This window comes from Bos indicus, chromosome 11 (assembly GCF_029378745.1).
Source record: "Bos indicus isolate NIAB-ARS_2022 breed Sahiwal x Tharparkar chromosome 11, NIAB-ARS_B.indTharparkar_mat_pri_1.0, whole genome shotgun sequence".
Lineage (NCBI taxonomy): Eukaryota > Metazoa > Chordata > Mammalia > Artiodactyla > Bovidae > Bos > Bos indicus.
In genome coordinates, this window is record NC_091770.1 from 48959954 (window position 1) to 49031719 (window position 71766).

At 44.7% G+C, this 71766-nt stretch overlaps 2 protein-coding genes and 1 pseudogene across 4 annotated transcripts; 1 reads left to right on the plus strand and 2 right to left on the minus strand.

Moving 5' to 3' along the window:
* Positions 1–1594, plus strand: part of LOC139185952 (probable G-protein coupled receptor 160) — a 3770-nt pseudogene extending 2176 nt beyond the window's left edge.
* Positions 1595–23085: 21491 nt separating this feature from the next.
* On the minus strand, positions 23086–25585 carry LOC109566163 (antimicrobial peptide NK-lysin). 3 transcript variants are annotated; one of them, XM_070798823.1, is made up of 5 exons: positions 25428–25585; positions 25056–25159; positions 24472–24573; positions 23603–23771; positions 23086–23254 (listed from the first exon to the last, which is right to left on the minus strand). In XM_070798823.1, exons 1-5 carry the CDS (start codon positions 25477–25479, stop codon positions 23244–23246), a joined length of 438 nt encoding a protein of 145 aa, XP_070654924.1. In that variant the 5' UTR covers positions 25480–25585; the 3' UTR covers positions 23086–23243. The 3 variants fall into 3 exon arrangements, with proteins under 3 accessions (XP_070654924.1, XP_070654923.1, XP_070654925.1); XM_070798822.1 differs by having other exon boundaries at positions 23086–23257; XM_070798824.1 differs by having other exon boundaries at positions 23086–23257; positions 25324–25445.
* Positions 25586–67171: 41586 nt separating this feature from the next.
* On the minus strand, positions 67172–71638 carry LOC109565760 (antimicrobial peptide NK-lysin-like). Its single transcript, XM_019969670.2, has 5 exons — positions 71544–71638; positions 70460–70563; positions 69884–69985; positions 68299–68467; positions 67172–67344 (listed from the first exon to the last, which is right to left on the minus strand). The coding sequence occupies exons 1-5, from the start codon at positions 71593–71595 to the stop codon at positions 67334–67336; spliced, it is 438 nt and encodes a 145-aa protein (XP_019825229.2). The 5' UTR covers positions 71596–71638; the 3' UTR covers positions 67172–67333.
* Positions 71639–71766: the final 128 nt, after the last annotated feature.

Genomic DNA, 71766 nt, shown 5'->3' on the forward strand with positions numbered 1-71766 from the left:
TACTAAATACTGCTGCTGCTGCTAAGTCGCTTCAGTCACGTCCGACTCTGTGCGACCCCATAGACGGCAGCCCACCAGGGTCCCCTGTCCCTGGGATTCTCCAGGCAAGAACACTGGAGTGGGTTGCCATTTCCTTCTCCAATGCATGAAAGTGAAAGGTGAAAGTGAAGTCTCTCAGTCGTGTCCGACTCCTAGCGACCCCATGGACTGAAGCCCACCAGGCCCCTCCATCCATGGGATTTTCCAGGCAAGAGTACGGGAGTGGGGTGCCATTGGCTTCTCTGACTAAATACTGAAGATAACAATTTAGAAATTTTTTTTACTAATAAACTATCACAATGAAATTCTCATATCAAATTTTGTGAAAACTAAAAATTAATATGGAAAAAATTCCTCTCTTTGCAGTCACTTTTCCAGCCATGAGCATACTATGACTTTCAGTTTTTCTGTCTTCCTTTACACCTCTCAAAAAAGTTTTAGGAATAACTCAGACTCAGGGACACTGAGCTCCATCGAGTGGCCGGAAATGGTGACTGAAAAGCACGACTCCCACCCTCACATCCCCGAGGCCACAGGAGGGACCCACCGCCCTCCGAGGAAGGTGCAGCTTAGAGGCACTGCGCTCACACAGTCCCATACTTGGCACATGACTCTGAGCTTACTCATGGGGCATTTTGGTATAACGAAATGAAATGGTAGAAAAGAAAGAGATCATTAGAGGCAGTAAAGCTAAAATAAATGGAAAGATCATCAGCCCACTGGAGAAAGTAGGTGGTGAAAAACAGAGTGAAGCAAGGTTTTATATTTTACCAGGCCACCTGAAATTTAACTAACAAGTGACTGCTCTACAAAACAAAAACAAAGAAACAAAAAACCTGCTCTTTCTTTAGAGAGCTGCTCTATTCAGTTCCAATTACATGAAATAAATCAGCCCCTTGAGGTTAACTGTCTGCTTTTCCTGATTATACTTGGAAAAATATTAAATAGCCTCACACTTGGAATAAGAAGGGAAAAAATACCCACCAAAACTGTATGGAGTATTTTGCTTTTCACTGGTCTTCATGGATCTTTTTCTTCTGTAAACATTTCTGTTGTATCATATTTCAGGAATTTAGTACTTTAAGGCATTAGATTTACTGAGTACTATGTCTGCCTATTTATCCAAATTATTTCCTTGACTTACAGCTTTTTGCAGCCACGAGTTCTCCAGTTTTCTTTTTTATTTATTTATTTACTCATGAATTTATTTCCTTGGCTGTGGCAGATCTTAGCAGCAGCATGTGAACTCTGAGTTGTGGCATGCAGAATCTTCAGCTGCAGCAAGTGGGATCTAGTTCCCTGACTAGGGACTGAACCCCAGCCCCCAGCATTGGGAGAATGGAGTCTTAGCCACTGGATCATCATGGAATCTCTCCAATTTTCCTGATAGCATGTATAGATTATTACCCAAATTTCTCTAAAGTCATCAAGTTTCTGTTTATGTCAACACTTCGTTTTAATTTAATTTGAATTTAATTTAATTTGAATTTCAGTCCTTGCTTATGTTTTGAGAGCTCCAACTATCTACTAAAACCTGAAGACACAGTGTGTTTAGTCTTATCAATGTTCTTTTGATTTCAGCATTTAGGGCTACTGCCTGTCATTTTCCATAGTGACGATTTTATTTATGACATAACCTCGGGTCAGAAGTCATGATCCTTTTATAGGCTATTTAGGGTAACTTCCTGTATGCATGAGACGATCTTCTCTTCCCTTTTTATCCCATTCCAATTATAATGAGAGCTCTAAAAAATACTCTTGTCCAAACTCATTATCTGTTTTCTTGGTACCTGGTAACCATCAGTGCTACTTCAAGTAGTCATCCTTTTACTGAAAGTACAGTCCCTAGCATATTTGAAGAGGAACATTCTTTGGTTCTACTTTGTCAATAGTTTTCTTAGAGCTACAGTGGATTGGTTTAATTGTCACAAGCTTAACTTAAGGGACATCATTTTGGGCTTCCCTGGTGGTCTAGTGGTTAAAAATTGGCCTCCCAATGCAGGGGGTGTGGGTTCAATCCCTGGTGACAGAACTGAGATCCCACATGAGGGTCAGCTAAGCCCCGAGCCGCAGCTACTGAGCCTGAACACTCTAGAACCTGTGCTCCACATTAAGAGAAGCCTGAGCAACACAGTTAGACAAAAAAAAAGACTGCACACCACAACAAAGACCCTGCACAGCCGAAAAACGCAGCACAGCCAAAAAAAAAGAAACATCATATGTCTTGTGGTTCCATTTGTCAACTAGAAATGCAGCTTTGTCCGCTTATAATTCATAATCTTGAGCAAATTGAAAATAATCAATAATATATCAGAGAAATGCAAATCAAAACTACAATGAGGTACCAACTCACGCCGGTCAGAATGGGTGCTATCAAAAAGTCTACAAACAGTAAATGCTGGAGAGGGTGCAGAGAAAAGGGAACTCTTTTACACTGTTGGTGGGAATGCAAACTAGTACAGCCACTGTGGAGAACAGTATGGAGATTCCTTAAAAAACTGGAAATAGAACTGCCATACAACCCAGCAATCCCACTACTGGGCATACACAACGAGGAAACCAGAATTGAAAGAGACACGTGTACCCCAATGTTCATCGCAGCACTGTTTACAATAGCCAGGACATGGAAGAAACCTAGATGTCCATCATCAGATGAATGGATAAGAAAGCTGTGGTACATATACACAATGGAGTATTACTCAGCCATTAAAAAGAATGCATTTGAATCAGTTCTAATGAGGTGGATGAAACTGGAGCCTATTATACAGAGTGAAGTAAGTCAGAAAGAAAAACACCAATACAGTATATTAACACACATATATGGAATTTAGAAAGATGGTAATGATGACTCTACTTGCAAGACAGCAAAAGAGACACAGATGTAAAGAACAGACTTTTGGACTCTGTGGGAGAAGGCGAGGGTGGGATGATTTGAGAGAATAGCATTGAAACATGTATATTACCATATGTGAAAGAGATCGCCAGTCCAGGTTCAGTGCATGAGACAGGGTGCTCAGGGCCAGTGCACTAGGACGACCCTGAGGAATGGGATGGGGAGGGAGGTGGGAGGGGGGTTCAGGATGGGGGACACATGTACACCCATGGCTGATTCATGTCAATGTATGGCAAAAACCACTACAATATTGTAAAGTAATTAGTCTCCAATTAAAATAAATAAATTAATTAAAAATAATAATTTTTTATATTTTAACAACCTAATTTTAACATTAAAACTAATCAAAACTTATAACAACAGCAATAAGAATCATAATTATTAAATAAGTTAGAATGATGACTCAGCACATACAAAAATGAACTGAACTGTAGTTTTTCCCCCATCAACTTTCATACCTTGTCATAATGCATCTTTTGGGGCCATGATACTATTTATTAAATAATGCTTTCCTTTAAAAACAAAATAATTCCAAGAAAGTGTTTATATCTGTTCAGGAACATTGTACATTACAAATGCCAATTTGTTGTTAACACAAAAGCAAAATGAGTTAACCTCTGTTAACTTTTAACTTTGCTGAAGCTAAATGAGTTGATTTCTGGCTATACTGATGTTTGTACTACCCAAAAAACTTGGATGCAAACTGTTCTGTAAATATGAAATTTGTGCAAACTTTGGAAATGAGCCTTTAAAATATTTTAATCTAAATTTTTATTATGGATCTACTGTATAGCACAAGGAACTATATTCAATATCTTATAATAACCTATTATAGAAAAGAATCTGAAAAAGAATAGGTTGTATGTATATTTATAACTGAATCACTTTGCTGTATATATGCAACATTGTATATCAACTATATGTCAATTTAAAAAATCTTTGTTAAACCTCTCAGCAGCAGCTTACCACTCAAAATATAAATGTGAGAGAGGAAAACAAGACAAAGCCGCCTTGGGTGGCTATTATGCCTAGACTCTCTCACCTTCTTTTCTCCCCCTCCTTCTATATGGAGAGGTTGGAAAGTTACAGCAGCACTTCCCAGAATTCATTGCAGCTTGCGTCTGGATGTGAAACCGTGTCTACAGTTCGATGCACTGATATGGGATTCGGGAGGCTGACCCCAATACCATCTTTCTATTCTCTTTTGACTATTTTGGCTGCTGGCAAGCAAGGTCATGGAAGGGTGACATTTGGGGGCAGGAGCATTTCCAGTATCAAATGTCTTCTTGAATTTGGCTTTCTAATCTAATTCCTGGATGTGTGTTCTTGAACTCTGAGCTTCAGAACCAGCTTCAAGTTGCCTTTAGCATCAACTATTGAGAATCACTTCTGAATTTTTCAAGGCCCAATTCAGAACCTACTTCTTTAGTCCTACATACAATTTTTAAGGACCTAATTCCCTGTGTAAAATCCTCCCGGAAAAGAAAGTAGGAGTGGGTGGGATCTAATTTATTCTGCCAAAGAGGGGCTTCTCTGTACCTGTACCTGCACTGTGTCCTCTATATCTTCGGGGAACCCTGAGAGTGTGGTACACACCCCCCCCACACACACACACAGTAGTTTTTTCCTCTTAACCCCATGATTTAAACTGCCGGGTCAGTGGTTAACAAGGATGTGGCTGAAGCTTTGAAGAGTAGATCAGTCTTAGAGGTGACACACTACCTTAGAGGCATGAATGCTCGTCCTTCCCACCGCCTCCCCTATCTATTAATAGATGCAACCTCTCCGTGTCCTTTATTAATGTGTCTCCATTTTGCTCCCAGAAGCCCCTGACCCATGGAGCATTGTCTTCAAGGACACCCTATACAATAGGCTACAGAATCACTTCTATTTTCCAAGTCAGCCCGTGGCTATATTAGTTTTCTCTCGTTGCTGTGACAGTTACCACAGACATAGTGCCTTAAGACCACGCCCATATAGTCCCTCCAGGTAGCTCAGGGCTTCTAGGCTATGAGCCACCCATCTCCTTGCATGGCCCTTTAATAAACCTCTCTCTGCTCCAAACTCACAAACAAGCAAGCAAGCAAAAAACACCCATCTAATGATCCGACAACTGTGTAGGTCAGAAGTCTGAGTCGGTTCAGTTGGTTCCTCTGCTATGGGTCTTGGAGAAGGCAATGGCACCCCACTCCAGTACTCTTGCTAGGAAACTCCCGTGGACGGAGGAGCCTGGTAGGCTGCAGTCCATGGGGTCGCTAGGAATTGGACACGAGTGAGAGACTTCACTTTCACTTGGAATTGGCAACCCACTCCAGTGTTCTTGCCTGGAGAATCCCAGGGACGGGGGAGCCTGGTGGGCTGCCGTCTCTGGGGTCACACAGAGTTGGACATGATTGAAGCGACTTAGCAGCAGCAGCAGCTGTGGGTCTCCTGAGGCCAAAATCAAGGTGTTGGCTGGGTGGACTCTTTTCTGGGAAGAATCCACTTCCAAAGTCATTCAGGTTGTTGGCAGAATTCAGTTCCCCGTGGTTGTAGAACTGAAGTTTCCTTTTCCTTGCTGGCTGTCATCTGAAGTTCATTCTCAGCTTCTAGAGGCTACTGGCATTTCCTGACTCATGGCCCTCTCTGTCCAGATCAAGCCTTTCTCATGCTTTGAACCCCTCTGAGGCTCTCTCTGCCTCGTCTTCCTGTCTTTCACTTGACATACACTTACTGACATAAATACACAGGCCATCCTGCCTGTTCTTTCTTTTGCTCTCCTTGGGTCCCCATTTCAGCACCTACAGTCGGGCAGTCCCTCCTTTGCTTTATTATCCATGAGTTTATGATTATGCATTTTAATTTTATTTATGAACTGCATGAGGGAATTTACATTTTTTTAATGAAATATATTAGGAAAGCAAATAAAAGCTTCCACTGTCCTACCTTCACATAGACTCTCTCCTCAGAGTAAACTACCGCTAAAACTCTTTTTTCTCTTTCCATACAAGCATAGCACATACACATTGCTCCATTCTCAGTTATGAAATGTAAAGTATATTCAGAAATGTGCACAAAACAAAATGGACTATTGTTTATTAGGAAGCAAATAGGTGCATAATCACAAAATGATGCCTGAGCCCAGAAGCATCTTAACTTCTCCTCCTAAGCTAATACTGCTGCTACTAAGTTGCTGCTATGTCACTGTAGTCGTGTCTGACTCTGTGCGACCCCGTAGACCACAGTCTACCAGGCTCCGCTGTCCCTGGGATTCTCCAGGCAAGAACGCTGGAGTGGGTTGCCATTTCCTTCTCCAATGCTAATACTAATACTACCCTAACCTTAATCATAATCCTATCCTTGTTTCTCTATAGTTTTACCATCTGAGCACATACTCTTAAACATGATAGTTCTCTCTTCTCTGGTTTTGAAACGTGTATAAATAAATCACAAACAATGGATCCTCTGGTGTGACTGTTTGGGGGAGCACACTACATGGCATCCTAGTTCCCCAACCAGGGATCAACATGCAGTGGAAGCATGGGGAGCCATAGGAACACCAGGGAAGGCCCATGTCTGACTCATTTTAATTAGCATTAAGGTATGTGAGATTTACCCACGTTGTGTGTATGAAGAGTTTGTTCCTTTCCATTGCTGAGTACCATTCTCTTGCAGGAATATGCCATACTTCATCCATTCTCCATTGATGGTTGCGTGAGTTGTCATCAGTTCTGACCTACAGATATACACTGAGTTCCTTCCTTTTTCCCAACTTTACTGAGATTTAAGTAAAGTATACTCACCAGCATACATCTGAAGTGCACACCTTCTACCACTTTTGACACGTGTATATATGTGTGAAAATACCACGGCAGTTGAGAAAGTGAATGTGTTCATCACCACCTTGTGTCCTTTTGGGTAGATGAATGGATGGATGGAGAGGAGGGATGGGGGAGAGAGGGATGAATGGATAGATGGACGAATGGCAGACAGACTGGAAGGAGCTTCACATGGCATAGTTTCCTTTTACTATTTTGAATGTTGGCTTCCCTCGTGGCTCAGACAGTAAGGAATCCACCCGCAATGCAGGCGATATGGGTTCGAACACTGGGTCAGGAAGATCCCCTGGAGAAGGGAATGGCTTTCCACTCCAGTATTCTTGCCTGGAGAATTCCATGAACAGAGGAGCACAAACTACAGCCCATGAGGTCACACAGGATCAGACACAGCTGAGCAACTAACACACACACATTTTGGATGTACTTCCCTCAATATCTTCTAAAAATGGACGTTATAGTGACAGTTCATGCATAAGCTGACTCTGTGGACCCACCCTGGTGCCTGGGAAGCCTGTTGACACTGGAAGATTGACTGGTGCTTGATAAATTACAAGCCTGCCTTGCTTTGTGTCTCAGACAGGAGCTCCTGAACACACCGCTCTGGCCAATGAAAGAGACCAGATGGAGAGAACAGACTCTGGAACCTCTCCTGCTTGTTGCTGATCAGAGCTCAGGACACACTCGTAACCACACAGCCACCACCATCTGAGTCACACTTCAGGGTGTGATACAAAAGAGAGGTTAGCAATCTCTCACGGACTCAGCAGACCTCATCTGGATTGCCCATAACCAGTTTCTCAAGCTCCCAGGCCACAAGAGGGGCCCAGTCCTCACTGAGGCCTCTCTCTCAGAAATTCATTTTCTTATCATCACCCTTTCTCCCTTGTAGCCACCTTTCACTCATCTTCACATCACTTCACACTCACTGGCAACTTCCATCTCTGGCTTCTAAGATTGATGAGACCTTGGATCCAGAAACCATCTAAATGGGGTTCTCACAGTCCACTCTGAGCCCTCACCTGGACCCCTTCCCCATCCTCACATCTACGAGCTCCACCCCAGAATCACCCAGTGACTCCAGCTTCCCCTGAAGCTCACTTAAACAGTGACCTCTGCCACTGGGTGACCTGGTACCTGACCCTTGCCACATCCACCGCATGTGGCAGGACAGGGGACACTGCTGTCATTCTTCTGGAATTTTATTCCCCAGCCCAACCTTCCAGGTTTTGGCATTCAGTCTTTTTACCATTGACTCACACCAGTCCTGCCTCACCACACAATTAAAACAGGATAAAATCTACAGTAACTTGAATTGTTCTCAAATAGCTTCTTATTTGCTAGTATACCTGAGGAGTGAGGGAAGCTTTCCTTTCTTTTGTGTCAGTGTTTTATAAATATGGAGACAATGGGTGATGATCAAACATAATTCTACCAAGAAATAGCTTCAGCCAGTACCATCAGCCGGTCGATACATTACTTGTCTTTAGATTTTTTAAAAATTATTACTCACTGTGAGTAAATTTGAGAGGGTGACATTTCTGCATCACAGGACTCCTACAAATTGCCCTCCAGCTATTTCTGTGACTCGATCACTTACAAGTCAGGCCAACTGCAGTGTGTGTGGCCACGCTGAGTATCACCTTTTCCCGAGGGTACTTAGTGATGGGTACTGTTCCTTCTGGGAGTTCCAGGTGGCACTTGTTGTAAAGAACCCACCTGCCAAAGCAGGAGACTTAAGAGATGCTAGTTTGATCCCTAGGTTCTGAAGATACCCTGGAGAAGGTCATGGCAACCCACTCCAGTATTCTTGCCTGGAGAATCCCATGGACAGAGGAGCCTGGTGGGCTACAGTCCATGGGGTTTCAAAGAGCGGGACATGGCTAAGGTAATTTCACACAGCACAGCTGTTTGTTCTGCACTGCCACCAGGGCCTGCTGGCTGCCATCTCTGCCAGGGGTTCAAAGCTGGGCCCCTGAGATCCCAAAGCACCAAGGGTTCTATCCAAAAGTGAAGAAAAGCTCTTGCACCACTATGGCTTCTCCATCTTTTAGGAGACATGAACCAGCATGCCCCAGGTCTTTTATGTTTTAATTCATTTGGCTGCATCAGGTCTTAGTTGTGGCATGCGGGATCTTCATTGCATCGTGTGGGACCTTTCGTTACAGTGATCGTGCTCTTCAGTTGTGGCACAGGGGCTCCAGAGTGCGGGGAGTTCAGCAGTCATGGTGCATGGGCTTAGCTGCTCTGAGGCATGCGGGATCTTAGTTCCCTAACCAGGGATCAATCCAGTGTCCCCTGCACTGGGAGGTGGATTCTTAACCATTAGACCACTAGGGAAGTCCCTGTGCCAGGGGGTTTAGCTGAAGCATCTCTTTCAGTGTTTACTCACAGACATCCTATCGCTGGGACTTGGACAAGGGTCCCTGGGGGGCGGGGCTGGGGGCAGACCTGGCTGTTTTCAGATTTGTCCCAGCCTGGCACGCTGGAGCTCTGCTACAGACTAGAGTTTCCAGCTGCTTCCTTCTTCCCTGAGAAGGTGGACTCTCCCAGCGGCTGCTCAGGTAGCCTCTGGATAGTTCCCCCCAACCAGTCAGTAGGACACACCCTGAACCAGAAGCCCTGCCTCAATCCCCATCCATGTTGTTGCTATTGTTTAGTCATTAAGCCTTGTCTGACTCTTTGTGACCCCATGGACTGCAGCACGCCAGGCCTCCCTGTCCCTCATGGTCTCCTGGAGTTTGCCCAAGTTCATGTCCTTTGAATCGGTGATGCCATCCAACCATCTCATCTTCTGTCACCCCCTTCTCCTCCCATCTTCAACCTTTCCCAGAATCAGGGTCTTTTCCAATGAGTCAGTCATCTCTTCCCATCAGCTAGCCAAAGTATTGGAGCTTCAGCTTCAGCATCAGTCCTACCAATGAGTATTCAGGGCTGATTTTCACATCCATTTTTCCAGAAAATACTAATGAATGTCTACTCCTTTCCACATGTCCCACCAGGCACTGAGGATAGGAAAGTGAGTAAAGTCGAACCTGGGCCTGCCTTCATGGAGTTTACATTCTACTGGGAAAGAAGACAACAACCATACATGGAAGTGTGAATAGAAGAAACAATATTTAAGATGCCATGAAGCAGGCTTCCCTGGTGGCTCAGTGGTAAAGAATTCACCTGTCAATGCAGGAGACACGGGTTCAATACCTGGTCTGGGAAGATCCCACATGCCATGGAGCAACTATGCCCATGTCACAACTATTGAAGCCCGTGCACCCTAGGGCAAGTGCTTCACAGCCAGAAAAGCCATGCAAATGAGAAACCCACACACCACAACTAGAGAAATGCTCTCGCAGCAATGAAGACGCAGCACAGCAAATAAATAAACAAATACATTTATTTTTTAAAATGCGGAGAATCCCAGGTATCCAGTGTTGCAAGAAGTAACAGGAGGGAACTCCCTGGCTGTCCAGTGGTTAAGACTCAGCGCTTCCACTGCAGAGAGCTTGGGTTTGATTCCTGGACAGGGAACTAAGATCCCACAGGCTGTGGGGCAACTAAGCCCATGTGCCACAATTAAAAAGACCAGGAGCAGCCAAAAAACCACCACCACCAACAAAAACCCAAGATGGGTTGGAGGACTAACCCCCACTTACCTTGCATTCAGCCCCATCCCCTGCACCTTCTAACTCATCAGCATGTGGGCTCTGGAGGTGGCCTGCCTGGGCTCAGATCCTAGCCCCACAAGTTACTAGCTGTGCACATCAGAAGAGAAGACCCTGGGCAAGTCTGCCACCCTCTTCGTAAACTGTGTATAGTAAGAGACCCTTCCTCTAGGGGTCAGATTAAGCATCAGAGCATTGGCAGGTGATCACTCAGCTACCATCATCATTTCATTGCTATTATCTCATGCCTCAGCAGATATGATCTGCTTCCTTTATCCCATTACCTGTGCCACCCCAGGGCCAGCATTATGAAAGCGGGAAATATTAAGTCCTGTGATCCTCAGGACCACGCTACGTGCAGTTCTGGGGATGTCTGTGAAATGTGGGAACATAAGCCAGAGCAATGGTCAGAACATTCCAGAACAGGAGTGGAGGGTTTGGTCAGTCTGTGGTGTGTTCTGAAAGTGAAAATGTTAGTCACTCTGTCGTGTCCAACTCTTTGCAACCCCATGGACTGCAGCCCACCAGGCTTCTCTGTTCGTGAAATTCTTCAGGCAAGAATACTGGAGTGGGTAGCCATTCCCTTCTCCAGGGGATCTTCCCAACACACAGATCAAACCCGGTCTCCTGCATTGCACGTGGATTCTTTATCATCTGAGCCACCATGGAAGCCCCACAGTGTGTTCTACAATTCCTCTAATACGTCGTATGAATATCTACGTGTGTCTTGCTCAATATGTGCCCCAATACTTCCCTTCTTTCTACTTCTGTGTTGTGATAAAAGTAGAGGTTTTCATCTCACAGATTGGGCTCTGGCTTAAGGGAAGTTTCATACTTGGGATAATCAGAAACCTGATACACATTGTAGTGCCTTTTTAAAAAAAAAATTATAAGTACAGTTGATTTACAGTCTTGTGTTCATTTCTGCTGTACAGCAATGTGATTCAGTTATACATATATATAATTTTTCTTTTTTACCACTAGTACCAGGCTTCCCTAGTGGCTTAGATGGTAAAGCATCTGTTTGCAATGCAGGAGACCCGAGTTTGATCCCTGGGTTGGGAAAATCTCCTGGAGAAGGGAATGGCTATTCATTCCAGTTCTCTTGCATGGAAAATCCCATGAGTAGAGGAGCCCAATAGGTTACAGTCCATAGGATCAGCAAGAGTCAGACATGACTGAGCGAGCAACACATATTTTTTTATATTCTTTTCCATTATGGTTTATCACAGGACATTGAATATAGTTTCCTGTGCTATACAGTAGCACCTTGTTGTTTATTCATTCTCTATATAATACTTTGTGCAATGCCTTTTAAAAAGTATTATGTATATATATTTCACACAATCTTGTTTTTAATTTTATTTTTCATTTTGAGATAATTTTAGACTTGAGAAACTTTGTGAAAATAGTAGGAAAAATGCCTAAACACACTTCACACAGCTCTTCCAAATGTTAACATCTTCTATAACCAGAGCATAATTATCAAGACCAGAATATGAACAGGGATTCCCAGGTAGTGGTAAAGAACCGCCTGCAATGCAGGAGACACAGTGAGATGTGAGTTCAGCCCCTGGGTGGGAAGAGCCCCAGGAGGAGGACATGGCAACACACTCCAGTATTTTGCCTGGAGAATCCCATGGACAGAGGAGCCTGAGGGGTCAGAGTCCATAAGGTCGCAGAGTCGGATGTGACTGAAGTGACTTAGCACGCATGCAGGATATGAACACTGATACAGCACTACTAACTTATCTTCAGCTGGTATTCCAACTTTGTCCACTGCCCCTGGATTCTTCTTTTCCCCAGGATCCCATGCAGTCTCACAGGGCGCTGAGTTATCATGTCTCCTTAGTCTCCTCCAGTCTGGGACAGTTCCCTCAAACTTTGTCTTTCCTGATCACAGCACGTTTGAAGAGCAGTGGCCAGTTGCTCTGCAGAATGTTCCTCATTTTGGGTGTGTCTGGTGCTTTTCCAGAATTAGACTGAGGTTTTTCATTTTTGGCACAAATGCCTACAGAAGTGATTTTTTTTTAACTTTATTTATTTGCAAGATGTTACTTCCCTGACCAGGAACTGAACCCGCGCCCCCTCCATAGGGACTGTGGAGTCTTAACCACTGGACCGCCGGGGAAGCCCCCAGAAGGAATGTTGTCTTCTCAGCACATCACACCAGAAGGAACGTGATGCCCATACATCTCATTTCTGCTGATAGGAACTTTTACCCCTTGGATACGGTGGTGTCTATCAGATTTATCCATGGCAAAGTACCCTTTTCCCCTTTGTAATTAATAAGTATTTTGTGTGGAGATATCTTGAGACTATAAACAGAAACCTTTCTTTTTTTTCGTTGTACTTTTACCCACTAATTCTAGCACACATCAGTGGTTCTTGCCTGCAACAATTATGGTGAGGTTAGTGTTAGTCGCTCAGTCGTGTCCGACTCTGTGACAACATGGCCTATAGCCCACCCAGGCTTCTCTGTCCATGGACTTCTTCGGACAAGAACACTGGAGTGGGGAGCCATTTGCTTCTCCAGAGGATTTTTCCAACCCAGGGATTGAATCCAGGTCTCCTGTATTATAGGTGGATTCTTTACCATCTGAGCTACCAGGGAAGCCACTGTGGGGTTAGCCAAACAGCAATTTCTTATTTCCATCATTCCTTCTATATTTATTCATTGGAATTCTATTGTACGAGGCTTCACTTCATTTATTTATTTATGAAATTATTTATTTATATGTATATAGAGTCATGGATATATTCTTTATTCCATGAGTTATTATTTATTACTATTATTATTTATTTTGTTACTAAAATTGTCTCAGATCTGGCCATTGGGAACCCCTTCAATGTGAATCCTATGTTTTTTTAATAATATCCTCATCATTCCTGGGTTGGGAAGATCCCATGGAGAAGGAAATGGCAAGTGACTCCAGAATGCTTGCCTGGAGAATTCCATGGACAGAGGAGCCTGATGGGCTACAGTCCATGGGGTCGCAAAACGTTAGACACGACTGAGTGACTAACACACACAAACATACGCACACACCATTTCTGAGCACTTTTTCTAGCACTGCAAAATCTTCTGTATTCATTTATATTTTCACTGCTCCCGCCCCAGAATCAGCCAGTTCTCCAAGGAGCCCTAATTGTTTTTCACTGGGAAATGGTACTTAGAAACCAAGATCCAGAGACTCGTATACTCATAGCTACCGTCATTATTTCCAGTCCCTTACAAAGGATGAAGCTAGGGAATATACATCTGTATGCACACACACATACATATACACCTATATCTATTTTTATTTCTATATCCAATCATCCACGTATATAAAACAAAGTTGTTGTTCAGTCGCTAAGTCATATCTGACTCTTTGCAACCCCATGGACTGAGGACCCCATGACAGAGGAGCATGACAGGCTCCTCTGTCCTCCACCATCTCCTGGGGTTTGCTCAAACTCATGTCTATTGAATCGCTGATGCTATTTAACCATCTCATCCTCTGCCACCCCCTTCTCCTCCTGCCCTCAGTCTTTCCCAGTATCAGGGGCTTTTCCAATAAGTCAGCTCTTCGCATCAGGTGGCCAAAGTATTGGAGCTTCAGCTTCAGCATCATTCCTTCCAATGAATATTCAGGGTTGATTTCCTTTAGGACTGACTGGTTTGATCTCCTTGCTGTCCAAGGGACTCTCAAGAGTCTTCTCCAGCACCACAGTTCAAAAGCATCAGTTCTTCAGCAATTAACCTTCTTTATGGTCCAACTCTCACAGCCATACATGACTACTAGAAAGACCATAGCTTTGACTATACAGACCTTTGTTGGCCAAGTGCTCTCTTCTTTTTGACACTGTTAATTTTCCTCCAGTAGGTGGCAGCACTTGTACCATCACTTTTGAGTGGATTCCTGCTGCATTTTGGTAATAAAGTCATCAGGGCAGTTCACCTAAGTCAGTTGGAAACAGAATGCAACTTCAGGGTTAATAGCTTCACTCGACCCATAGCTTTAAAAAAGGGTAAAAAAAGCCCACATCTAAGGAAGTCTGTGAAGGGAATTCAAGCAAGTCTGTCCAAACCCTGCCCAGGCCACGGGGCAGCTGTTCCCCTAAGTGGGGACAGCTCCAGCCCCCAGCCTCAGATCATCATCCCTAGGTGGGGCTGGAGGTGGGGGGCAAGATGGACCGGACTTACTGAAGGTCTCAGGGCCCTGCCGCTTCATACTCTGGGGTCCCAAGAGACACAAAGGGACATGAACCCTTGTGTGCACCTTAACGGTCTCCGCTTAAGAGTTTCCATCTGAAGCAAGAAGCAGAGACCCAGTCTACCTGGAGGAGGGTGGGGCAGTGCCGGGGAATCCTGTGGCAAGGGAAACCACAGATCAAGACATTCAGACTCAGGAAATCAAGGTGGCTACACAGAGTCGCTGTCTCCCTTCACGGCCCGAGGGCTGCCAGTCCTGCTTCCTGGAGTGGCAGGAGAGGACAAGAGGTAGCCTGGGCTCCAATCCCAGATGTGCCACCTCCTAGCTGTGGGCCTTGACCAAGTTCCTTACCCTCTCTGTGCTTTATTCTCCTTATCTGCAAATTTCGTAGGGATTTGGGGTGTTTATGAGGACTGCGTGAGATTACACTGTAAAGTTCTTAGACTTGAGCGGGGCACAAAGAAAAGGCTCAACAAAGCTTAGCTTTCATTTTCGTTACCACAAATACTACTGTTATTTCATTTTCATGCACTGCTTCATTATGGTTCCTGATCCCCAACGGTTTCAGCTTGCAGTGGGTATTGCTGCCCAGCCCCAAGACTTTAAACAGCCTCTCACCTCCAGGCGTGTTACTTCTAATTCTAGATCAAGGGCTCTGATTGGCCCAGCACATCGCTGTAAGCCTGGGCCACAGACCAGGCTCCACGCATATGGGCGTCCCAGGTCGCAAGGTCACTGAGGGCACCCAACCACGGAGAGTTTTCTTCCAAAAGGTGGACAGCCAGGAATAGACCAGTAAAGTCAACACACGCATAAAACATTTTTCAAAGATATGTACGTGCTGTTGTGAATAAAATAAAAGTGAAAGTGGTTCAGTCGTGTCGGACTCTTTGTGACCCCAAGGGCTATACAATCAACGGAATTCTCCAGGCCAGAATACTGGAGTGGGTAACTTTTCGCTGCTCCAGGGGATCTTCCCAACCCAGGGATTGAACCTGGTCTCCCGCATTGCAGGTGGATTCTTTACCAGCTGAACCACAAGCGAAGCCCAAGAATACTGGAGTGGGGAGCCTATCCCTTCTCCAGGGTATCTTCCCAACCCAGGAATGGAACTGTGGTCTCCTGCATGCAGGCGGATTCTTTACCAACCGAGCTGCTAGGGAAGCTTGTGGATAAAATATGAATGTATTTAAAGGTGTCATTGAGCCACAGTACTTTTCTTAATTATTCTTGTTATCAATAATATATTCATATATTATTATATTAATATTTTATATCAGTAAATATAAATGATCATCATTCACTTTCCCAATGCAACTTAAGGTGCAAATTTTACCATGTTGAGTTCAGTTCAATCACTGAGTCATATCCAACTCTTTGCTGCAGACCCCATGGACTGCATCATGCCAGGCTTCCCTGTCCATAACCAACTCCCAAAGCTTGCTCAAACTCATGTCTACTGAATCAGTGATGCCATCCAACCATCTCATTTTCTGTCATCCCCTTCTCCTCCCGCCTTCAATCTTCCCCAGCATCAGGGTCTTTTCCAATGAGTCAGTTCTTCTCATCAGGTGGCCAAAGTATTGGAGCTTCAGCTTCAATATCAGTCCTTCCAATGAATATTCAGGACTGATTTCCTTTAAGATTGACTGGTTTGATCTCCTTACAATTCAAGGGAGTCTCAAGAGTCTTCTCCAGCACCACAGTTCAAAAGCATCAATTCTTCAGTGTTCAGCTTTCTTTACAGTCCAACTCTCACATCCATACATGACTACTGGAAAAACCATAGCTTTGACTAGATGGACCTTTGTCAGCAAAGTACAAACAAATGGGTCACTCAGTCGTGTCCGACTCTTTGCGACCCCATGGACTGTAGCCTACCAGGCTCCTCTGTCCGTGGAATTTTGCAGGCAAGAGTACTGGAGTGGGTTGCCATTTCCTTCTCCAGGGAATCTTCCACACCCAGGCATTGAACCCGGGTCTCCCACATTGCAGGCAGACGCTTTACCCTCTAATCCACCAGGGAAGCCCTTGTCAGCAAAGTAATGTCTCTGCTTTTTAATATGCTGTCTAGGTTGGTCACAGCTTTTCTTCCAAGGAGCAGGTATCTTAATTCCATGGCTGCAGTCACCATCTGCAGTGAATTTGGAGCCCCCCAAAATTAAGTCTCTCACTGTTTCCATTGTTTCCTTACCTATTACCCATGAAGTGATGGTCTTTACCATGTTGGTCTTTATTAAATGTCTTGATTGTAAAAACAGTCTTCATCCATCCTCAAATATTTGGTATATAAGCCCTCAACGCTACACTGGGCTGCTTCTGGTCCACCTTTAAAGTAGCTGACTGAGCCTTAAATCTCTGGACCAGTCCACTCTCCTCCCCGGCACCCTCCTCTGGCACAGAGGCTCCAGGGTACTATTGGCCTAGGATGCATACCCCTCCCAACTCTTAGTCTCTGCCTGTGAGCATGCAGCCTGCAGTGTCTGGGTGCTGTGATTATTAGACGTACCTATAAGTGCTCTCCTGAGCATCATCCCCACTCTACAGAAAACATCTCCTTGGGTGGGAATGAACTGGGTGGTAGGGGAGGGGCATCCAGCATCTATTCTGAAGATACAGTGATTCTCTGGTCCTCTGGAGGACATTAGGGAGGGATGGTAGCATCTAAGAGAGAAACATAAGGCAGGCATGTGAGATGAGTCTTGTGCCTTGGGACAGGAACCCATCTCCAGGCTCTGGGTTTCTGGCAACTGCTGGAACAGGGGCTGAATCTGCAGCAAGGCAAGGTGATGACTCCAGCTTCTCTCTGTGATACAGCCTGCAGGAAACTGTCTCATTCACCATGGACGACTGCGATTCTCACCACCTCATCATCTGCCTAAAATTCTTTACTCCCAGCACCTTCTAGGTAATGACCCATCTTCCAGGTAACCTCTTAGCACAGCTTACACCATGCTAGGCACACACATGAGTTATCTAAGCAGAGCAATGTAGGAGTCTTGCAAGTATTGCAGGTTCTATGTCAGATAAGGAAACCAAAGAGGCAAAGAGGCCAAGATCAACATCATCTGAATGAAACCAAGACCTGTCTGGGGCCCTGGTCTGTGCCCACAGGCAGTACTCTTGAAGCTTGTTGAGTAAACTCCAAGATTCTCAACCTGAGTATATGGGAAAGCGCATCTTACTTAGAGACAGGCAAGCCCCTAATACCAGGAATCCACAGTTCCTGATTCCCGCCAGAGAAATGTCTTCCTATTCGGAAGTGCCTCAGAGACAATACTGGCTTCCCAGGTGGCACTAGTGGTAAAGAACCTGCCTGCCAATGCAGGAGACATAAAGTGAGGCAGGTTTTATCCCTGGGGTGGGACGATCCCCTGGAGGAGGTCTTGGCAACTCACTCCAGTATCTTTGCCTGGAGAATCCCATGGACAGAGGACCTGGAAGGCTACAGTCCATGGGGTCACAAAGAGTCAGACACGACTGAAACAACCCACACACACTCAGAGACAGCACTCACCATCATTACAAGCGGGACTGGACATTTGCCGCTTTGGCCACACAGCATCTACTCTTCCTTCCTAATAGTCACTCTAATTTCCTGTGGGGAATTATCTGACAGCTACTGTGTACTGTCTCAGTGGACAGTAACTCATCTAGCAATCTATCCTCCACTTCATAAGCCGAAACAGTCACCCAGATCTCCTAGAGCCTGACTTCCTTTTCATCACCTTAGAACAATCAAAGCCAAGTATCTGATCTGAGGTTGGCTGGTTGAATGCTCTCTTTCCTAGGAATTTGGCTTTGGAGCAGGAGACACAAGAACAAAGTGAGCTCATTGTGGAACTTCATTCACCCCAGTGACTGCACCTGGGTGAGACTGAAGTGCTCTCCCTGCCTCAAAGAACCCTTTGACCTGCCCAGCTCCTGTCCAACTTCTGTTCTAGGTCCTGCCTTCCAGCCTGAGGCATCCATGGCCACCCAATCACTTCCCTTTTCTTAATTTAGCTTGAGTCAGTTTCTGTTGCTTGCCATCAATGAATCTGGCTAAAATACACCAGCTCATGCTAAGGAAGAAAGAATTCCCCATTTCCCTTCCACATGAGGGATTCAAAGACCAAGCGTGAACTCGCCAAGATTCATTTTCATTTTGTTTTATTTTTGGCCACATTGGGTCTTTGTTGCTGCGTGCAGGTTTTCTCTAGTTGTGGCAAGCAGGGCTACTCTTCATTAAAGTGTGTGGGTTTCTCACTGTAGTGCCTTTCTGGTTGTGGAGCCTAGGCTCTAGGCTTGTGGGTTTCAGTAGTTGCAGCATACAAGCTCAGTAGTTGTGGCTCACAGGCTTAGCTGGCCTCATGGAATGTTGGCCTCATGGAATGTGGAACGGAGAAGGCAATGGCACCCCACTCCAGTACTCTTGCCTGGAGAATCCCAGGGACGGAGAAGCCTGGTAGGCTGCAGTCCACGGGGTCGCACAGAGTCCGACACAACTGAAACGACTTAGCAGCAGCAGCAGTAGCAGAGAACTTTCATAGGGGTGGGCGGGATGGGTCTAACTGTAGAAACAGCACAGTCATCTCTAACAGTCATCTTTAAACTGGTCACCAGTGGTCTGACCAGCATCATCTTGATTGTTTTAGGTACAGTTAATCTTCAGTTCCAGGGTTCATTTGTTTCCATTTCTTTGAGGTCAATTCTCAGAATTGTTGCAGCTCACGGGTACAGTTTGCTCATCATGTTAACTTCTCCACCTGGTGTTTTGGTATTTATAAGACTGCTCACAGGATATGGCTCAGAATATTACCTATGTGCTGTGCTGTGCTGTGCTGAAGTTAGTCACTCGGTTGTGTCCTACTCTTTGCCACCCCATGGACTGTAGCCCACCAGTCTCCTCTGACCATGGGATTCTCCAGGCAAGAATACTGTAGTGGGTTGCCATTCCCTTCTTCAGGGATCTTCCTGACCCAGGAATGGAACCCAGGTCTCCTGCATTGCAGGTGGATTCTTTACTGTCTGAACCACCAGGGAAGCCCAAGAATACTGGAATTGGTAGCCTATCCTTTCTGCAGGGGATCTTCCTATCCCAGGAATAGAACCGTGGTCTCCTGCATTGCAGGTGATTTCTTACCGTCTGAGCTACTAGGGAAGCCCCCAAATTATCTATAGCCCTTAAGAAGAAACTAAAAGTCCTTGACTATGCTTAATGACTGCATTATTATTTAGTCTCCTTTGACTGTTTTCCTTTGTTTCAGCATTTCTCACTCCTCTGATTGAACTTATTCTTTGACTAAAGTTTTCCACAGACAAAAGGCAGGGAGAAGACGTGGTGAGGATGGGGCAAGGACAATAAGGTCTTGCTCCATTTCAAGTTCACTTGACAAAGTTAGGCTACTGGATGAAGGGAGGAGTGGAATTTCAAGTGTTTACTCAACTCACGGGGAAAGTCTAGAGATTACCTACTCACTATTGCAGCAGTCCTCAGATTTGTCCTGGGAACAGAATTGCACAGTGGAAGTTGTGGTGAAAGACACTTGGAAGGAGAGTGATAGCTGCCTTGGAGACATAAGGCTAACCTGTAAGCTGGCTAATTTGCTGGAGAGAAAGCAAAGAAAGAAAAACCTGTGAAGAGGCCTCCCTGAGTCAGAAAAAAGTCTCTAACAGTGACCCATACAGGACTTAGGTTTGATTGGACTTCATAAAGCAATTTGTCCCCTGGGACATTGTTGAAAACAATAGAGCAGTGAGTCAGAAATTTTGGAGATTCACAACGCGGTGTTTTGAGACAAAGAGAACCCTTCCCAAACCTCTGTCATCACAGGATAGTTGTGGTCATGCTCAAGGCTGTAGCCCTTGAGGTGCAACATCTGAGGCATCACACTATGAAGGGTGGAGGGACCTCACTAAAATTACCCAGTCAGTTACTAAACATGAAAACAAGCAATTCATCTCGAAAAGGCAATAATATACCTGGGGAGCGGAGTGTGACCAGTAGCCATATTTGCTATAACAGATTACCTAAGATAACCAGTTTCCAACAAAAAATTACAAGACATAAAGAAATAGGAAAGAATAGGGAATTCCCTGGTGCTCCAGTGGTTAGAACTTGGCCCTTTCACATTGAAGGTTCAATCCCTGGTCAGGAAACTTAGATCCCACATGCCAAGAGGCAACAAAGCCTGCGTGCTGTGACTAGAGAAACCCCAAACACCACAATGAAGACCCAGTGCAGCCAAAAATAAATAAATAGGAAATCTGAATAAACCGTAGACTTTAGGAAAAACAAATAAATAAAGATTATGTGGAAATAGATTGCATCAAGAATAGAGAACCCCCACACTTATGGCCAATTAATCTACAACAAAGTATGCAAAATACATGGTGAAGAAAAGACAATCTCTTTGACAAGTGGTGCCAGGAAAACTGGACAGCTACATGTAAAAGAATGAACATTTTCATTTTGTCATACATAAGTTTAAGTGGGTTCAAAACCTAAATGCAAAATCAGATACTATAAAACTCCTAGAGGAAAATGTAGGCCAAACACTCTTGACAGAACTTGCAGCAGTAGTTTTTTTGATCCATCTCTTAGGGTAATGGAAACAAAAGCAAAAATAAACAAATGGGACCTATTAAACTCTAAATTGTTTGCACAGCAAGAGAAACCATAAAATGCAAAGATAATCTATGGAATGGGAGAAAATATTTGTAAATCATACCAACAGCAAGAGCTGAATTTCCAAGACATAATATCAGTTTACACAGTTCAATAAAAAAATTTAATAAACAACCAAAAATAAGCAGAAGACCTAAGTAGACATTTCTCCAAAGAAGACAGACAGATGGCCAACAGAAACATGAAAAGATGTTCAAGATCACTAATTATTTAGTTCAGTTCAGTCGCTCAGTCGTGTCTGACTCTTTGCGACCCCCGTGAATCTCAGCACACCAAGCCTCCCTGTCCATCACCAACTCCCAAAGTTCACTCAAACTCATGTCCATCAAGTCGCTGATGCCATCCAGCCATCTCATCCTCTTTCATCCCCTTCTCCTCCTGCCCCCAATCCCTCCCATCGTCAGAGTCTTTTCCAATGAGTCAACTCTTTGCATGAAGTGGCCAAAGTATTGGAGTTTCAGCTTTAGCATCAGTCCTTCCAATGAACACCCAGGACTGATCTCCTTTAGAATGGACTGGTTGGATCTCCTTGCAGTCCAAGGGACTCTCAAGAGTCTTCTCCAACACCACAGTTCAAAAGCATCAATTATTCAGCGCTCAGCTTTCTTCACTAATTATTAGAGAAATGCAAATTAAAACTACATTCAGTGGAGAAGGAAATGGCAACCCACTCCAGTATTCTTGCCTGGAAAATCTCATGGACAGTTGAGCCTGGTGGACTAGTGTCTGGCATCGCAGAGTCGTACACAACTTAGCAACTGAACAACAACACAGAATCAGGCAGATGGTGATTTGGGGAAATAGTTCTTGATGGAAATGTGACATAAAATGAAGAGTGAAGTGACCTAGCAATATGGAATACAGAGTTTTGTAAGAAATTAACATCTGTGTATAGAATAATAATTGCAAATATTCAAACAATAAAGTCCATGGCTAAAGAAAAAATAAAAAAATAAAATAAAACTACATTCAGGTAGTTTTGATGATGGCCATCTGACCTCACTCTGGTCAGAATGGCCATCATCAAAAAGTCTACAAGTAATAAATCCTAGACAGGGTATAGAGAAAAAAGAACCCTCCTACACTGTCAGTGGGAATGTAAATTGGAACACCCACTGTGCTGAACAGTAAGGAGATTACTTAAAAAACTAAAAATAGAGTAACCATATAATCCAGCAGCCCTGCTTCTGAGTATATACCCAGAAAAGACAAAAACTATAATTTGAAAATATAACATGTACCCCAATGTTCAATAGCACTATTTATAATAGCCCACATCTTTATCTATTCATATATATATATATATATATATATATATATATATATATATCTTCCTCGATAGTTTAATTGGTAAAGAATCCACCTGCAATGCAGGAAATGCAGATAATTCGGGTTCCATCCCTGGGTCGGGAAGATCCCCTGAAGGAGGGAATGACAAGCCACTCCAGTACTCTTGCCTGGAGAATCCCATGGATAGAGGAGCCTGGTGGGCTACAGTCCATAGGGTCGCAAAAAGTCGTACAAGTCTGAGCAACTGAGCAACAACAACAAAACCCGAATGGTCTCCTCAGCTGGTCTGAGGGCTCCTGGGGGTATGTTTGTGATGTACCCCAGGGTCTTGGAGTGACAAGCAGTACAATAATTATTTCATGACCATATGTGTGAGAGCTGCTAAGTTGTCTTGTTCACCACTAAACCCCTAGCATCTAGAACCACATGACATACAACCTGTTTATTGATTGAACTTATGGGTCAGATGAGCATGCCCCTCTTCTGAAACCCAACAAAGGAAAAGAAGCTGAAGCAAAAGTCTTGCATGATATTTTATTCTGAGAGGGAAAGGCAGTGGAGGGAGTTTGGTGAGAGAAACTGGAGAGAAGACTCCTGGATTCAGGAAGGAGGGAGCCGGCCGAGGATACTGGAGTTTCTGTGCTTTTTCCCCAGGATGGGGTAAGAGGACCCAGGGAATCAAATGAAACCTACTGTGGAGAGAAGAGACAGGTTGATCCGGGCTCTGATTTCTCAGTCTCGGGCCATTTCCTTGGTGTCAACCTCATCTTACGTGATGGTCTCATTCAATCCTCATTTCAGCCTCAGAAATAGAAATAATTATTGCCCTTTCACAGGTAAGGAAACTGAAGCTCAAAGAGGTTAGGTTACTTGCCCAAGGTCACACCTCTGAGGAGAAATGGAGACCTGATTTTACTCCAGGATTGTTTGCAGGAGTGTGGGGAGGGGCAGGGGGAGGCTGCCTCAGGCTGTTAGGAGTTTGCCTTTCACGGGGAGGCTGTCAGGGAATGAGTCCCCGCTGTTGCCTATGCACATACCTGGCTTGCTTTTGCACATCTTGATGTCCTCACAGACAACCCGAGAGGTTTTTCCAGCTACGATGTCCTCAGCGATGGTACGGAGAAATCTCTTCATGATTGACTTGCACAGACCTTTCAGCAGCCTCATCTTGCTGCACATCTTGGAGGCCTCCTCGATAACGGTATTCTGCAGCAGCAGCACCGTGGTGGGAAACGGGCCTCAGGTGAGCCTTGCCGGGCACTGTCTCTCTGCAGGCCCCGGCAGCCTTGGGCTCTCAGCGGGTCTGGCAGTGGGAGTGCTGGGTCCCGGGAGTTGGTGCCAGGTGGTAGTGGGAACAGGGACTGGAGAGACAGGGCTCAGCCCCCCTCCCCATCTCAAGCCTGGCCAGCAGGAGCTCTGGAAAGGACAATTGACCCTGCCGAGTCTTAGCCTCTGTATACCCAGGCCCTGTCTTCTGGGTGGAGAGTGGTGCCCAGACCCACTTTAAAGGCTCTGTCTATATAGCTTCTGGTCCAGGGCCAGACTGGGGGCTCCATCTGCTGGTGGGGGGCGGCTGTGGCGGGTTAGGAGGGTATCCAAGCTTGGAGCTTTGGTCCATTGCTTTTGAAATATCTTCTTCTGACATCTCCCATGGAAGGGGATAAATCTGAATACCCCAGGGTGAAGGTAGTGATGCTGGTAGGTTGGGGGAGCCAAGGAGAGGGAGGGAGGGAAAGTGAAACTATGGTTCTGGTGATGATGCCTCCACTTATTAAGAATTCACTCAAAGCTAAGTACATCCCACTTTCCAGCTCATTTAAAAAGCCTAGGTAAGGATTCCCAGCCCTCCCCACTCCACTTGGGGGCACCTCTCCACCCTCCAGGTCCCACAAGCCTCCCGTCTCACCTCATCGGGCTGATCTCCCAACTTGTCTATCAGATGTTGTATTATTCTCCGACAAGAACCACAGCGTAGGCTCAGCTCTTCTCCTTGGAGCAGCAGGTCACCCTATCAGGAAAGGAAGCCCATAAGGGTGGTCTCTCAGACACCCCAACTTCATAAGGGCGCCAGGAGGGATCCCCTGGGGGCTTTTAAGCCAGTAGGATGACCCATGATCTGTCTGTCCATATGAGGACCTGAGCCAGACTGGCTGGCCCCTGCCCATCTCTCTGCCTGTTTTAGAGGAGCTGAGAGACCCCACGACCTGCCCCCACACCCACAGCACCGGCCCCAGCCCAGCATCTGCCCCTCTGCTGTTCTACCGTCAGACGAGGAGGAGGCTCTTGGGGAGGGCCCAGCCACCACTGTAGCCCCCATCCCACAGTCAGGTACCAGTGTGAACAAAACCAGCATCTTCAGCTCCCAGCCCTGCCTCCCCACCCCCTGACCAGTTAAGTCTCCAGACCCTCGCCCCTGGCACTGCCCAGGGAGGAGAGGAAGGAGAGGGATGGTGGGGGGAGGGTAGCAGGTGGGGGAGTATCCCTGTGTACCTGGGGATCCTCCAGGGCCAGGCCCTGGCACAACTCGTCTCCATTACACAGATGGGCCGTCGCCTGGTCGTGGCTCTCAGGAGTCAGACCGGAAAAAGCCAGCCCTGGGGAAGAAACAGCATGAGCAGCCCTCCACAGACAGAGGGAGAGAAGTCACTACTTCTGGCTGGGGAGAGCCCAGGAAGCAGCTGGCGCCCAGGACGGGGAGGCGGCCTTGTGAGGGGTCCCGGGTGCCTCCTGCCCTGCTCTGCCCTGGGGCTGCTCTTACCCATGCCAGGTGCCCTTGGAGCTCATGCTCAGGTCCATCAAATCTGAGAAAGCAGGGCTGGGAGGAGGAGTCATCGGGATCTACCCCAAGGGGTATTTCCTCACCTGGGGCAACCAGGAGCACCGAGGTGATGAGCAGGACAGCCCAGGAGGTCATGTTGAGGCAGCTGCCCAGGCTCCCTCCACAGCCTGTTTTATAGAGGCTGTGAACCTGGCAGGGTCCTCTTCCTCTTTTTGGCCACCTCCCCTGTCACTGGGTTTACCACAAACACCGGTACTGGTCTGTGGAGAAGTGGGAGGAGGAGTGTACGTGAGAGCTTCCACACACCCCTCTCCACCCACCCTGCCCAGCACTAGAAGTTTCTGAACTGAGCCGGGTGTCGATGGAGAGCATTTGCGGCCACAATGCCCATCCTGCCCTGATGTGGTAATGGGAAAAGAAGTCCCCACTACCGAGGGGTCAGGTAGGGCCCTTGGCCAGGTGAGCATCCATGCCCCCTGCCTCATCTCTTCCTCCCACCCCAGAGGTCTGGGCTGGTGTCACTAAGTCATCCTTCTCCTCATCTCTTGGGTCTCCTTCCAGCCATTTAAGCCAGTGTAGCACTACCTGATTAAGATGAAGAAAAAGGTGCCCTCAGGGTAGATCCTGAAGCTCCTCCTCCCAGCCCTGGATTCTCCAGCTTCATGGACCCTGATCATGAGCTCTCTGCGCACCCTGGGTCCCCTAGACCCACACCAGCCTTCTCACCATCATCAAGGAGGCCGGGCCTTTCCCTCAGAGCTGGGTTCAGCCCAGCCTGGCAGTGACCTGGCCGATGGGCAGAGAGAGCCGGTGGGAAGGACAGGAGCCCCAGCCAGGGTCTGGTCCCAACTTCTGGGTGTCTGAATAGTCATCTGTGTCATAAAGGTCATTGGCCTTCATCTGTCAGAAAAATTGAATAGTAGATACAAATAATTTCTTAGTATCCATATGTCCCAAATATTGCGTGGGATATACTTACACTGGAAAGTATTTGTTGTTTACCTGAAATTCCAAATAAACAGCATTCCATAGTTTGTCTGGCCCCTTGAATCCTTTCTGGTTTATTACCCAAATCCCAGGGTAGCAGACACACTCACACTAACTCACATCACACACTTACACACGGTTACATGAACTCAGGGACATACACTCTCCAAAGCACTGACTAATTCACACACACTCATAGCCACTCACACTCCCAGATACCCACACACACATACTCACACATTAATTCACAACCACATACTTTCATATACTCATAAATTCACACATAAACACACCACCTTTATTCTTGCCCATTGTGGAAGTCAGTGAATGCCACACTAAGGAGCAAGGAATTGAAGCATTTTTAAGCACTTTGGCTGTCTTATTTTTATTGAAATAAATTTTAATTACATAAGTAAGAAACAATAAATGAAACCACGTATAAGTTCACCAAACAGATTTACAGAAATATTAACGGATGACAACTAGACTCATAGTGGTCATCATTTTTAAATTTATAGAAATATTGATTCTCTATGGTGTGTACCAGGAAATTACATAGTGTTGTTGGTCAATTATACTTTAAAAACAAACTCTTGGAAAAAAGAGATTGGATTAATGGTTACCAGAGGCTGGGGTGGAAGGGTAAGGGGTAGGATTGGATGAAGGTGGTGGTCAGAAGGTATAAACTTCCAGTTACAAGATAAGTAAATACTAGGGATGTAATGTATAATACGAAAAAGATAATGAACACTGCTATTATATTTATTTTTACATTACATTTATTACATTATAAGTGAAAATTGTAAAGAAAGTAAATCCTAAGAGCTCTCATTACAAGGAAAACTTTTTGTCTACTTAATGTTGATTTCTATGAGATCATGGATGTTCACTAAATCCACTGTGATCATCATTTCATGATGAATGTAAGTCAAATCATTATGTTGTACACCTTAAAAGTATATAATGCTGCATGTCTGATATCTCAATACTTTGGAAATTAATTAATTATTAAAAATTTACATAAATATCCATTTATACCTTTCAACGAATATATGTATAAATAAGTATATGTTTATATAAAGTTATATATCATAAAAAATGTTTTGGAACAGCTTTTTAAATTTAACAAGATGTCATGAACATCATCCCAGTCAATAAATTTAGATTTCCTTCATCATTTCCATTGGTTTCCTCATATTCTATTTGAGGGGTGAACTCTAACTGGAGTCCTCAATTCTGGGACTCATGAGGCTTCTACTTGCAGGGCAGAGGTCGGGAGAGCCCAGCAACAGCTTGTGCAGTAGTCTGGGTGAGTGACACGAATGCCTTCTTGAGACTGGTTGCCTCATAATCCCAAGATGACTACTGAGGCCCTCCAGGCCCTAGGGCCCCGCCCCAGGTGGAAAACTGAGAAGAGTGAAGCAGGAAAGGGAGGTACTTATATATATTTTTAAAAAGCAAATATTTCCCAGAGACCTTCAGCTTGTCTCATCAGTACGTCCAGGGGGTACTCGCAACTGTGAAGGGCTATACAGAAGGAAGCCTTTGGCTGGACTTTGAACCAAACTGAGATTCTGCCGGGAAGGACAGATGAGAAGTCACGGGATCAGGTAGGCAACAGCAGTATCAGCTACAGAAGAACTTCTTGCTAAACAGTGTTTTGAAGGAAAATTGATGGGATTTTGTAACTAATCAGATACAAGAGACAGAGGAGACAGGAGGCAAGAGTTTTATAGTATTTGAAGGCTGAGGGGCCAGTGGTGAAGCAACAAACTTAGGAAATGGAGCTTGTGTGTGAAAGCTGAGTTTGAGGTGTTGCATTTGTGTGGTCTGCTTGAGGGCAGGGCTGCCTCTGCTGTCACATCCGCCCTTGATTACTAGAACTATCCTGAGACCAGATAGTCAGCTAAGGGTTCGCCCCCTGTAAGGAAACCAGGACTCAGAGAGGTCCAGTGAATGCTCCAAGGACACACAGCTCAAACCACATATGTCTGGGGATTTGAACTCAGACTCCAAAATCCAAGTTCGTCCCCACTCCACATTGGCCCTGTCTCTAGGTTTCTAGGCCAAAGTTGCTTGCCATCTGGCCGCCAGGTCAGGCACTGTCCCCGCTCCCCTCCACAAGCCTCCTCTTTCCTAACCACGTGAAGATACCATGGTCTACATGTGGAGACCACATTAGTGAAGAGGAAAAAGCCCAAGAAGGTGACTCATGTCTTTCTTTACCGTATTCAGTAAATACACATATCAGTAAATACACACATATACAAATATCTTTGGGGAATTCATATTCCAGCAAGCCCTTTTCTGGGGTGCTAAGGGGTATGGACAAGGGGCCCTGGGGTCCCACATGACAAGAACCTAGCACAAGTCCACAAGTCCTATCCGTTTGCGGTCGTGGGGTCCCATGGACCAACCCATTGCAAGTCAGTCTTCAAAAAATCTTTGCTTTCCCCAGTGTCATGAAGATATCCTCTTGTTTCTTCTAGCAGTTTTATCATTTTCTACATTTAGGTCTGCGATTCACCTCAAATACGCTGGGTTGAAATTCTGTTGCTTCAGATCAATTTGTTGAAAAGATTTTCATTTTCCCATTGAATTGCTTTGACATCTGGGTCAGAAATCAAATGACTGTATAAAGGTGGGTCTGTTCGTAGGTTCTTTATCACAGCAAGTACTGCATTAATAATAATAGCAAAACACTCTGATTCTTTTAAATGGGCACAATATTTGAACAGTCACTTCATAAAGGAAGAATAGCCAATAAATATTTGAAAAAGTGTTAAATACCATAACTCATGAGGGAATTCTATGTTAAAACTACCATGAAATGATGGCATCAAAATGACTACAATTAAAACAAGATCTCGCTTACGAGTGGAATCTGAAAATGAAACAAACAAAAGAAAACAAAAAAACAGAACTCATAGAAACAGAGCCCTTTTCTGGGCGTGGGGCCCGATGTGGGAAGAGGGCAAAATAGGTGAAGGTGGTAAAAAAGCACAGGCTTCCAGGTGTAGAGCAAGTCCTGGGTGTGTAACCTAGAGCACAGTGACTATAGTTAGTAATACTTTATGTATATTTGAAAGCTGCTGAGACAAATCTTAAAAGTGCCCATCACAAGAAAAAAATCGTAACGTGGTGATGAATGACAACTAGACTTCTGGTCATAGTCTTTTTGCAATCTATATTATATCAAAGCATTACGTTGTAAACCTGAAACATATCATATGTCATATGTCAATTACATCTCAAATTTTTTAAAATGAATAATAATATCTATCATGCAAGGATGTACTGAGATATTAAAAATCATATTAAATATTTGTCATATGTAGGGAAGAAAAGACAAACAATACTAAGTGTTAAGAAGGATGTGGAGCAATGGGTACTTCAAAAGTTGTTGGTGAGAATATAAAATGAACTTTTTAAATGTAGATTGACATTGTTTCACAGAGTTAAGTATACACATGCCATATAACCTCTACATGTCTACCCACACTAAAGAAAACATATGCACATATAAAGACTATTACAAAAATGTTCACAGAAACATGACCCAGCACCTACACTCCTAGATATATACTCCAAAAAACTGAAAGCAGAGATTCAAAGGGACACTTGTTCATCAATGTTCATAACATTTTTCAAAATAACCAAAAGTGGGAATGACCCAAGTGTCCATTGATAGATGAATGGATCAACAAAATATGGTATATACATACAATGGAATATTATTCAACCATGAGAAGGAATAAAGTTCTGATACAGGTAACAACATGGATGAACCTTGAAAGAATTAAGCTAAGTGAAGTAAGCCAGATACAAAATAATACATGAAATATCTATGTGAATATGTATATCTATATACATGAAATATCTATAAAAGGCAAATTCATAGGGATAGAAAATAGATCAAGGATTACCAGAGACTGAGGGGAGGGGAAAAGACGGAATTATTGCTATTGGTTACTGAGTTTCTATTTAAGGTCATAAAAATAAATTTTGGAAATAGTGCAGAATATTTAATTAGTGCCACTGAATTGTACATTTTGAAATGGCTACAATGGCAAGTTTGTGTTATATGTATTTTACCACAACAATAACAAAAAAAAGAGAGAGAGAGAGAGATAATGCTCTTAGAAACTTTCCCACAAAAGCCAAACATCAGAAATAACCCAAATGCCCACCAACAGGTAAATGGATAAATAAAGTTTAGCCATACAATGCAATACTACTTGGTGATAAAAAAGAAATAAAATGCTAATACATGCAACAAAATAGATGAATGCCAAACACTGAGCAAAAAGATACGAAACACAAAAAAACTACACTCTGCATGATCCCATTGATATGAAATTCTAGAACAGGCAAAATTCACATCTGGTGAAAAAGAGCAGAAAAATGATAGGAGGGGAGAAGAGGATGTGGGAGTTTTGGGGAAAGTACACAAAATGGCTCTCTCAGGTGATGAAAATGTTCTCCATCCTGACTGGGGTGTGAATCTCATGGGTACATGCATCTATCAAATCTCATCACTCTCTACACTTAAGATTTATGCATTTCACTATATGTAATCATGTCCCAACAAAACGAGTATCCAAAAATGCTTAAGTTACAATCTCATGGTTCCTAATGAACATTAGGGATTCCCTGGTGACTCAGTGGTAAAGAATTGGCCTGCCAGTGCAGGAGATACAGGTTCAACTCCTGGTTCGGGAAGATCCCGTGGAGAGGAAAATGGCAACCCACTCCTATAGTCTTGCCTGGGAAATCCCACGGACAGAGGAAACTGGTGGGCTACAGTCCATGGGGTCTCGAAAGTTTGGACACAACTTAGCAACTAAACAACAGCAACAATGAACATTATCAAATACTTTCCAAAAGTATTATATCAGTTTACACTGCCATTACCTACAAGTTTGCTGTACTTTCACCAGCGTTAGATATTATCATAATCTTTCATCTGCAAATGTAATGAGTAGAAATAGTAAGTACTTTTAATCTCCACTTAGGACCACAAATTGTTTAATATTTTCCCAAATATTTATTTACTGTCAAATGCATTTGGGGAGGAAGACTTTCCTAGTGGTCCGGTGGTTAAGAACCTACCTCACAATGCAAGGAATCTGTGTTTGATCCGTGGTCAGGGAACTGGGATTGCACAAGCCACTGAGCAGCTAAGCCCTCCCAAACACAACTAGAGAGTCCCTGCATAACAACAAAAGATCTCACATGATGCAATGCAGTTCCTGCAACTGAGACCAGAGGCAGCCAAATAAATACATATCTACATATATTTTTTAAACTTTTTATTTGGGGGAATTATCTTTCTTATTTTGATTTTTGTCCCTTGCCCATTATCTATTAGACTCTACTATTTTTTTTTAATTTCTAAGAATTCTTTATGTCATCAGTATATTAATGGTATGATTAAACTACTCCACTTGGGGGAGAGGAGGGGATTAAAAAAAGCAAGAGTAAACATTAAAAAAAAAATAAAAAATAAAATAAAATACTCCAAATGCTTTGTCACTTCATAGCTTACCTTTAAATGCTGGTGACGTTTTTCTTTTGTTTAGAAAGGTTTCATTTTCTATAGTCAAACACATCTTTTCTTTATGACATGTTTTTTCAGTTTAGAAAGTTGTCATGTCATTATTGCCTTTATCTAAAAAAATTTTTTTCAAATTTTTGCTGTTACCTGTTTTTTTTGTTGTTGTTACCTAGTTTTTTAATGTGGTAGTATTTTAATTCTCTGGAACTTTATTTTAGTAAGATATGCGGGAATCAAATTTTATTCTTTACAAAATGATATGTTCAGTTAATTTAAATTGTTGATGGTATATTTTCCCTGGTTTCCCTGATTTTCTGCCGATTTGAATTTATTCTTTTATCATATATCAAGTTACCTTTAATAAAATCAAATTCTGAGCTATCTCTTCTGTCCCACTGGTCTGAATATCTAGTGTTCTATTTAACACCACGTGGTTTAACTATGGCAACTTTCTTTTCAGATTTTTCTCTGATAGTACTTTACTTTAAAAGTATACTTCAAAAAACAAGAAAAAGTATCTTTAAAATATTTTATATGCTTTAATACTTTATTTTCCAAAAGCATGTATAAAGTATATTGTGCGTGTGTGTGTGTGTGTGTGTGTGTGTGTGTGTGTGCATAGTTGCGCTCAACTCTTAGCAACCCCATGGCCTGTAGCCCGCCAGGCTCCTGTCTCCATGGAATTTCCCAGCCAAGAATACTGGAGTGGGTTGCCATTTCCTACCCCAAGGGATCTTCCTGACCCAGGGGTCAAACCCGAGTCTCTTGCATCTCCTGCACTGGCAGGCGGATTCTTTGCCACTGTGTTAATACTAAATACTGCTGCTGCTGCTAAGTCGCTTCAGTCGTGTTCGACTCTGTGTGACCCCATAGACGGCAGCCCACCAGGCTCCCCTGTGCCTGGGATTCTCCAGGCAAGAACACTGGAGTGGGTTGCCATTTCCTTCTCCAATGCATGAAAGTGAAAAGTGAAAGTGAAGTCGCTCAGTCGTGTCCGACTCCTAGCGACTCCATGGACTGCAGGCTACCAGGCTCCTCCATCCATGGGATTTTCCAGGCAAGAGTACTGGAGTGGGGTGCCATCGCCTTCTCCGCCCTGGTGGTCTAGAGGTTAAAAATTGGCCTTCCAATGCAGGGGTGTGGGTTCAATCCCTAGTGACAGAATTGAGATCCCACATGAGGGTCAGCTAAGCCCCGAGCCTCAGCTACTGAGCCTGAGCACTCTAGAACCTGTGCTCTGCAGTAAGAAGCCTGAGCAACACACTTAGACAAAAAAAAAGACTGCACACCACAACAAAGACCCTGCACAGCCAAAAAAGAGAAACATCACATGACTTGTGGTTCCTTTTGTCAACTAGAAATGCAGCTTTGTCTGCTTATAATTCATAATCTTGAGCAAATTGAAAATAATCAATAAATATCCGAGAAATGCAAATCAAAGCCACAATGAGGTAGCGTCTCACACCGGTCAGAATGGCTGCTATCAAAAAGTCCACAAACAATAAATGCTGGAGAAAGTGCAGAGAAAAGGGAACACTTTTACACTGTTGGTGGGAATGCAAACGAGTACAGCCACTGTGGAGAACAGTGTGGAGATTCCTTAAAAAACTGGAAAAAAAAAACAAAACTGGAAATAGAACTGCCATACAACCCAGCAATCCCACTACTGGGCATACACAACGAAGAAACCAGAATTGAAAGAGACACGTGTACCCCAATGTTCATCGCAGCACTGTTTACAATAGCCAGGACATGGAAGAAACCTAGATGTCCATCAGCAGATAAATGGATAAGAAAGCTGTGGTACATATATACAATGGAGCATTACTCAGCTATTAAAAAGAATACATTTGAATCAGTTCTAATGAGGTGGATGAAACTGGAGCCTATAATACAAAGTGAAGTAAGTCAGAAAGAAAAACACCAATAAAGTATATTAACACATATATTTGGAATTTAGAAAGATGGTAACGATGACTCTACTTGCAAGACAGCAAAAGAGACACAGATGTAAAGAACAGACTTCTGGACTCTGTGGGAGAAGGCGAGGGTGGGATGATTTGAGAGAATAGCGTTGAAACATGTATATTACCATATGTGAAATAGATCGCCAGTTCAGGTTCAGTGCATGAGACAGGGTGCTCAGGGCCAGTGCACTGGGACCACCCTGAGGGATGGGATGGGGAGGGAGGTGGGAGGGGGGTTCAGGATGGGGGACACATGTACACCCATGGCTGATTCATGTCAATGTATGGCAAAAACCACTGCAATATTATAAAGTAATTAGCCTCCAATTAAAATAAATTAATTAATTAAAAAAGAAAATAATAATATTTTTTATATTTCAACAACTTAGTTTTAACATTAAAAAACTTAGAACAAGAATCATGATTATTAAATAAGTTAGAATGATGACTCAGCACATACAAAAATGAACTGAACTGTAGTTTATCCCCCATCAACTTTCATACCTTGTCATAATGCATCTTTTGGGGCCATGATACTATTTATTAAATAATGCTTTCCTTTAAAAACAAAATAATTCCAAGAAAGTGTTTACATCTGTTCAGGAACAGAAATAATGTACAGATATAATGTAATGTATAGGAATTGTTCATTACAAATGCTAGTTTGTTGTTAACACAAAAGTAAAATGAGTTAACTTCTGTTAACTTTTAATTTTGCTGAAGTTAAATGAGTTGATTTCTGGCTATACTGATGTTCGTACTACCCAAAAACTTGGATGCAAACTGTTCTGTAAATATGAGATTTGTGCAAACTTTGGAAATGAGCCTTTAAAACATTTTAATCAAAAATTTTATCTTGGATATACTGTATAGCACAAGGAACTATATTCAATATCTTATAATAACTTATTATAGAAAAGAATCTGAAAAAGAATAGGTTGTATGTATGTTTATAACTGAATCACTTTGCTGTATATATGCAACATTGTATATCAACTATATGTCAATTTAAAAAATCTTTGTTAAACCTCTCAGCAGCAGCTTACCACTCAAAATATAAATGTGAGAGAGGAAAACAAGACAAAGCCGCCTTGGGTGGCTATTATGCCTAGACTCTCTCACCTTCTTTTTTCCCCCTCCTTCTATATGGAGAGGTTGGAAAGTTACAGCAGCACTTCCCAGAATTCATTGCAGCTTGCGTCTGGATGTGAAACCGTGTCTACAGTTCGATGCACTGATATGGGATTCGGGAGGCTGACCCCAATACCATCTTTCTATTGTCTTTTGACTATTTTGGCTGCTGGCAAGCAAGGTCATGGAAGGGTGACATTTGGGGGCAGGAGCATTTCCAGTATCAAATGTCTTCTTGAATTTGGCTTTCTAATCTAATTCCTGGATGTGTGTTCTTGAACTCTGAGCTTCAGAACCAGCTTCAAGTTGCCTGTAGCATCAACTATTGAGAATCACTTCTGAATTTTTCAAGGCCCAATTCAGAACCTACTTCTTTAGTCCTACATACGATTTTTAAGGACCTAATTCCCTGTGTAAAATCCTCCTGGAAAAGAAAGTAGGAGTGGGTGGGATCTAATTTATTCTGCCAAAGAGGGGCTTCTCTGTACCTGTACCTGCACTGTGTCCTCTATATCTTCAGGTAACCCTGAGAGTGTGGTACACACCCACACACACACACCCACACACACACACACACACAGTAGTTTTTTCCTCTTAACCCCATGATTTAAACTGCCAGGTCAGTGGTTAACAAGGATGTGGCTGAAGCTTTGAAGAGTAGACCAGTCTTAGAGGTGACACACTATCTTAGAGGCATGAATGCTCGTCCTTCCCACCACCTCCCCTATCTATTAATAGATGCAACCTCTCCGTGTCCTTTATTAATGTGTCTCCATTTTGCTCCCAGAAGCCCCTGACCCATGGAGCATTGTCTTCAAGGACACCCTACACAATAGGCTACAGAATCACTTCTATTTTCCAAGTCAGCCTGTGGCTATATTAGTTTTCTCTCGTTGCTGTGACAGTTACCACAGACATAGTGCCTTAAGACCACACCCATACAGACCCTCCAGGGAGCTCAGGGCTTCTAGGCTATGAGCCACCATCTCCTTGCATGGCCCTTTAATAAACCTCTCTCTGCTCCAAACTCACAAACAAACAAGCAAGCAAAAGACACCCATTTAATGATCCGACAACTCTGTAGGTCAGAAGTCTCAGTCGGTTCAGTTGGTTCCTCTGCTGTGGGACTTGGAGAAGGCGATAGTACCCCACTCCAGTACTCTTGCCAGGAAACTCCCATGGACGGAGGAGCCTTGTAGGCTGCAGTCCATGGGGTCGCTAGGAGTTGGACACGAGTAAGCCACTTCACTTTCATTTTTCACTTTCATGCATTGGAGAAGGAAATGGCAACCCACTCCAGTGTTCTTGCCTGGAGAATCCCAGGGACGGGGGAGTCTGGTGGGCTGCCGTCTCTGGGGTCACACAGAGTCAGACATGACTGAAGCGACTTAGCAGCAGCAGCAGCTGTGGGTCTCATGAGGCCAAAATCAAGGTGTTGGCTGGGTGGACTCTTTTCTGGGAAGAATCCACTTCCAAAGTCATTCAGGTTGTTGGCAGAATTTAGTTCCCCGTGTTTGTAGGACTGAAGTTTCCTTTTCCTTGCTGGCTGTCATCTGAAGTTCATTCTCAGCTTCTAGAGGCCACTGGCATTTCCTGACTGTCCAGATCAAGCCTTTCTCATGCTTTGAATCCCTCTGAGGCTCTCTCTGCCTCATCTTCCTGTCTTTCACTTGACATACACTTACTGACATAGATACACAGGCCATCCTGCCTGTTCTTTCTTTTTCTCTCCTTGGGTCCCCATTTCAGTACCTACAGTTGGGCAGTCCCTCCTTTGCTTTATTATCCATGAGTTTATGATTATGCTTTTTAATTTTATTTATGAACTGCATGAGGGAATTTACATTTTTTTAAATGAAATGTATAAGGAAAACAAATAAAAGCTTCCACTGTCCCACCTTCACATAGACTCTCTCCTCAGAGTAAACTACTGCTAAAACTCTTTTTTCTCTTCCCATACAAGCATAGCACATACACATTGCTCCATTCTCAGTTATGAAATGTAAAGTATATTCAGAAATGTGCACAAAAAAAAATGGACTATTGTTTATTAGGAAGCAAATAGGTGCATAATCACAAAATGCTACCTGAACTCAGAAGCATCTTAACTTCCAGACCCTCCTCCCCTAAGCTAATACTGCTGCTGCTGCTGCTGCTGCTGCTGCTAAGTCGCTTCAGTCATGTCCGACTCTGTGCAACCCCAGAGACGGCAGCCAACCAGGCTCCCCCGTCCCTGGGATTCTCCAGGCAAGAACACTGGAGTGGGTTGCCATTTCCTTCTCCAATGCATGAAAGTGAAAAGTGAAAGTGAAGTCGCTCAGTAGTGTCCGACTCTTTGCCACCCCATGGACTGCAGCCTACCAGGCTCTTCTGTCCATGGGATTTTCCAGGCAAGAGTACTGGAGTGGGGTGCCATTGCCTTCTCCGAAGCTAATACTACCCTAACCTTAATGATAATCCTATCCTTGCTTCTCTATAGTTTTACCATCTGAGCACATACTCTTAAACACGATATAGTTTTCTCTACTCTGGTTTTGAAACGTGTATAAATAAATCACAAACAATGGATCCTCTGGTGTGACTGTTTTGGGGGAGCACACTACATGGCATCCTAGTTCCCCAACCAGGGATCAACATGCAGTGGAAGCATGGGGAGCCATAGGAACACCAGGGAAGGCCCATGTCTGACTCATTTTAATTAGCATTAAGGTATGTGAGATTTATCCACGTTGTTGTGTGTATGAAGAATTTGTTCCTTTCCATTGCTGAGTACCATTCTCTTGCATGAATATGCCATACTTTATCCATTCTCCATTGATGGTTGTGTGAGTTGTTACCAGTTCTGACCTACAGATATACACTGAGTTCCTTCCTTTTTCCCAACTTTACTGAGATTTAAGTAAAGTATACTCACCAGCATACATCTGAAGTGCACACCTTCTACCACTTTTGACAGGTGTATATATGTGTGAAAATACCATGGCAGTTGAGAAAGTGAATGTGTTCATCACCACCTTGTGTCCTTTTGGGTAGATGAATGGATGGATGGAGGGGAGGGATGGGGGAGAGAGGGATGAATGGATAGATGGACGAATGGCAGACAGACTGGAAGGAGCCTCACGTGGCATAGTTTCTTTTTACTATTTTGAATGTTGGCTTCCCTCGTGGCTCAGACAGTAAGGAATCCACCCACAATGCAGGCAATATGGGTTCGAACACTGGGTCAGGAAGATCCCCTGGAGAAGGGAATGGCTTTCCACTCCAGTATTCTTGCCTGGAGAATTCCATGAACAGAGGAGTACAGACTACAGCCCATGAGGTCACACAGGATCGGACACAGCTGAGCAACTAACACACACACATTTTGGATGTACTTCCCTCAATATCTTCTAAAAATGGACGTTATAGTGACAGTTCATGCATAAGCTGACTCTGTGGACCCACCCTGGTGCCTGGGAAGCCTGTTGACACTGGAAGATTGACTGGTGCTTGATAAATTACAAGCCTGCCTTGCTTTTTGTCTCAGACAGGAGCTCCTGAACACACCGCTCTGGCCAATGAAAGACAGACCAGATGGAGAGGACAGACTCTGGAACCTCTCCTGCTTGTTGCTGATCAGAGCTCAGGACACACTCGTAACCACACAGCCACCACCATCTGAGTCACACTTCAGTGTGTAATACAAAAGAGAGATTACCAATCTCTCATGGACTCAGCAGACCTCATCTGGATTGTCCATAACCAGTTTCTCAAGCTCCCAGGCCACAAGAGGGGCCCAGTCCTCACTGAGGCCTCTCTCTCAGAAATTCATTTTCTTATCATCACCCTTTCTCCCTTGTAGCCACCTTTCACTCATCTTCACATCACTTCACACTCACTGGCAACTTCCATCTCTGGCTTCTAAGATTGATGAGACCTTGGATCCAGAAACCACCTAAATGGGGTTCTCACAGTCCACTCTGAGCCCTCACCTGGACCCCTTCCCCATCCTCACATCTACGAGCTCCACCCCAGAATCACCCAGTGACTCCAGCTTCCCCTGAAGCTCACTTAAACAGTGACCTCTGCCACTGGGTGACCTGGTACCTGACCCTTGCCACATCCACCGCATGTGGCAGGACAGGGGACACTGCTGTCATTCTTCTGGAATTTTATTCCCCAGCCCAACCTTCCAGGTTTTGGCATTCAGTCTTTTTACCATTGACTCACACCAGTCCTGCCTCACCACACAACTAAAACAGGATAAAATCTACAGTAACTTGAATTGTTCTCAAATAGCTTCTTATTTGCTAGTATACCTGAGGAGTGAAGGAAGCTTTCCTTTCTTTTGTGTCAGTGTTTTTTAAGTATAGAGACAATGGGTGATGAGCAAACATAATTCTACCAAGAAATAGCTTCAGCCAGTACCATCAGCCGGTCGATACACTACTTGTCTTTAGATTTTTTAAAAATTATTACTCACTGTGAGTAAATTTGAGAGGGTGACATTTCTGCATCACAGGACTCCTACAAATTGCCCTCCAGCTATTTCTGTGACTCGATCACTTACAAGTCAGGCCAAGTGCAGTGTGTGTGGCCACGCTGGGTATCACCTTTTCCCGAGGGTACTTAGTGATGGGTACTGTTCCTTCTGGGTGTTCCAGGTGGCACTTGTTGTAAAGAACCCACCTGCCAAAGCAGGAGACTTAAGAGATGCTAGTTTGATCCCTAGGTTCTGAAGATACCCTGGAGAAGGTCATGGCAACCCACTCCAGTATTCTTGCCTGGAGAATCCCATGGACAGAGGAGCCTGGTGGGCTACAGTCCATGGGGTTTCAAAGAGCGGGACATGGCTAAGGTAATTTCACACAGCACAGCTGTTTGTTCTGCACTGCCACCAGGGCCTGCTGGCTGCCATCTCTGCCAGGGGTTCAAAGCTGGGCCCCTGAGATCCCAAAGCACCAAGGGTTCTATCCAAAAGTGAAGAAAAGCTCTTGCACCACTATGGCTTCTCCATCTTTTAGGAGACATGAACCAGCATGCCCCAGGTCTTTTATGTTTTAATTCATTTGGCTGCATCAGGTCTTAGTTGTGGCATGCGGGATCTTCATCGCATCGTGTGGGACCTTTCGTTACAGTGATCGTGCTCTTTAGTTGTGGCACAGGGGCTCCAGAGTGCGGGGGGTTCAGCAGTCATGGTGCATGGGCTTAGCTGCTCTGAGGCATGCGGGATCTTAGTTCCCTAACCAGGGATCAATCCAGTGTCCCCTGCACTGGGAGGTGGATTCTTAACCATTAGACCACTAGGGAAGTCCCTGTCCCAGGGGGTTTAGCTGAAGCATCTCTTTCAGTGTTTACTCACAGACATCCTGTCACTGGGACTTGGACAAGGGTCCCTGGGGGGCGGGGCTGGGGGCAGATCTGGCTGTTTTCAGATTTGTCCCATCCTGGCATGCTGGAGCTCTGCTGCTGCTGCTGCTGCTAAGTTGCTTCAGTCATGTCCGACTCTGTGTGACCCCATAGACGGCAGCCCACCAGGCTCCCCCATCCCTGGGATTCTCCAGGCAAGAACACTGGAGTGGGTTGCCATTTCCTTCTCCAATGCATGAGAGTGAAAAGTGAAAGTGAAGTCGTTCAGTCATGTCTGACTCTTAACGACCCCATGGACTTCAGCCTACCAGGCTCCTCCGTCCATGGAATTTTCTAGGCGAGAGTACTGGAGTGGATTGCCTTTGCCTTTTCTGCTACAGACTAGAGTTTCCAGCTGCTTCCTTCTTCCCTGAGAAGGTGGAATCTTCCAGCAACTGCTCAGGTAGCCTCTGGATAGTCTCCCCCACCAGTCAGTAGGACACACCCTGAACCAGAAGCTCTGCCTCAATCCCCATCCATGTTGTTGCTATTGTTTAGTCACCAAGCCTTGTCCAACTCTTTGTGACCCTATGGTCTGCAGCACGCCAGGCCTCCCTGTGCCTCACTGTCTCCTGGAGTTTGCCCAAGTTCATGTCCATTAAATCGGTGATGCCATCCAGCCATCTCATCCTCTGTCATCCCCTTCTCCTCCTGCGCCCAATCCCTCCCAGTATCAGAGTCTTTTCCAATGAGTCAACTCTTCGCATGAGGCTGCCAAAGTACTGGAGTTTCAGCTTTAGCATCATTCCTTCCAAAGAAATCCCAGGGCTGATCTCCTTCAGAATAGACTGGTTGGACCTCCTTGCAGTCCAAGAGACTCTCAAGAGTCTTCTCCAACACCACAGTTCAAAAGCATCAATTCTTCAGTGTTTAGCTTTCTTCACAGTCCAACTCTCATCCATACATGACCACTGGAAAAACCATAGCCTTGACTAGACAGACCTTTGTTGGCAAAGTAATGTCTCTGCTTTTGAATATGCTATCTAGGTTGGTCATAACTTTCCTTCCAAGGAGTAAGCATGTTTTAATTTCATGGCTGCAGTCACCATCTGCAGTGATTTGGGAGCCCAAAAAAATAAAGTCTGACACTGTTTCCACTGTTTCCCCATCTATTTCCCATGAAGTGATGGGACCAGATGCCATGATCTTCGTTTTCTGAATGTTGAGTTTTAAGCCAGCTTTTTCACTCTCCTCTTTCACCTTCATCAGGAGGCTTTTTAGTTCCTCTTCACTTTCTGCCATAAGGGTGGTGTCATCTACATATCTGAGGTGATTGATATTTCTCCCGGCAATCTTGATTCCAGCTTGTACTTCTTCCAGCTCAGCAATTCTCATGATGTATTCTGCATATAAGTTAAATAAGCAGGGTGACAATATACAGCCTTGACGTACTCTTTTTCCTATTTGGAAGCAGTCTGTTGTTCCGTCTCCAGTTCTGACTGTTGCTTCCTGACCTGCATACAAATTTCTCAAGAGGCAGGTCAGGTGGTCTGGTATTCCCATCTCTTTCAGAATTTTCCACAGGTGCGGCAAGGGGCGAGGGGCAGCAGCTGGGAGGACCCACGCCCGAGGCTAGGGGCCGAGGCCAGGAGGAGCAACCCTACCTCCAAGGAGCGGTGGCTGCGCGGGCGCAGGAAGGCCTAGAGGAGCTATTCCACATTCAAAGTCAGAAGGGGTGGCATTGAGGAGATACCCCTCGTCCAAGGTAAGGACCAGCGGCTGCGCCTTGCTGGAGCAGCCGTGAAGAGATACCCCACGCCCAAGGTAAGAGAAACCCAAGTAAGACAGTAGGTGTTGCAAGAGGGCATCAGAGGGCAGACACACAGAAACCGTACTCACAGAAAACTAGTCAATCTAATCACACTAGGACCACAGCCTTGTCTAACTCAATGAAACTAAGCCATGCCCATGGGGCCACCCAAGACGGGCAGGTCATGGTGGACAGGTCTGACAGAATGTGGTCCACTGGAGAAGGGAATGGCAAACCACTTCAGTATTCTTGCCTTGAGAACCCCATGAACAGTATGAAAAGGCAAAATGATAGGATACTGAAAGAGGAACTCCCCAGGTCAGTAGGTGCCCAATATGCTACTGGAGATCAGTGGAGAAATAACTCCAGAAAAAATGAAGGGATGGAGCCAAAGCAAAAACAATACCTAGCTGTGGATGTGACTGGTGATAGAAACAAGGTCTGATGCTATAAAGAGCAATACTGCATAGGAACCTGGAATGTCAGGTCCATGAATCAAGGCAAATTGGAAGTGGTCAAACAAGAGATGGCAAGAGTGAATGTCAACATTCTAGGCATCAGCAAACTAAAATGGACTGGAACGGGTGAATTTAATTCAGATAACCATTATATCTACTACTGCGGGCAGGAATGCCTCAGAAGAAATGGAGTGGCCATCATGGTCAACAAAAGAGTCTGAAATGCAGTACTTGGATGCAATCTCAAAAACGACAGAATGGTCTCTGTTCGTTTCCAAGGCAAACCATTCAATATCACAGTAATCCAAGTCTATGCCCCAACCAGTAACACTGAAGAAGCTGAAGTTGAACGGTTCTATGAAGACCTACAAGACCTTTTAGAACTAACACCCCCAAAAGATATCCTTTTCATTATAGGGGACTGGAATGCAAAAGTAGGAAGTCAAGAAACACCTGGAGTAACAGGCAAATTTGGCCTTGGAATACGGAATGAAGCAGGGCAAAGGCTAATAGAGTTTTGCCAAGAAAATGCACTGGTCATAGCAAACACCCTCTTCCAACAACACAAGAGAAGACTCTACACATGGACATCACCAGATGGTCAACACCGAAATCAGATTGATTATATTCTTTGCAGCCAAAGATGGAGAAGCTCTATTCAGCCAACAAAAACAAGACCAGGAGCTGACTGTGGCTCAGATCTTGAATTCCTTATTGCAAAATTCAGACTGAAACTGAAGTAGGGAAAACCACTAGACCATTCTGGTCCCATCACTTCATGGCAAATATAAAGGGAAAAAGTGGTAGCAGTGACAGAGTTTTATTTCCTTGTTCTCCAAAATCACTGCAGACAATGTCTGTAGCCATGAAATTCAAAGACACATGTTCCTTGGAAGGAAAGCTATGACAAACCTAGACAGAGTATTAAAAAGCAGAGTAACCACTTTGCCAACAAATGTCCATTTAGTCAAAGCTATGGTTTTTCCAGTTGTCATTTACAGATGTAAGAGTTGGACTGTAAAGAAGTTGAGTGATAAAGAATAGATGCTTTTGAAATATGGTGCTGGGGAAGACTCTTGTAAGTCCCTTGGACTGCAAGGAGATCAAACCAATCAATCCTAAAAGAAATCATCCTCGAATATTCATTGTGAGGACTGATACCAAAGCTGAAATTCCAATACTTTGGTCACCTGATGCAAAGAACTGATTCATTGGAAAAGACCCTGATGCTGGGAAAGATTGAAGGTAAAAGGGGAAGTGGGCAGCAGAGGATGAAATGGCTAGATAGAATCACCAACTTGATGAACATTAATTTGTGCAAATTCTGAGAGACAGTAGAGGACAGAGGAGCTTGGCGTGCTATAGTCAATGAGGCTCAAGGAGTCAGACACAACCTAGCAACTGAACAACAGCAAACCATCTGCCAGCTGACAACTTCTGAAAAGAACACAGAAAACCTGAGTTCACTTGACAAAATCAGGCCACCTGTATGAAAAGAGAAGGAAGTGGTGGAATTTCAAGTGTTTACTCAACTCACAAGAAAAGCCTAGTGATTACCTACGTGCTATTGCAACATTCTTCATATTTGTTCTGGAAACCGAGTTGGGTCAAGCTCACTGCATCCTAGGATGGAGGAAATGGTCAACATAGTCAGGTTCTTCATTTTCCTGCCATTTCCAATGTACGCAGAACATTCTCATCCTGCTGTTCCTAAGGACACATGCCCAGGTTATTTACTCTGCTGGACATTTGTCCTAAGTTACAAGGGAAACCAAACCTCCATCGCTTGAGAAAGGCAGTATTTGTAGAGATAGCTCAGACTGCCTAGGTTCAAAGCCCAAATCTGAGAAGGCTGTGGGAGCTTGGCATGCCTTTTCATCTCTCCATGTCTCAACCTCCACGTTTGCAAAACTGGCTTCAGAATCAATATGTGGGAAGCATTTAGCATTGGAAACATAGTTATTCCACATCACTGTCTTCCTGACCTTGCTGTGACATCAGGCCACCAAACAAGCAACCAAACCCTAAATGGCCAACTGAAGCTACAAGACCTTTCTCTTGTTTATCTGCAGTTACACTTGTCCAAATAAAACACTGAAGGGAGTTCAACTTCTGGCCTAGCACCATGAACTGCTCTCTAGAGAAACTGGTGAAAATTATTTTTAAAACAACTATTTAAAGTCACTAGAAATTGACGTAGAGAGCAAATGAAAAACAAAAATTTGTTCAAAAAAATCTATTGGATGTCCCTGGTGGTACAGTGAATAAGAATCCTCCTGCCAATGTAGGGGACACAGGTTTGATCCCTGGTCTGGGAAGATTACACATGCAGCAGGCAACTACACTGTTAGGGAACGCACACTGACTGAAACTGCCCACCCTGGCCAGGCACTATAGTAACCATTTGCATGAGTTGTTTAACAACAGGAGGTCCTGGTAAGGAACATGGAACTAATAAGTCACCACCAAGCGGAAGAGTTCAGCAAAGGTCAAAAAGAGACTCCGCATGTCCGACCACCTCCCAGAATCCTTCTCACTGGCATCCATCTTGGATGAACAAGGCTTGCACTGCCAGGAAGGACTCTGAGTTTGAATGATTCGCTAAAGACAACCCAAAAACTAGTCCCATAACCATAAAACCCGAGACTGTGAGCCACGTGGCAGAGCAGTTCTCCTGGGTTCGCTTACCCTACTGCTCTCCCTCCAGGCGCCCTTTCCCAATAAAATCTCTTGCTTTGTCAGCACATGTGTCTCCTCGGACAATTCATTTCTGAGTGTTAGACTAGAGCCCAGTTTCGGGCCCTGGAAGGGATCACCCTTCTTGCAACAAAACTACTGAAGCTTGTGCACCTAGAACTCAAGTTCTGCAACAAGAGAAGCCACCACAATGAGAAGCCTGTGCACTGCAATGATAGTAATCCCCCCACATTACAACTAGAGAAAGCCTTTGCACAGCAATGAAGACCCAGCACAGCCATAAACCAAATAAATAAATGAATTGAGTTCAGTCCAGTCGCTCAGTCGTGTCGGACTCTTTGCGACCCCATGAATTACATCAGGCCAAGCCTCCCTGTCCATCACCAACTTCCGGAGTTCACTTAAACTGATGTCCATCAAGTCGGTGATGCCATCCAGCCATCTCATCCTCTGTCATCCCCTTCTCCTCCTGCCCCCAATCCCTCCCAGCATCAGGGTCTTTTCCAATGAGTCAACTCTTCACATGAGGTGGCCAAAGTATTGGAGTTTCAGCTTCAGCATCAGTCCTTCCAAAGAACACCCAGGACTGATCTCCTTTAGAATGCACTGGTTGGATCTCCTTGCAGTCCAAGGGACTCTCAAGAGTCTTCTCCAACACCACAGTTCAAAAGCATCAGTTCTTCGGTGTTCAGCCTTCTTCACAGTCCAACTCTCACATCCATATACGACCACTGGAAAAACCATAGCTTTGACTAGATGGACTTTTGTTGGCAAAGTAATGTCTCTGCTTTCGAATATGCTATCTAGGTTGGTCATAACTTTCCTTCCAAGGAGTAAGCGTCTTTTAATTTCATGGCTGCAGTCACCATCTGCAGTGATTTGGGAGCCCCCCAAAATAAAGTCTGACACTGTTTCCACTGTTTCCCCATCTATTTCCCATGAAGTGATGGGACCAGATGCCATGATCTTTGTTTTCCAAAAGTTGAGCCTTAAGCCAACTTTTTCACTCTCCTCTTTCACTTTCATCAAGAGGCTTTTTAGTTCCTCTTCACTTTCTGCCATAAGGGTGGTGTCATCTGCATATCTGAGGTTATTGATATTTCTCCCGGCAATCTTGATTCCAGCTTGTGTTTCTTTCAGTCCAGCGTTTCTCATGATGTACTCTGCATATAAGTTAAATAAGCAGGGTGACAATATACAGCCTTGATGTACTCCTTTTCCTATTTGGAACCAGTCTGTGCTTCCTGACCTGCATAGAGGTTTCTCAAGAAGTAGGTCAGGTGGTCTTGTATTCCCATCTCTTTCAGAATTTTCCACAGTTTATTGTGATCCACACAGTCAAAGGCTTTGGCATAGTCAATAAAGCAGAAATAGATGTTTTTCTGGAACTCTCTTGCTTTTTCCATGATCCAGTGGATGTTGGCAATTTGATCTCTGGTTCCTCTGCCTTTTCTAAAACCAGCTTGAACATCTGGAAGTTCGCGATTCATGTATTGCTGTATTGCTCCCAAAAAAGAAAATCTTGTAAAATTTAGTAAGAACTACACATGGGGAATTGATGGGGAAACAGTGGAAACAGTGTCAGACTTTGTTTTTTGGGGGCTCCAAAATCACTGCAGATGGTGATTGCAGCCATGAAATTAAAAGACACTTACTCCTTGGAAGGCAAGTTATGACCAACTTAGATAGCATATTCAAAAGCAGAGACATTACTTTGCCAACAAAGGTTCGTCTAGTCAAGGCTATGGTTTTTCCAGTGGTCATGTATGGATGTGAGAGTTGGACTGTGAAGAAGGCTGAACACCGAAGAATTAATGCTTTTGAACTGTGATGTTGGAGAAGACTCTTGAGAGTCCCTTGGACTGCAAGGAGATCCAACCAGTCCATTCTGAAGGAGATCAGCCCTGGGATTTCTTTGGAAGAAATGATGCTAAAGCTGAAACTCCGGTACTTTGGCCACCTCATGCAAAGAGTTGACTCATTGGAAAAGACTCTGATGCTGGGAGGGATTGGGGGCAGGAGGAGAAGGGGATGACAGAGGATGAGATGGCTGGATGGCATCACTGACTCAATGGACTTGAGTCTGGGTGCACTCCGGGAGTTGGTGATGGACAGGGAGGCCTGGCGTGCTTCGATTCATGGGGTCGCAAAGAGTCGGACACGAGTGAGTGACTGAACTGAACTGACACAAGTCTGTGGTATTTGAAGCAAAGCTCACCTTCTCCCCCTTCTTCCCAGCTCAGTAAGATGGTAGCTTCCCTTGCGGTACAATGAATAAGAATCCACTCCAGACTTGCTCAGTTGTGTCCGACTCTTTGTGACCCCATGGACTGTAGCCTACCAGGCTCCTCTGTCCATGGGATTTTCCAGGTGATAGTTAGTACTAGATTGGATTGCCATTTCCTTCTCCAGGGGATCTTTCCGACCCAGGGATTGAACCCAGGTGTCCCACATTGTAGACAGATGCTTTACTGTCTGAGCCACCAGGGAAGTCTCCAGACTAATGCAGACAAGAATGTTGCCACCAAAGCCTTGGCTTTGTCTACCCCTGACTGAGACTCCGTGTTGAGTGTGGCATGAATGAAAATACTGAGGCCACAGTTTCCTTTTGTTCCAGTTCATGGAAAGCAGGAAATTCCTAAAGGAGAGCAAAACCTGGGGCTGCTGCCCCCCTTCTCCACTGAGCACTCAGCTCCCAGAGTAGAGGTGTCACAAAGAGAGAAGCACATCATTGTCCCCACCTCCAGCACCCAAGCCTTGCCTCAGAGATTTCTGCCATAAGAAAGAAGCAAGCTAGAAACAGAGAGCTCCAAATCTCACCCTAAAAAACTGACCTCAATACCCCAGTGTTCATTGCAGCATTATTTACAATAGCTAGGACAGGGAACCAACCTAGATGTCTATCAACAGATGAATGGATAAAGCAGCTGTGGTACATATACACAATGGACTATTACTCAGCCATAAAAAGGAATGCTGAATAATAGAGCCATAAAAAGTTCTAATGAGGTGAATGAACCTAGAGTCTATTATACAGAGTGAAGTAAATCAGAAAGAGAAAAAAAATATCGTATATCAATGCATGTATATGGAATCTATGGTACTAATGAACCTATTTGCAAGGAAGAAATGGAAACACAGACATAGACAACAGACTTGTGATACAGGAGAGGGTGGGGTGAATGGAAAGAGTCGCATGGAAACATATACACTACCGTGTGTAAAGTAGATAGCCAGTGGGAATTTGCTGTATGACTCAGGGAGCTCAAACTGATGCTCTGTGACAGCCTAGAGGGGTGGGATGAAGTGGGAGGTGGGAGGGAGGTTCAAGAGGGAGGGGATAGATGTATACCTGTGGCTGATTCATGTTGATGTATGGCAGAAACCAATACAATATTGTAAAGCAATTACTTTCAATTAAAAATTAAATTTTTTAAAAAAAGAAGAAAAACTGACTTCATTTGGAACAGAGTGTGGAGAGATTCAAGCTTCAAAGTGCTCTCAAAAACAGTAGAAGTTGTGGTGAAAGACGTTTGGAAGGAGGATGATAGCTTCCTTGGAGACATGAAGTTAAACTCTAAGTGGCTAATTTGCTGGAGAGAAAACACAGAAAAAGCTGTGGAGAGGCCTCCTTTGATCTGAGAAAAGTCTCCAACATTGACCTCTGGTACTATCCCCATAAAGGATTTGGGTTTGGTTAGACTTCACTGTAAAGCAATTTATCCCCTGGAGCATTGTTGAAAACAGTAGAGCTGTCAGCCAGGCGTTTGTGGAGATTCACATGATATGTTTTGAGAGAAATTGACAAAGGAACCCTGCCCAACCCTCTGCCATCACAGGATAGTTGTGGGCATGCTCAAGGTTGCACCCCTTGAGGCGCAACATCTGAGGCTTCACACTATCCGGGGTGGAGGTACCTCACTAAAATTATCCAGTCACTAAACAACAAGCAATTCATCTCTAAAAGACAGTAACATACCTGGGGAGGGGAGGGTGAACGATATGAACAGTAGCCATATTTGCTATAATAATATATAATATTTGCATGTTATCTAAGATACCCAGTTTCCAACAACAACACAAGATTAAAAGACATAAAGAAATAGGAAAGAATAGGGAATTCCCTGGCGGCCCTGTGGTTAGGTGCTTTCACTACCAGGGCCTGGATTCGATCCCTGGTCAGGAAACTTATATCCCAAATGCCAAGCCTGTGTGCTGCAACTAGAGAAACCCTACATACCACAATAAAGACCCAGGGCAGCCAAAATAAATAAATAAATAAACAGGAGATTCCCTGATGGCTCAGCTGGTAAAGAATCCACCTGCAATGTGGGAGACCTGGGTTCGATCCCTAGGTTGGGAAGATCCCCTGGAGAGGGGCAAGGCTACCCAGTCCCAGTATTCTGGCCTGGAGAATTCCGTGGACTATATAGTCCATGGGGTTGCAAAGAGGCAACTTTCATTTTCATAGACTTTAGAAAAAATAAAGATTGTATAGAAACTGATTACATCAAGAATAGAGAATTCACACACTTATGGCCAATTAATCTACAACAAAGTAGGCAAGAACATACAATGGAGAAGACAGTCTCTTCAACAAGAGGTGCTGGGAAAACTGGACAGCTACATGAAAAAGAATGAAATAGAAAATTCTCATTCTGTCACATACACAAAAATAAACTCAAATGAATTAAAAACCTAAATGTAAAATCAGATACTACAAAATTCCTAGAGGAAAATGTAGGCTGAATACTCTTTGACAATAATTGCAGCAGTATCCTTAAAAAACTAGCAATAAATCTACCACATGACCCAGGAACCCCACTACTGGGCTTATGCTCCAAGAAAACCATAATTGAAAAAAATACATATACTCCAATGTTCATAGTAGTACTGTTTACAATAGCTAGGACATGGAAGCAACCTAGATGTCCACAACAGATGAATGGATAAAGGAGATGTAGTACATCCATGGAGAAGGCAATGGCACCCCACTCCAGTACTCTTGCCTGGAAAATCCCATGGATGGAGGAGCCTGGTAGGCTGCAGTTCACGGGGTTGCTAAAAGTCGGATATGACTGAGCAACTTCACTTTCACTTTTCGCTTTCATGCATTGGAGAAGGAAATGGCAACCCACTCCAGTGTTCTTGCCTGGAGAATCCCAGGGATGGGGGAGCCTGGTGGGCTGCCGTCTATGGGGTCGCACCGAGTCGGACACGACTGAAGCGACTTAGCAGCAGCAGCAGCAGCAGCACATCCGTACAATGGAATATTACTCAGCCATAAAAAAAGAACAAATTTGAGTCAGTTCAAGTGAGGTGGGTGAACCTAGAGCCTGTAATACAGATTGAAGTAAGTCAGAAAGAGAAAAACAAATAGAGTATATTGACACATATATATGGAATCTAGAAAAATGATATTGATGAACCTATTTGCAGAGAAAGAATGGCGATGCAGATGTAGATAGTGGACTTGTGGCCACAGAGCAGGCGGGAGAGGGTGGGATGAATGGAGAAAGTAGCATCAACATGTATATGCTATCAGGTGTTGCTGCCTAGCACAGAAAGCCTGGTCTGTCTGTGATGACTGGGAGGGATGGGACGGGGGGAGGGAAGGGAGATTAGAGAAGAAGGGTATGTGTGTGCGGATTTGCATTGTTGTAAGGCAGAAATCAACACAGCCTTGTCAAATTTTAAATAAAAAGATAGAATAAAAAATTACAGTCCTCTTTTTTTGGATCCATCTCCTAGAGTAGTGGAAACAAAAGCAAAAATAAACAAATGGGACCTAATTAAACTTAAAATTGATTGCAGAGCAAAAGAAACCATAAGCAAAATGAAAAGACAACCTATGGAATGGGAGAAAATATTTGTAAATGATGCAAACAACAAGAGCTAATTTCCAAGATATACAAACAGATTATACAGCTCAAAAAAAAAAAAAAAAAAAAAGAGTCAAAAAGTGAGCATAGGACCTAAATAGACATTTTCCCAAGTAAGTCACACAGATGGCTAACAGACACAAGGAAACTTGCTCAACATCACTAATTATTAGAGAAATGCAACTCAAAACTACGGTGAGGAATCACCTCACACTGGTCAGAATTTACTCTTGATGTTTGGTTACCGAGTCATGTCTGGCTGTTTGCCACCCCATGGACTGAAGCATGCAGGGCTTCCCTGTCCTTCACTGTCTCCCAGAGTTTGCTCAAATTAATGTCCATTCAGTCCGTGACTCTATCCAGCCATCTTATCCTGTCATCCCCTCTACCTCCTGCCCTGAATCTTCCCCATTATCAGGGTCTTTTCAAAGGAATAGGCTCTTCGCATCAGGAGGCCAAAGTATTTGTGTTTCAGCTTCAGCGTCAGTCCTTACAATGAATATTCAGAGCTGATTTCCTTTAGGATTGACTGGTTTGATCTCCTTGCTGTCCAAAGGACTCTCAAGACTCTTCTCCAGCACCACATATGAAAGTGTCAATTCCTTGGCTCTCAATCATTTTTATGGTCCAACAGTTATATCATACATGACTACTGGAAAAGCAATAGCTTTGACTATATGGACCGTCAGCAAAGTAGTGTCTCTGCTTTTTAATATGCTGTTTAGGTTTGTCATAGCTTTCCTTCCAAGGTGATAGTGGTTTAGTTGCTAAGTCGTGTCCGACTCGTGAAACCCCATGGACTGTAGCCTGCCAAGCTCCTCTGTCCATTGGATTCTCCAGGCAAGAATACTGGAGTGGGTTTCCATTTCCTTCTCCAGGGGATTTTCCCAATCCAGGGATTGAACACGGGTCTCCTGCATTGCAGACAGATTCTTTATCGACTGAGCTGCAAGGGAAGCCCTTCCAAGGAGCAAGCATCTTTTAATTTCATGGCTATAGTCACCATCCACAGTGATTTTGGAGCCTAGGAAAAGAAAATCTGTCACTGCTTCCATTTTTTCTCCTTCTATTTGCCATGAAGTGATAGGACCAGATGCCATGATCTTAGTTTTTTGAATGTTGAGTTTTAAGCCAGCTTTTTCACTTTCCTCTTTCACCCTCATCAAGAGGTACTTTAGTTCCTCTTAACTTTCTGCCATTTGAGTTGTATCGTCTCCATATCTGAGGTTGTTGATATTCCTCCTGGAAATCTTGATTCCAACTTATGATTCATCCAGCCCAGAATTTCCCATAATGGACTCTGCATAGAAGTTAAATAAGCCAGGTGACAACATACAGCCTTGACGTATTCCTTTCCCAATTTTGAACCAGTCTGTTCTTCCTGTCTGGTTGCTAACCAGACAGTCCATATAGTCAAAGTTATAGCTTTTCCAGTAGTCATGTATGATATGACTGTTGGACCATAAAAATGATTGAGAGCCAAGGAACTGACACTTCATATTGTGGTGCTGGGGAAGACTCTTGAGAGTCCCTTGGACAGTGAGGAGATCAAACCAGTCAATCCTAAAGGAACAGTTCCATGTCTTAACTGTTGCTTCTTGACCTGCATACAGGTTTCTCAGGAGACAGATAGATAGTTTGCTATTCCCATCTCTTTAAGAGTTTTCTAAAGTTTGTTGTGATCACGCAGTCAAAGGCTTTCTCATAGTAAATAAAGCAGAAGTAGATGTTTTGGGGGAATTCCCTTACATTTTCTATGATCCAATGAATGTTGGCAGTTTGATCTCCGCCTTTTCTAAATTCAGCTCGTACATCTGGAAGTTCTCGGTTCACATACTGCTGAAGCCTAGCTTAAAGGATTTTGAATATTACCTTCTGGCGTGTGAGATGTGCACAGCTGTACAGTGGTTTGAACATTTTTTGGCATTGTCCATTGGGATTAGAATGAAAACTCACCATTTCCAGTCCTGTGGCCACTCCTTTTTCCAAATTTGGTGGCATATTGAAAGTAGCACTTTCACAGCATCATCTTTTAGGATTTGAAATAGCTCAGCTGTAATTCCATCACCTCCACTAACTTTGTTCATAGTAATGCTTCCTAAGGCCCACTTGACTTCCACACCATGATTTCTGGCTCTAGGTGAATGACCACACCATTGTGCTTATCCAGGTCACTAAAACTGTTTTTGTAGAGGTCTTCTGTGTATTCTTGCCATCTCTTCTTAATCTCTTCTGCTTCTGTTAGGTCATTACCAATTCTGTTCTTTATTATGCCCATCCTTGTAAGAAATAGTCCCTTGGTATCTCTAGTTTTCTTGAAGAGATCTCTAATCTTTCCCATTCTATTGTTTTCCTCTATTTCTTTGCATTGTTCACTTAAGAATGCTTTCTTACCTCTCCTTGCTTGTCAGAATGGCCATCATCAAAAAGTCTACAAGTAATAAATGCTGCTGCTGCTGCTGCTAAATCACGTCAGTTGTGTCCGACTCTGGGCGACTCCAGAGACGGCAGCCCACCAGGCTCCCCCGTCTCTGGGATTCTCCAGGCAAGAACACTGGAGTGGGTTCCCATTTCCTTCTCCAATGCATGAAAGTGAAAAGTGAAAGTGAAGTCACTCAGTCGTGTCTGACTCCTAGCGACCCCATGGACTGCAGCCTACCAGGCTCCTCCGTCCATGGGGTTTGCCAGGCAAGAGTACTGGAGTGGGTTGCCATTGCCTTCTCCTGGAGAGTGTATAAAAAAAGGGAACCCTCCTATACTGTTGGCTGGAATGTAAATTGGTATAGCCACTATGGAGAACATTATGGATGTTCCTTAAGAAACTAAAAATAGAGTTACCATATAATCCAGTGACCCCACTTCTGAGTATGTATATCCAGAAAAGACAAAAACTCTAATTCAAAATATAACATGCACCCTAATGTTCATAGAGCACTATTTACAATAGCCAAGGCATGGAAACAACCTAAATGTCCACTAACAAATGAATAGATAAAGTAGATGTGATACAAACACACACACACACACACACACACACACACACACACACACACGGTGGAATATTACTCAGCCATAAAAAAGAATAAAGTAATGCCATTTGCAGCAACATGGATGGACTTAGAGATTATCACACTGAATGTAGTAAGTCAAACAGAGAAAAAGAAATATAATATGATGCCACCTATATGTGTAATTCAAAATATGATACAACTTTCTGCCCATGAGTAAGCATCTTTGAAGCTCCCCCCTCCACTGCCATCTAAGTCAGAGTCAAAGTCTAAGTCAGTCTTCCAAAGAGCCAGAAGAGCTGTGGAAGCTCTTCATTGGAGGATTGAGCTTTGAAACAACAAATGAAAGTCTGAGCAGCCATTCTGAGCAAGGGGGACACTCACAGACTGTGTGGTAATGGAGGATCTGAACACCACGCCCTCCAGAGGCTTTGGGTCTGTGACATACATCACTGTGGAGGAGGTTAATGCAGCCCGGAGGGCAAGGCCACACAAGATGGATGGAAGATTTGTGGAACCAAAGAGGGCCGTCTCAAGAGAACATTCTCAAAGACCTGGTGCCCATGTAACTGTGAAAAAGATTTTTGTTGGTGGCATTAAAGAAAACACTGAAGAACATCACCTGAGAGATTATTTTAAACAGTATAGGAAAACTGAAGTGATTGAAATTATGACTGACCGAGGCAGTGGCAAAAGAGAGGCTTCACATTCATAACCTTTGATGACCATGACTCCATAGATAAGACTGGCATTCAGAAATGCCACACTGTGAATGGCCACAACTGAGGAGTAAGGAAAGCCTTATCTAAGTCATAGATGGTTGTGGAGGTGGTTTTGGAGGGAATGGCAATGTTGGTCATGGAGTGGTCAAAGTGGCTTTGGCGGCAGCCATGATGGTGGTGGATATGGTGGCAGTGGGGGTGGCTATAATGAATTTGGTAATGATGGAAGCAATTTGGAGGTGACAGAAGCTACAATGATTTTGGCAATTACGACAATCAATCTTCAAATTTTGGACTCATGAAAGAAGGAAATTTTGGAAGCAGAAGTTCTAGCCCCTATGGTGGTGGAGGCCAATACTTTGACAAACCACGAAAGCAAGGTGGCCATGGAGGTTCCAGAAGCAGCAGTAGCTATAGCAAGGGCAGAAGGTTTTATTTATTGCCAGGAAACAAAGCTTAGCCAGAGAGGAGAGCCAGAGAAGTGACAGGGAAGCTGCAGGTTACAACAGATTTGTGAACTCAGCCAAGGACAGTGGTGGCGGGGCCTCCCTGCTACAAAGAAGACATGTTTTAGACAATATTTGTCTGTGTGGGCAAAAAACTCAAGAACCATACTGTAACTAATCATGTGTGCATGCTAAGTTGCTTGAGTTCAGTTCAGTTCATTTCAGTCGCTCAGTCCTGTCCGACTCTTTGAGACCCCATGAATCGCAGCATGCCAGGCCTCCCTGTCCATCACCAACTCCTGGAGTTCACCCAGATTCACGTCCATCGAGTCAGTGATGCTATCCAGCCACCTCATCTTCTGTCGTCCCCTTCTCCTCCTGTCCCCAATCCCTCCCAGCATCAGAGTCTTTTCCAATGAGTCAATTCTCCGCATGAGGTGGCCAAAGTACTGGAGTTTCAGCTTTAGCATCATTCCTTCCAAAGAAATCCCAGGGCTGATCTCCTTCAGAATAGACTGGTTGGATCTCCTTGCAGTCCAAGGGACTCCCAAGAGTCTTCTCCAACACCACAGTTCAAAAGCATCAATTCTTCAGTGCTCAGCCTTCTTCACAGTCCAACTCTCACATCCATACATGACCACAAGAAAAACCATAGCCTTGACTAGACGAACCTTTGTTGGCAAAGTAATGTCTCTGCTTTTGAATATGCTATCTAAGTTGGTCATAACTTTCCTCCCAAGGAGTAAGCGTCTTTTAATTTCATGGCTGCAGTCACCATCTGCAGTGATTTGGGAGCCCCAAAAAAAGTCTGACACTGTTTCCACTGTTTCCCCAACTATTTCCCATGAAGTGATGGGACAAGATGCCATGATCTTCATTTTCTGAATGTTGAGCTTTAAGCCAACTGTTTCACTCTCCTCTTTCACTTTCATCAAGAGGCTTTTTAGTTCCTCTTCACTTTCTGCCATAAGGGTGGTGTCATCTGCATATCTGAGGTTATTGATATTTCTCCCAGCAATCTTGATTCCAGCTTGTGCTTCTTCCGGTCCAGCGTTTCTCATGATGTACTCTGCATATAAGTTAAATAAGCAGGGTGACAATATACAGCCTTGATGTACTCCTTTTCCTATTTGGAACCAGTCTGTTGTTCCATGTCCAGTTCTAGCTGTTGCTTCCTGACCTGCATACAAATTTCTCAAGAGGCAGATCAGGTGGTCTGGTATTTCCATCTCTTTCAGAATTTTCCACAGTTTATTGTGATCCACTCAGTCAAAGGCTTTGGCATAGTCAATAAAGCAGAAATAGATGTTTTTCTGGAACTCTCTTGCTTTTTCCATGATCCAACGGATGTTGGCAATTTGATCTCTGGTTCCTCTGCCTTTTCTAAAACCAGCTTGAACTTCTGGAAGTTCATGGTTCACATATTGCTGAAGCCTGGCTTGGAGAATTTTGAGCATCACTTTACTAGCATGTGAGATGAGGGCAATTGTGTGGTAGTTTGAGCATTCTTTGGCATTGTCTTTCTTTGGGATTGGAATGAAAACTGACCTTTTCCAGTTCTGTGGCCACTGCTGAGTTTTCCAAATTTGCTGGCATATTGAGTGCAGCACTTTCACAGCATCATCTTTCAGGATATGAAAGAGCTCAACTGGAATTCCATCACCTCCACTAGCTTAGTTCGTAGTGATGCTTTCTAAGGCCCACTTGACTTCACATTCCAAGATGTCTGGCTCTAGGTCAGTGATCACACCATCATGATTATCTGGGTCATGAAGATCTTTTTTGTACAGCTCTTCTGTGTATTCTTGCCATCTGTTCTTAATATCTTCTGCTTCTGTTAGGTCCATACCATTTCTTGTCCTTTATCGAGCCCCTCTTTGCATGGAATGTTCCCTTGGTATCTCTAATTTTCTTGAAGAGATCTCTAGTCTTTCCCATTCTGTTGTTTTCCTCTATTTCTTTGCATTGATCGCTGAAGAAGGCTTTCTTATCTTTTCTTGCTATTCTTTGGAACTCTGCATTCAGATGCTTATATCTTTCCTTTGCTCCTTTGCTGTTCGCTTCTCTTCTTTCCACAGCTATTTGTAAGGCCTCCCCAGACAGCCATTTTGCTTTTTTGAATTTCTTTTCCATGGGGATGGTCTTGATCCCAGTTTCCTGTACAATGTCACGAACCTCATTCCATAGATCATCAGGCACTCTATCTATCAGATCTAGTCCCTTAAATCTATTTCTCACTTCCACAGTATAATCATAACGGACTTGATTTATGTCATACCTGTATGGTCTAGTGGTTTTCCCTACTTTCTTCAATTTAAGTCTGAATTTGGCAATAAGGAGTTCATGGTCTGAGCCACAGTCAGCTCTTGGTCTTGTTTTTGTTGACTGTATAGAGCTTCTGCATCTTTGGCTGCAAAGAATATAATCAATCTGATTTCAGTGTTGACCATCTGGTGATGTCCATGTGTAGAGTCTTCTCTTGTGTTGTAGGAAGAGGGTGTTTGTTATGACCAGTGCATTTTCTTGGCAAAACTCTATTAGTCTTTGCCCTGCTTCATTCCGTATTCCAAGGCCAAATTTGCCTGTTACTCCAGGTGTTTCTTGACTTCCTACTTTTGCATTCCAGTCCCCTATAATGAAAAGGACATCTCTTTTGGGTGTTAGTTCTAAAAGGTCTTATAGGTCTTCATAGAACCATTCAACTTCAGCTTCTTCAGCGTTACTGGTTGGGGCATAGACTTGGATTACTGTGATATTGAATGGTTTGCCTTGGAAACGAACAGAGATCATTCTGTCGTTTTTGAGATTGCATCCAAGTACTGCATTTCGGACTCTTTTGTTGACCAGGATGACTACTCCATTTCTTCTGAGGCATTCCTGCCTGCAGTAGTAGATATAATGGTCATCTGAGTTAAATTCACCCATTCCAGTCCATTTCAGTTCGCTGATTCCTAGAATGTCAACATTTACTCTTGCCATCTCTTGTTTGACCACTTCCAATTTGCCTTAATTCATGGACCTGACATTCCAGGTTCCTATGCAATATTGCTCTTCACAGCATTGGACCTTGCCTCTATCACCAGTCACATCCACAGCTGGGTATTGTTTTTGCTTTGACTCCATCCCTTCATTCTTTCTGGAGTTATTTCTCCACTGATCTCCAGTAGCATATTGGGCACCTACTGACCTGGGGAGTCCCTCTTTCAGTATCCTATCATTTGCCTTTTCATACTGTGCATGGGGTTCTCAAGGCAAGAATACTGAAGTGGTTTGCCATTCCCTTCTCCAGTGGACCACATTCTGTCAGATCTCTCCACCATGACCCGCCCATCTTGGGTTGCCCCACGGGCATGGCTTAGTTTCATTGAGTTAGACAAGGCTGTGGTCCTAGTGTGATTAGATTGACTAGTTTTCTGTGAGTATGGTTTCAGTGTGTCTGCCCTCTGATGCCCTCTTGCAACACCTACCATCTTATTTGGGTTTCTCTTACCTTGGGCATGGGGTATCTCTTCAGGGCTACTCCAGCAAAGCGCAGCCACCGCTCCTTACCTTGGACGAGGGTTATCTCCTCACCGCTGCCCTTCCTGACCTTCAACGTGGGATAGCTCCTCTAGGCCCTCCTGCACCTGCGCAGCCAGGGCTCCTTGGACATGGGGTAGCTCCTCCCGGCCGCCGCCCCTGACCTCAGACACGGGGTAACTCCTCTCGTCGCCGCCCCTGACCTCGGACGCAGGGTAGCTGTGCAACCCTGCGGACTGTAGCCCACCAGGCTCCTCTGTCCATGGGGTTCTCCAGGCAAGAATACTGGAGCAGGTTGCCATGCCCTTCTCCTTGATCAAACACATGTCTCTTGGCAGGCAGGTTCTTTACCACTAGCGCCACCTGGGAAGCCCTTTGGCTAATTGTTCTGTTCAGCTCAGTTCACTCAATTGTGTCCAACTCTTTGTGACCCCATGGACTGCAGCACGTCAGGCTTCTCTGTCCATCACCAACTCCCGGAGCTTGCTCAAACTCATATCCATCAAGTCAGTGATGCCATCCAGCCATCTCATCCTCTGTCCTCCCCTTCTCCTGCCTTCAGTCGTTCCCAGTATCAGGGTCTTTTCCAATAAATCAGTTCTTCACATCAGGTGGCCAAAGTATTTTAGCTTTAAATTCAGAATCAGTCCTTCTAATGAATATCCAGGACTGATCTCCTTTACGATTGACTGGTTTGATTTCCTTACAGTTCAAGGGACTCTCAAGAGTCTTCTCCAACACCACAGTTCAAAGCATCAATTCTTTAGCACTCAGCTTTCTTTACGGTCCAACTCTCATATCCATATGTGACTATTGGAAAAACCGTAGCTTTGACTAATTGTATAACAGGTTAATTTAGTTTCTGTTCTGTGGAAAGTGTAAAGTATGCCAAAAAAGGATTTTAATGTGGATTTCTTTTTTTTTTTTGCCCCCATTCTGTTAATTACTAAATATAATAGTCTGATCGTGACGCTGAATAAATGTGTCTCTTTTTTTTAATGTGCCATGTAAAGTTAGTTTACCAAAAGCCATTTTGGTAAACTACCCCAACAGTGTGAAGTTAGAATTCCTTCAGGGTGATCCCAGGTTTAATTCAAAATTGATTTACAACCTGCTTTGGTGGACAAGTTGTTGTCTTCAGAACCTTGATGTAGATGAACTGACAGTTACTGTGTTGTGATATGAGTTCACCATTAAAAAGTTCACCCACTCAAAGTCATGGAGTTTTTTGGTTGTTAATGATCATTGGCACATCCTATGCAATATATATAAATTGAATTATGATATCAGATAAAGTTATAGATGGTAATGAAGCTGGTGTATCAACCTTGTATCATGTGTAATCAATAAAACATTTAGTATCCTCTTGAAAAAAAAATAAAAGAATAAAATATGATACAAATTGGCAGAATCCACCTGCCAATGCAGGGGACATGGGCTCAATCCCAAGTCCTGGAAGATTTCACATGCTGCAGGGCAGCTAAGCCTATTTGCCACAACTACTGAGCTTCTGCTCTAGGGCCTGTGCTCTGCAACAGGAGAAGCCCCTGCAATGAGAAGCCCAGGCATTGTTACTAGATAGTAGTCCACAGTCTCTGCAACTAGAAAAAGCTCATGTACAGCAATGAACACCCAATGCAACCAAAAATAAATAAATAAGCAGGAAATAATGAAAAATAAAGTGTGGTACAAATGAACTTACAGAAATTGACTCACAAATGTAGAAAACAGACTTACGGTTACCAAAGGGAAAAGAGGGGAAGGGACAAGTCAGGAATATTGGATTAATAGATCATGAAAAACATTGGGCTGGAAGAAGCACAAGCTGGAATCAAGATTGCCAGGAGAAATATCAATAACCTCAGATATGCAGATGACACCACCCTTATGGCAGAAAGTGAAGAGGAACTAAAAAGCCTCTTGATGAAAGTGAAAGAGGAGAGTGAAAAAGTTGCCTTAAAGCTCAACATTCAGAAAACGAAGATCATGGCATCTGGTCCCACCACTTCATGGGAAATAGTTGGGGAAACAGTGGAAACAGGGTCAGACTTTATTTTGGGGGGCTCCAAAATCACTGCAGATGGTGACTGCAGCCATGAAATTAAAAGACGCTTACTTTTTGGAAGGAACGTTATGACCAACCTAGATAGCATATTCAAAAGCAGCGACATTACTTTGCCAACAAAGGTTCATCTAGTCAAGGCTATGGTTTTTCCAGTAGTCATGTATGGATGTGAGAGTCGGACTGTGAAGAAAGCTGAGCACCAAAGAATTGATGCTTTTGAACTGTGGTGTTAGAGAAGACTCTTGAGAGTCCCTTGGACTGCAAGGAGATCCAACCAGTCCATTCTAAAGGAGATCAGTCCTGGGTGTTCTTTGGAAGGAATGATACTAAAGCTGAAACTCCAGTACTTTGGCCACCTCATGCAAAGAGTTGACTCATTGGAAAAGACTCTGATGCTGGGAGGGATTGGGGGCAGGAAGAGAAGGGGACAACAAAGGATGAGATGGCTGGATGGCATCACCGACTCAATGGACGTGAGTTTGAGTGAACTCCAGGAGACGATCATGGACAGGGAGGCCTGGCGTGCTGTGATTCAAGGTGTCGCAAAGAGTTGGACATGACTGAGCGACTGAATTGACTGACTGACTATTATATATAAAATCAATACCAGTGACCTACCATATAGCACAGGGAACTATATTCAGTATCTTGTAATAACCTATCATGTGAAATAATCTGAAAAAGTGTGTGTATATATATATAACTGAATCACTTTTCAGTACACTTAAAACACTGTATATCAACTATACTTCAATTAAAAAAAAAAAAAGAATAGAGAAACATTAGAGGAAAAATCTCCTCCAGGGGATCTTCCCAACCCAAGGATCAAACCCAGGTCTCCCCAGTTGCAGCAGATTCTTTATCATCTGAGCCACCAGGGAAGCTCAAGAATACTGGAGTTGGTAGCCTATCCCTTCTCTGGGAAATCTTCCTGACCCAAGAATTGAACCGGGGTCTCCTGCATTGCAGGCAGATTCTTTACCAGCTAAGGGCATGGCAACCCACTCCAGTATTCTTGCCTGGAAAATCCCCATGGACAGAGGAGCCTGGTGGGCTGCAGTCCATGGTGTTGCAAAGAGTCAAACACACCTGAATGACTAAGCACAGGACAACACAGAGAAAAAAACAATGAAAACAGAAACTGGTTCTTTGAAAAGATAACAAAAGTGAAAAGTTTATCTAGACTGACCAAGATAAAAAGAGAAAATACTCAAATTATTAGAATCAGAAATAGAAGAAGGGACATTATGACTGACCCTACAGAGAGAAAAAGGATTATCCCTACTATGAACAGCCTCCAAACACATGGGTCCAGCCCGAAGGTCAAACTGGAGTCATGTCTTTTTGATGACACCCTTAACACCATCTATGCATTTGCTAAGGCCAAATGACTACAAGTCATTTATTTTCACCTTTAAATAATTTCAAATTTAGAGAAAAATTGCATGCTGGGAGCCGGTGAGGCATTTCACTCGTGACAAAGGCCATGAGGAAGGAGGCTCGGCATACGCAAAGGCGGGATCGAGCCTCAGGAGTCCGCCCGGATATCCTCGAGCATTTTCCCCCAAAAAAACCAGAGTCTGCCTATTTTATTGCTTTGTGCTCTCACCTCTGACATTACTGGGGGCTGTCCCCTACCACCATCTCTCTCTCTCTGTCAAAGAGTTAACTTACAGCTCCAATTAATAAAGTTCCTGGGCAATTAGGAGTGTTTAAATCCAAACCCCTCAGATGGCTCTCTAACTCATCTGACAAGTTTACCCGGACTCCTACAGCTATGCATACGATTGTTTACAGTCTCCCAGCCTCAAGAGGCACGGGAAGCTTAAGATATTCAAATAGCTTAGAGCCTCTCAGAGAGTTAGAAACTGTCAGAATAAACTAGTAAAGGATTTCATTGATGAGGCAATGCTTGCTGCCAAGTTTTCACATCCCCTGAATTGTATCCTTGAATGTGTATTAATTAATATAGTTGGTATGTAGAAAAAATAAGTAGTGGCCTTGGTGTTAGTAACTTTAGACCCTTAAGGTAATAAATTCTTTCCTTTGTTGTAAACCCATTACACATCTGCCCTATAGGAATGCAATTTTATCTTTGGAAGATGGCGCCAAACCTTAAAATAATTACTCTTAGAGAAAATAAGTCTTTGTTGATAAGTCCTTGTCAAGAGTCATAAAATGTTAGTAGGCCTTCTGGCCAGAAGATGATGTAAATCACCTAAACCATTTGTATACGATAAATTTGCAGGAAAGAAACCCTGGTTTTTGATAAGAATCAAAGACTGCTGACTTTGCATCCCCTATTATCCTCTATGTGTAACTTAGGGTATAAAAGCCCCTGTTAAAAATAAAGCTACGGGCCTTGCTCACCAGCGCTTGGTCTCCCCATGTCATTCTTCCCTTTAACTTCCAGCTGAGTCTCCATCTGGAGCGCGGAACCCACCATGCTTACTAATTATGCCTGGGCTTCTAAGACCCACTCGAGAAGGTGTCTAGGGTGAGGCACCTTCCGCTATTCGAGAGGGCGCCTGTGGCCTACGTAAGTGGTGCAAACTTCTTGTCTTGAAGTTTTATTGGTCTCCCGCGTAAACCAAGCTACTCAGCCTCTTTTCTCCACTGAATTTTCCTACTGAGCTATCCTCATTCTATTACTCTTTATATCTCTAATTACCATTTGAATAGGTCGCCGACGCCGTCTCCCCTTCGAATACCCTGGATCAGCCGGGGCTGGTCCTCGGCAATTGCAAGACTAATACAGAGAGTTTCCATTAACTTTAACCATATTCCCCACTGTTCGCATTTTACCATAGGCATGTGGTATGTGTCTTTCAGCGTGCTGTTGTTATTGATCAGTCACTAAGTGGTGTCTGACTCTTTTGCAACCCCATGGACTGTAGCCCTCCCGGTTCCTCTGCCCATAGGATTTTGCAGGCAAGAATGCTGGAGTGGGTTGCCATTTCCTTCTCCAGTGGATTTTCTCAACCCAGGGATTGAACCCACATTTCTTGCATTGACAGGGAAGTTCTTTACCACTGAGCCACCAAGGAAGCCCCTTTTCTATGTGAAAATATCACGATTCCTTCTAAACCATTTGACAGTAAATTGTAGAAAATGGTGCCTTACATCCCCTCTTGATACTTCAGTGTGTATTTCCTTACAAGGACAAGCTCATACATAACTTAGTACAACCATCAAAATCAGAAAACTAGCATTAACATAATATTAGCATCACAGACTCCAGTTACATTTCATAGATTGTCCCCAATAGTGTCTTTTATAGGTCTGGATCCCAAACAAGATCATGTATTGTGATTAGATCAATGTATTTCTTAGTTTCCTTTGACCTTGAGCAGCTCTTCAGTCTTTCCTTGTCTTTCTTGATCTTGGCATTTTTGAAAAGTACAGGGCAGCTACTATGTAAAATATCAGTTTGAGTTCGTCTGACCTTTCCTGATGATGTATGCTTATTGTCAGAAATGAGTTGTACATTCTTCTCATTGCGTTGCATCATGAACCCCATGATGTTGACTTGTCCATTAGTAGCATCCCCTGTCTGCTAAGTTTCTCTGCTGTCAAGTTAACTAATAATGGAAGTTGCTTTTTTTCCTTGGCCATGCCTCAAGGTTTGCAGGATCCTATTTCCCTGACCAGGGATCAAACTCAGCCCCACTGGAGTGAAAGTGCTGAGTCCTAACCACTGGACTGCCAAGGAAAACCCAGAAATTAATTATTTATTAATTCCAATGGACTCCATTCTTTCATTGCTGAGGGTGGGGGTTCTATCCCTCGTTCAGGAACTGAGATCCCTCAAGCTGCATGGTGCAGCCCCCCCAAAAAAAATCTAATTAATAAGTATTTTGTGAGGTAGACTTTATAACTATGTCTACATTTATTCATTGGCATTCTACTGTAGGGTAACACTTTCCATTTTCCCTTGCTTATTAATTTATTATTTATATGACTTCATTGGGCTTCCCTGGGAGATCAACTGGTAGAGGATCCTCCTGCAATGCAGGAGACTCCCGTTCGAGTCCTGGGTCAGGAAGATCCCCTGGAGAAGGGATAGGCTACCCACTCCAGTATTCTTGGGCTTCCCTCGTGGCTCAGATGGTAAAGAATCGGCCTATATTGCAAGAGACCTGGGTTCAATCCCTGGGTTGGGAAGATCCCCTGGGGAAGGAAACAGCTACCCACTTCAGTATTCTCACCTGGACGGACAGAGGAGATTGGCAGGCTACAGTCCATGGGGTCACAAAGAGTCAGACATGACTGAACGACTTTCACTTTCATGGATTCTAACTTATTCAGTGGGTTATAATCTATTATTGTCATTGTCTTTTTTGATACTCAAATTGCCCCAGATTTCATCATTTGAACTCTTTTTCTGATTGAACTCTTTATTTTCCCCTCTTTGAGCCTCAATCTCTTCCCAAATTGTCATGTCCATTGTCAACCAAATGATTAGGGTGGGTGGGCTGGACTCCATCTCAGCCACAGGGATGTACCCTGACTTGACTTATGCTAACCATTGTATGCCATGCCCCTAAACACACTGGTTGGTTCAAGATGGGCAGCTGACCCCTTTGCAGATAAAAACTGGGAGATGTCTGATGGGATTCTGGGAAAGAAGTTTCTTTTCCCTTCCAAGGGAGCCACTAAAAGAGAGGTTACCAAAGAACCCTCTGTTTCCTGTTGACACACCAGAAAGATGGCAAGTTTTTATCTAATGCAGCCATTTCTGCTGCCAAGAAGGAAGCTGGCCTGAGGTCAATTTTAGTATACAGAGGTGGGAAGAAAAAAGAAAATGGTAGGACCACAGAAACAAAACTCTGGTGACACCACAGATTTCTGGATCATTCTGTGCCTGAAGCTCTGTGGACTGGTTAAGTATTGGTGCCATTAAATTACCTTTTTTATTTAAGCCAGATAAGCTAAAACTTCAGTTGCTGGAAGGCAAAAGTGCACTAAATAATACACTCCCCCAAAACAGAAAAAGAAAGCTGCCTGGGAATTCCCTGGACGCCCAATGATTAGGACTCTGCGCTTCCACTGCAGGGGGCACGGGTTTGAACCCTGGTTGGGGAACTAAGATCCTGCAAGCCTCAGTTCAGTTCAGTCGCTCAGTCATGTCTGACTCTTTGTAACCCCATGAACTGCAGCACCCCAGGCCTCCCTGTCCATCACCAACTCCTAGAGTTCACCCAAACTCAAGGCACAGCCCAAAAAAAAAAAAAGGAGAAGGCTGCCTTCTGTGAGAAGTAAAAGGCTAAGTTTCAGTTCCTAATATCCAGAAGAACTCTAACCCTAAGAGTAAAAAACCTGGCTTAAAACTTAACATTCAAAAAATTAAGATCATGGCATCCGGTCTCATCACTTCATGGCAAATAGATGAGGACAAAAATGGAAACAGTGACAGACTTTATTTTCTTGAGCTCCAAAATCACTGAGGACAGTAACTACAGCCTTGAAATTAAAAGACGTTTGCTCCTTGAAAGAAAATCTAGAGACATCACTTTGCTGACAAAGGTCCATATAGTCAAAGCTATGGTTTTTCCAGTACTCATGTACAGATGTGAGAGTTGAACAATAAAGAAGGCTGAGCACTGAAGAACTGATGCTTTCAAATTGTGGTGCTGGAGAAGACTCTTGAGAATACCTTGGACATCAATGAGAACCAACCAGTCAATCTTAAAGGAAATCAACTCTGAATTTTCATTGGAAGGACTGATGCTGAAGCTGAAGCTCTAATACTTTGACCACTTGATGCAAAGAGCCAACTCATTAGAAAAGACCCTGATGCTGGGAAAGACTGAGGGCAGGAGAAGAAGGGGATGACAGAGAATGAGATGGTTGGATGAGATCACTGATTCAATGGATATGAGTTGAACAAGCTTCAGAATATAGTGAAGGACAGGGAAGCCTGGCATGCTGCAGTCCATGCGGTGGCAAAGGGTCGAACACAACTGATCGACTGAATAACAACAAAACCCTAACCCAGCTGGTTTCCCCAGCTGATCTGAGAGTTCCTGGGGGTATATTCGTAGTGTACTCCAGGTTCTTGGAGTGACATGCAGCACAATAAGCATTTCATGACCACATGTGTGAGAGCTGCTAAGTTGTCTTATTCACTGCTAAATCCCTAGCATCTAGGATCACAGGTGGACATACAGCATGTTTATTGAATGAACTCATGAGTCAGATGAGCGTGCCCCTCCTCTGAAACCCAGCAAAGGAAAAGAAGCTGCAAAAATTCTTGCTTGATATTTTATTCTCCTGAGCGGGGAAGGCAGTGGAAGAAGTTAGATGAGAGAAACTAGAGTGAAGACTCCTGGATTCAGGAAGGAAGGAGCTGACTGAGGATGCTGGAGTTTCTGTACTTCTTCCCCAGGGTGGGGTTGGGGGATCCGGGGGCTCAGATGAGACCTGGTGTGGAGAGAAGAGACAGCAATGGGCAGTGTGTGGGGTCTCTAGAGGGGATGGGGACTCAGAGCCACCTGTCCTTGTGGTACACATGCAGTGTCCCCTCCTGGAAGCCCTTCAGGAGCCTGTGTAGGTGGTGGGGCTTTGAAAATAAAAGCCACAGGAAACGGTGGGGACCTCATACTAATGGGCAATCTGCAAGCATCAGGCCGCAAAGCATCAGTGAGAGTGGATGAGCTGCCAGACCCGAACGGAGGACCCCTTCCCCGTCCCATCTCTTGTAGCCATTGCCTGAAATCTCCAGGCATAGCCTGGGCAGCCCTAGCCCTCCTCCCACCCCATGAGATTCCTCCAGCCCAGCTCTTAGGCCCCTATGTCATGGAGAAGGATGTGGCCTCGGCTCCCATTCTGGGATCAGGGGTGGGCTGGGAGGTTGGAGTTCAATCAGGCTCTGATGTCTCCAGTATCTTAGTCTCAGGCCATTTCCTTGGTGTCAACCTCGTCATACATGATGGTCTTATTCAGTCCTCACCCCAACCTCAGAAACAGGAGTCATTATCCCCCTTTCACAGGTGAGAAAACTGAAGCTCGAAGAGGTTTAGCCACTTGCCCAAGGTCACACAGCTGAGGAGAAATGGGGACCTGATTTAACTCCAGGACTGTTTGTGGGAGTGTGGGGAGGGGCAGGGGGAGGTTGCCTCAGGCTGTTAGGAGTTTTTCTCAAATGTTGAGAAAGGACTTTGGTAGGAGCCAAGTTCTACCTGCCCATCTGCTCAACACTGTCCCTGTTGGGAGTGATTGGAGTGATGTGTCATATGGCCAGAAGGCTGGGAGGGGCAGGTGTGAGCTACTTAGCAAGTCCTCTCTGACAGGTGCCTTCCTGTGTTTGTAAACTCTATTGCACGTTTGCGGGGAGGCTGTCAGGAAATAACTCCCTTCTGTTGCCTCTGCACATACCTGCCTTGCGCTTGCACAACTTGATGTCCACACAGATGGCCTGAGGTGTCTTCCTAGCCATGATGTCCTTAGAGATGCGATTAAGATACTTCTTCATCATCTGGTTGCAAAGGATGCTCCACAGCCCCATCTTGCTGCACACCTTGGAGGTCACATGGATGATGACATTCTGGAGCGGTAGCGCCGTGGTGGGAAATAGACCTCAGGTGAACTCTGCCTGGCATTGCCTTTTTGCAAGCCCTGGCAGCTTTGGTCCCCAGGCAGGTCTGGCAATGGGACCAGTGGCCAGGGAGCTGGTGCCTGGTGGCCACTGGAGCGGGGACTGGAGAAACAGGGCTCAGCCCCTGTTCCTCATCCCTGAGTCCTGGCCCAAGCCTGACCAGCAGGGGCTCCGGAAAAGACAATTGGTCCTGCTGAGTCTCAGCTCCTATATACCTGGGCCCTGTCTTCTGGGTGGAGAGTGGTGCCCAGACCCACTTTAAAGGCTCTGCCTACGTAGCTTCTGGGTCCAGGGCCTGACTGGTGCTGGGTTGGGGGGGTGGGGGTTGGGGTTGGGTGCAGTGGGTTGGGAGGGGATCTGAACTTGAAGCCTTGGTTCATTGATTTTGGAATATCTTATCCTGCCATCCCAGGGGAAGAGGATAAATCTGAGGATCCCAGGATGAAGACAGAGGGCTAAGCAGGTCAAGGGAGCTAAGGGGGGCAGGGGGAGAGTGAAACTGATTCCTGTGATGATACATCCACTTCTTAAGCATTAAGTTGGAGCTAAGTACATCCCACTTTTCAGCTCCTTTAAAAGGCCTAGGCAGGACTTCCCTGGTGGCTCATGGTGAAGAATCCACCTGCCAGTACAGGAGAGGATCTGAGGTCCAGGAAGACCCCACACGCTGGGGAGCAAGGAAGGTGGTGCAACACAACCACTGAGCCTGTGCTGTAGAGCCCAGGAGCCACAACTACTGAGCCCACGTGTCTCAACTACTGAAGTCCGCATGCTGAGAGCCAGTGCTCCACAACAGGAAGAGCCACCGCAGTGAGAAGCCTGAGCACCCCAGTGACAGAGTAGCCCCCACTCAGAGCAACTAGAGAGAAAGTCTGAGAGGCAACCAAGACCCAGCACAGTCAAATAAATACATAAATAAAATCATCTGTTTAAAAAAAGTCCTAGGCAACTTGGGGTTCTTGTCCATCCCATTCCATAGGTAAGAAAACGGAGGCTCACAAAGTGTTTATGACTTGTCCAAGCCATACAGCTCGGATGTGGAGAACCTGGGACATACCTTTCCTGACTCAGGCTTGATCTGGAACCAACCTCCCAGAGCCATATCCTGGACATGAATGGGAGGTCCCTACCTTCCCTGGGGACAGGTTCCCTTCAAGAACTTGATGGAAACCACACAGTCTTCCTCCCACTTTCACACTCCCAGAATGCCTCAAGTTGAGGGAATTCTCCAAAGTCCATTGGCACACATTTGAGCAGCCCACAGACCCTCAGCCATTCTGGTAGCCCTCTTCACCATCTGCCGCCCTCCCCACCCCCTCAGGGGCACCACTCCACCCAACAGGCTCCACACGCCTCCAGTCTCACCTTGCTGGGCCTATTTCCCACCATGTACTTCAACATCTGCATTATCTTCTGACAAGGACCACAGAATTGGTTCAGCTCTTCTCTTTGGAGCACCAGGTCACCCTATTAGGAAAGGAAGTCCCTCAGAGTGGTCTCTCGGACACCCCAACCTTGGAAGGGCACCAGGAAGGGGCCCTTGGGGGCTTTCAAGGCCAGTAGGATGACCCATGATCTGTCTGTCCATATGAGGACCTGAGCCAGACTGGCTGGCCCCTGCCCATCTCTCTGCCTGTCTTTGAGGGGCTGAGAGACCCCACGACCTGCCCCCACACCCATAGCACCGGCCCCAGCCCAGCATCTGCCCCTCTGCTGTTCTACCATCAGACAAGGAGGAGGCTCTTGGGGAGGGCCCAGCCACCAGGGTAGCCCCCATCCCACAGTCAGGTACAAGTGTGAACAAAACCAGCATCTTCAGCTCCCAGCCCTGCCTCCCCATCCCCTGACCAGTTCAGTCTCCAGGCCCTCGCCCCTGGCGCTGCCCAGGGAGGAAAGGAAGGAGAGGGATGGTGGGGGAGCAGCAGGAAGCCATCCGTGTACCTGGGGATCCTCCGGGGCCAGGCCCTGGAGCAACTTGTCTCCATCCCACAGATGGGCCGTCTCCTGGTCATGGCACTCAGGAGTCAGACCAGAAAAGGCCAGCCCTGGGGAAGAAACAGCATGAGCAGCCCTCCACAGACAGAGGGAGAGGAGAAGTCATTGCTTCTGGCTGGGAGAGCCCAGGAGGCAGCTGGCACCCAGGACGGGGAGGCGGCTTTGTGAGGGGACCCAGGCGCCTGCTGCCTTGCTCTGCCCTGGGGCTGCTCTGACCCACTGTCAGGAGAAACACACACTCTCAAGTTCCTTGGAGAGCAAAGAGGATAAGTCCCCCCAGCCATCACCATTGCACCACCATCTCTGTCTCTCTGTCTTGTCTGTCTGTCTCTGTGTGTGTGTGTGTGTGTGTGTGTGTGTGTCTCTCTCTCTCTCTCTCACACACACACACACACACAGATTTGGGGCCCGTCTAAAAGGAAACTTCCCTCATCTTCTTTTAAGGGATTGTTTTTCTTTTTCTCTTTCCTCAAAAAAAAAACCTCATGTCAGGTGGCCCAGCCTAACCTGTTCTCCCCTCCAGAAGCATCCTTGCACTCAGCTAAACCCTTAGAACTTCCAGTGAGCCCGGGCACTGGGAGAGAGGAAAGGTATGGGGACAAGGGAGTGAGTCTGGAACAGTGAGAGGTCCCCATTCACTCAGATGCCCTGTCATCACCCTGGCCATTGTGGGCCAGAAGAAACCTCAGACCCACCGGTGGGTCAGTGATCTTCATGACGCAGATGAAGAGCCAGAGGCCCAGGAAGGGAAAGGGAGCCCCCTGGGCCCCATAGCCTGAGCAGTAGAATTGGGACCAGACCCCTGGCTGGGGCTCCCTTCTTTCCCACTGGCTCTCTCTCCCCATTGGCCAGGTCACTGCCAGGCCGGGCTGAACCTGACTCTGAGGGTAAGGCCAAGCCTCCGTGGTGATGGTGAGAAGGCTGTGGGACCTGAGGTGACCTTGGAGCTCATGTTTGGGTCCACAAAGCCTGAGAAAGCAGGGCTGGGAGGAGGAGCCATTGGGATCTACCCCAAGGGGAATGTCCTCACCTGGAGCGACCAGGAGCACCGAGGTGACGAGCAGAACAGCCCAAGAGGTCATGGTGGGCAGCTGCCCAGGCTCCCTCCACAGCCTGTTTTATAGAGGCTGGGAACTTGGCAATCTGACTGGACAGGGTTCTTTTCCTCTTATCAGCCACCTCCCGTGTCACTGGGTTTACCACAAACACCAGTGTCAGTCTATGGAGAAGTGGGGGGAGGTATGTACCTCAGA

Bases quoted from the DNA above. Each gene is read 5' to 3' on its own strand.
- LOC109565760 (XM_019969670.2), bottom strand. From the start codon at position 71,595: ATGACCTCTTGGGCTGTTCTGCTCGTCACCTCGGTGCTCCTGGTCGCT. The intron at 69,986-70,459 runs GTACACGGATGG...CTTTCCTAATAG, and splicing joins TGGCCCCGGAGGATCCCCAG to GGTGACCTGGTGCTCCAAAG. The intron at 68,468-69,883 runs GTGAGACTGGAG...CTACCGCTCCAG, and splicing joins TGGGAAATAGGCCCAGCAAG to AATGTCATCATCCATGTGAC.
- LOC109566163 (XM_070798822.1), bottom strand. From the start codon at position 25,479: ATGACCTCCTGGGCTGTCCTGCTCATCACCTCGGTGCTCCTGGTTGCC. The intron at 25,160-25,427 runs GTGAGGAAATAC...TTTCTTCCCCAG, and splicing joins GGTGCTCCTGGTTGCCCCAG to GGCTGGCTTTTTCCGGTCTG. The intron at 24,574-25,055 runs GTACACAGGGAT...CTTTCCTGATAG, and splicing joins TGGCCCTGGAGGATCCCCAG to GGTGACCTGCTGCTCCAAGG.